The sequence below is a fragment of the Oryctolagus cuniculus genome, chromosome 7 (genome assembly GCF_051225735.1).
Source record: "Oryctolagus cuniculus isolate XC-2025 breed Fujian yellow rabbit chromosome 7, ASM5122573v1, whole genome shotgun sequence".
Taxonomy (NCBI): domain Eukaryota; kingdom Metazoa; phylum Chordata; class Mammalia; order Lagomorpha; family Leporidae; genus Oryctolagus; species Oryctolagus cuniculus.
This window is the reverse complement of record NC_142873.1, coordinates 49,936,231-50,007,094: the sequence shown is the minus strand read 5'-3', so window position 1 is coordinate 50,007,094 and position 70,864 is coordinate 49,936,231. Positions and strand designations below refer to the sequence as shown.

The window sequence follows — 70,864 nt, the reverse complement described above, 5'->3', positions numbered from 1 at the left end:
AACTATAGCAATCTGAATGTCTGGGCTTCTCCATCATTTTATTCATTGACAAATTTATTCATTAAGCAAATTACTGAGGTCCTATTACCCAGGTACAATTGCAAGAGCTGCCAGTAGATAAGGATTTAGTGGTCAAGTTAGAAGCTAAAGTCATAAAAATGGAGAAGATCAGTCAGGAAATATATACAAGAAGGGGGAAATGGATCCATAAAGTATGACAGCATTTTATAGGCAACCAACATAGAGGGTTAACTAGGAAAAAAATCTGTATTGAACCAGAATGTTTCCAAAATCTAAGACTTGAAACAAATCAATGCCTTGTTCCATCAATTCAAAGATCTTAAATGAGTTTGAAGAAAATTGATGCTACTTTTACTGCAACTGTAAGCACATGTGAGTCAAGACCCTTGAGATATTTGGCTTCCTTACCCACCTTTAGCCCTGAGGGCCAGCAGTCATCATTGGGTGCCCAGGGCAGGACAATGAAGTAGGGAGCTGCCTACATGGAATGAGTTGGGAAGGTCTTTCGACCCCACCCCCACCCCTGCTAGTCTCGGCTGCGATTCCCTCATACAATCTCTGAAGGGAAGAACCACCAGAATGTCCCACCAGCAATGGCTTTCAGAGACCTGGCTCTGCTTCCAGTGGCTGGAATCCTTGGGCCCGAGCACTTCCCTTCCCAGGACTCAACTTCTTCCTTTGTAAAGTGAGGAGATTGGACTTGGTGCCTCCAAGAGTTTTGTCCTGTCCTACCCTTCCATGAATCAGAGCCTAAAAAGTTGGTGAATTGTCTGAATGGGTGAATTTCTTTTCATTTGCATTAGTAAATCCCACCAAGAGCAGCAATATCTTGTAAGTATTAACATTAGCATACATCTGTATTTCTGATTGCCAAGTGTAGGACGCTGTCACATGGGAGGCCCTGCAGGAGTTCAGGAGTGGGGAAAGGGAAGAGAAGTCCTCTGAGGGGGGGTGCTGCTCACTAAAACAAGCATGTTGGATGAGTGGGGGTTAGGGTGGGAATGGGGGGAAGAAATCTGTGGCAGCCGGGTGTGGAGGGGGGTCCTAGAATCCTAGAAATCTCTGTAGGACTTGAGGAAAAAGGGGAAGATTTTGGTTCAGTTGGACAAACATTTGCTGAGAGCACACCATGTGTCAGGCATGCAGCCAAGAAGATCGGCTGGAATGAGTAAAACAGGAACCCACACTTGGAGCCAGAGAGGGAAAGCAGCGTTTCAGTAGAAGGCATGAATCCTCAGGGTCAAGGGCATAGATCCAAGCCAGAGAACTGGAATTGGGATCCCAGCTCTGCCACTTAGTAGTTGTATGGCTATGGGTTCATCTCTTAACCTCTCCCTATTTCTCCATCTAGCAAATGAGAAAAATAATAGGGAGGCCAGCACTGTGGTGTAGTGGGTAAGCTGCCTCCTGCAGTGCTGGCATCCCATATGGGTTCTGGTTCTAGTCCCGGCTGTTCCACTTCCTATCCAGCTCCCTGCTGTGGCCTGGGAAAGCAGTGGAAGATGTCCCAAGTTCTCGGGCCCCTGCACCTGCGTGGGAGACCAGGAGGAAACTCTTGGCTCCTGACTTCAGATCAGCCTAGCTCTGGCCATTGTGGTCATCTGGGGAGTGAACCAGCATATGGAAGACCTTTCTCACTCTCTCTGACATTCAAATAAATAAGTAAATCTTTAAAAAAAAATAATAGGACTTATTCCTAGAGTTGCTGTGAGGATAGCGTGCATTTACATACATATTTAAAACACTGGCTGGAATAGTGCAAACAGTGTGTTAGAGTCTCCCAGGTTCCCAGCTTTCTCTCTGTCCTGACCCAGAAGCAGAGTGTGCCTTGATCTCTGTGGGACCCAGCTGCATGTTTCCTTGCAGTCCTGAACCCCAGCCAGGGCCTTGGACATTCCCAGGCACTGATAAGGGTGCTGAGGTTACTGCCCAAAACCCCAAGCCAAACTTGGCTAGATTCCATAAATGCGCTCGTGGAAACTCCATACCTGACCCGCTCCGAGCTGACGTGCTGAAGTAGAGCATCGTTGGTGAGGACACAGTGCAGCTCCCCTGCACCCAAGCGCCCCTACCAAGTACTTTGCACCCTTCACACTGGCACTCAGCGCTCCTTTTTTTGGAATCCCAACCAACTCCATAGCAGGACATTTTGGGGACATCCCTTGCAGGAATTCCCCTGCCACTGCTTCTGGGGTGACTCCAGCAATGAGTTTGATTGGGACAGAACAGCTATATATTAATTAGCACGTGTCACTACTCAGTGCAGCCCCAGAGGCAACAGCAGGCACTAAGGAGACCAGGGAAGTCTCAAGAGGCGAGCGCATCAGGGCCAGCCCTCTGGCCTCGTAGGCTAAGCTCTGCCTGCAGCACTGGCATCCCATATTGGTGCTGGTTCAAGTCCCAGATGCTCCTCTTTCGATCCAGCTCCCTGCTACTGCTGATGCACCTGGGAAAGCAGTGGAAGAGGGCCCCAGTGCTTGGGCCCCTGCACCTGCGTGGGAGACCTGGAAGAAGCTCCTGACTCCTGGCTTCAGATTGGCTCAGTTGCAGCCATTTGGAGGCTCAGTTGCAACCATTTGGAGGTTGAACTCTCTCTGTCTCTCCCTCTCTCTGTAACTCTGCCTCTCAAATAAATAAATAAAATCTTAAAATAAAAAAGAGGGAAGGGTGTCCCCTACACAGCTGGGGGTCTTTCTGCAACTTTGCTTTTACTTCTCTGTCTTTCCTGGGTCTCTACCAAGCCACATGTTTCCTCACCCACTACCTCCAAGAGATGTGTCTGACATTCTTAATGTCCCTTTGGTAAGGAAGGAAACAGAAGATGCCCTTTCACTCCTGTGCAGGGTGCTTTCCTCCAGCCACCTCATGGGCACCTGCACTGTCTGCCTGAGCCTCTGTCCTGCGGCCCTTCGCCTGGGACATCCACAGTTCTCAGAACAGTCGGAACAGTGGGTGTCGCTCCTCTCCGGCTCTTCTTGCTCCTGGGGAGCTGTGGTGGTCTTCTTCCTTGTGAGCACGGTGTGCTCTGCCTCTTTGCATCAGCCAGTGATGTCGGGAAGATTGGGAACCAAGGTACAGGTCCAAGGAAAGAAACTGGGAATGTCACAGTGCGGGAGCCTAGGAGCACCAGCCTGGGAGAGAGGACTCTGGTTCACCCTGACTACCACAAGCGGCCCAGGAAAGTCACTGCTCCTTGGCTTGCTTTCATAGATATAAAGTGAGAGGCTGCATAAGGCCAGGAGTTTACAAACTTTTCACCACTGTGGGCTTCCTTTATTTTTTCTCTTTGCACAAACTTCATGTTTTCAAAGATTTTATCTTCCCAAGAAAACCCTGAAGTTTAGTGAATTACTTTACCATTCATTTTTGATGTATTTAATTCATTTGTAGTGCATGTACTTACAGTACACAACATGATGTTTTGATATATATATATACTCATTAGGGAAATGGTTACTATCATCAAATGTTACCATACCTATCACCTTCTGTAGCTACTCTACCCCAGTTTTTCTGATAACAATACCTATAATCTCTCCTCTTAGCAAATTTTAAGATACAATACTATTAACCATAGTCCTCATGCTGTACGTTAGAAATCCTGACTCTTTGTACTTAGCCTTTGATCTAGTTCCTCCTGTTTCCTCTCCATCTCTGTCTCTACTGATTTGACTTTTTATAAAAAGATTCTGCACATGAGATCACACAAGATTTTTGTTTTGTGTCTGACCTGTCTCACTTAGCATAAGGTCTGTTCCTGATGCTGTACACGGCAGTGTTTTCTTTCAAAGGCTGAATAATTCTTATACACATACACATCTCCGTGTCAGTGGATGCTGAGTTTCTTCCACCTGTTGACTATTGTGAATAATGCTGCAACAACCGTGGGCATGCGTGTGTCTCAAGAGGTGCTGGTTTCATGTCCTTTGGGCATATACCCAACTGAGGAATTACAGGGACATTTTCTATTCTTTATTAATCAAAGACTAATTAGCAAGAGAAAGAAACGTTTGTAACACAGAATTAACAAAACTTTAAAAGCAAATATGAATAAGACTGACTTTCTCAAAGCCTTTGTCAAATTATTCCTAGTAAGTTGGCAATTTCCATCGGGCATTTAAAATATTGAAAATAGCCTTGGTTCTCCCACTGCTCCTTTAGGGTGAACCTGAGTATCCAAGACTCTGGACCAGAGCACGTCCCTTCCACTACGAAATGTTATAAATCTAAGACTTCTTATGCTGGTGGTGAGCTGAAACAGGCTGGAAGCAGACAGTCCGACCGAAAGAGGCATGTGGGTGCTGGCTGCGGTTCTGAGTACGGTACAGCCAACCTTTCTCTTTGATACAATCATTTAAAATTGGGGTTTCTTGCACTAGGCTTGAGGTGAAGTCTGTCCTTGCTGAGTTTATGAAATCAGTTTGCTTGTCATAGTACACATTCCAAGGCTCCCACTAGCTTGTGTGGACTGTTGGTAATGATGCTAATCGCCGCAATCCCATTTATGTACTCCTCCCCGCAACTGATAACCTCATAATGAGTTCTTTTTACCGTCTTCCGTATCTTAAGTTCCCGCGAATTTTTCTAGCATTGATAAAACCACATATTGATTTATTTGGGAAAAAAAAAAAAAAAAAAAAAAACTGAGCCAGGAGCTGCGCTAGACATTGCTGGAGGGCGACTGAAGTATACATGAGAAAGCTCAACTGCATTTCTACAAAATCTTATTTAGCAGATAAACCTTTTCAAATAGTGTACGTTACAGAGAGATTTTGTTCTCATTCTCACTCCGGGGGAAAACAGAAGAGAACTGGGGCAGAAGAGAGAGAATCAAAGAGAAGTTCTCTCGGGGAGCTAAAGGCTGCTCTACCGACCTGACAAAGGAGTTGGGACACTCAGCTTCTGCTCCATGAACCGGGGTCTGCTTCAAGTGCACCTGCTGGGCATCATTAGTTAGTAGAGTGTTTTACACACATAAATGCATTTTATATGTGTATATATATATATGCATATATAAATTTATACAAAGATATCTGGAGGAGGCCAGAAATGATTTAAATAAGCTTATTAAAAATATTTCCTCATGATACATAATTACCACTAGCCAGCATGGTGTGAGGATATAGTGCCAAGTAAGCCATGCTCCTGCTCAGAAGGAGGTCAGAAGGCAAAGCAGAAGCCACACAGGGGATGAAGACCCTGGATGGAAAGTGTCACAGGAAGACCAAGCAACCCAGAAGAAAAGAATAATTAATTTTGTTGTGGGTTATTGGAACCACCACACAAAAGAAATGACATTGGCACTGGGCCCCTAATTCCTAAAGGCATTCCAGGCACAGAAAGCTTCATGGACAAAGCTGGAACCTCTTATCATCAGAGGTGGCTGGACTTGAAGGGGAGAAGGTGAAAATATGAAGGTGAGACCATTTGGGGCCAGATTAAGATGACTCTTGTACTGTTATAAGGCACCATGCTATTTCAAATATTGATTTCCCCAGGACTCAGTGGGGTGTGGCTCCCAGGTGACAATCCAGACACCAGAGAGACAAACACTCAGCAATCCAGGCTTGTTATTTTAGATATTGATAGATACAGGTAAAAAATTCTATTTACACGTATTTTTTACTTTCCTTTTGAAAATAATCTTAGAATTCCTATAAAACACCTATATTTACTTACATAGGGTATAAAAATATTTGTAAAAACTGAACATATTTCAGTCTGTCACAGGAACAGAGTCATCAAATAGACAAATGACAAATTCTTTCATTTTATACAAATAATTTATGCCTTAAAACCTATTTATTAATGTATTAATAACTATGCTGCCCTCAAGACTTTTAGATTTGTTAAATATATAGAAAAGCCAAGATTAATTAAGTTTACAATAGGAACCAGTGCTGTGGCACAGTGGGTTAACACCCTGGCCTGAAGTGCAGGCATCCAATATGGGTGCCGGTTCAAGTCCCACTTCCAACCCAGCTCTTTGCTGTGGCCTGGGAAAGCAGTAGAAAATGGCCCAAGTCCTTGGGCCCCTGCACCCCCATGGGAGATACGGAAGAAGCTCCTGGCTCCTGGCTTCAGATAGGCTCAGCTCCAGCCGTTGCGGCCAATTGGGGAGTGAATCAGTGGATGGAAGGCTTCTCTCTCACTCTCTCTCTCTCTCTGTGTAACTCTGACTTTCAAATAAATAAATAAATCTTTAAAAAATTAAGTTTACAATAAATACATGAATAAAAATGTGTTAACGTTTCATGGATAATTATTAAATTCTTATAAAAGCTATATGTTGAGCTGTCGGTAGGGAGTTGCAGAGGAATAGGTTGTGGTAGTGGAGTGTGTGTGTAGAAAAGCAAGGAAATGAGACAGAGATATATTGAGAAGAGAAGCTTGAGAAATAAAGTTCCTGGGACATTATTTTGTGAAAACAGATGACAATTAAAAAGATAAAGCCAGAAATGTACGAAGAAGGGAGATTTCATAAGTTATGTAAATAAAGAAAGGAAAAGCCAAGTAAGCATTTAGCCTAGCGGTCAAGACACCTGCATCCCATATGGAAGTACCTGGTTCAATTCCCAGCTCCAGCTCCTGACTCCAGCTTCCTGCTGCTGTCGATCCTGGGGGGCAGTGGTGATGGCTCAAGAGATTATGGTCTTGCCACCCACCTGGGAGACATGGATTAAACTCCTGGTTCCCGACAGTGGCCTGAAGGCATTTGGGAAATGAATCAGTGTCTCTGTGAAATCTCTCTCTCTCTCTCTCTCTCTGCCTCACAAACAGGTAGTTTTAAAATTTTAAAAAGAATGGAAATGAAATTTCAAAAGAGTAAGAAAGACAAGGCAAGTAAATATCCATAAAGCATGACTAAGCATGTGTGTCTATAGTACACGAGGTACACAAAATATACATGGCTGAATTTGTGTACTCATGTAATAAATATTCATTAAGTACTTTCTATGCACCAGGAACACATTGGTTTTTCTTCCTTTGTTGGCATTTTTTTTCACTATATCTCTATGTATTTAGCAGAGGAAAAATTGTAGAATTTTCTACAGTGATTTTAGTGTTCCTCCCCTGTAATATAAACATAGGGGGTGTATTTGCAAATTTTTTGAGTCAGAACTGAGTGTAAACACAGGCGAGTTTTCCCAAAGTGGCCGGTGGCTGTCTAGTTTGTAGGCAGTACCATCTTTTCATCTCAGTCCAGAACACGCTCCCAGAATCTCATTCTGAAAGACACCCCTTTATTTATTCATTTGCTATTGAAATGTTTCTCTTGGGCCTCAGGTGTAGCAAACTGAGTTGATCTCGCTCCTCAGTTCACGGCTTCCCACGATCATTGGTTTGTTCAGGAACATTTTCAAGTTTTATTTAATTTTCCCTTGTCATCCCCTCTCTCTCCTTCTGCCTCTCTGCTTAGGTCCCTGCTCCTGGATTTTTACTGCCTGTCCTTTGAGTTCAGTCTCCAGACATGGGTCACATGGAGTGGATCTGAGTTGCAAGACCTGAGCTGTGAACTCAGAGGAGGTCAGAGCTGCAAGCTCACTGCCTTTTGTCCCTTTCTGGGCCGAGGGATCAAAGGTTAGAGATAAAATTGTTTAGAGGGGGGATCAAAGGTTACAGATAAGGTTTCCTTAGACACCATCAGCCCTGACTGTAGATTGCACCACCACCTTGTAATAAGACAGCAGCGGACAGAGGCAGGCAGCTGCACTTTGAAGTGAAAGTCCCACGTTTGATAATTGGCAATATTCTTTCTAGATTTTTTTTTATCATGATGTCCCCTGTTAGAGAACAGAAAGTGAGCTTTTGTGTTTAATATTTAATGAGACTCAAAGCTTGGCAGAAGCTACGTGACGACCATGTGACGATAGTCTGTGTGACAGGAGCCTTTGACCTCCTGGGCTCACCTGTGTTTGGGCAGCAGGTGTCCAGGGAGATCCTGCTCCGAGGACTTCCTACGGGGCAGTCGGGAGGCTGGCATGCTGCCTGGGCCGCCTGTGGGCTGTCCTTTCCCTGCGGGCGACAAGCAGGCAGGACGCCTTCTGAATACTGGACAGACACAGACTGAGGGTGGGGCTGAGGGTGACCCACCCTCTAAGCCCTGGCTCAGTCCGTTTTCTCTGGAGCCACTTTCAGTCTGAGTTGTCAGCTCTACCGACACGCCAGGGGGCACTGGGAACAACCACTTGACTCCGGGAAGCGGGGCTAAGGGTGTGGCTGCTGAAGCAGCTGCTGTCAGAGTGTGGCTGGCCAGGCCCGGGCCCAGCCGTACTTGTGGTGACAAGGAGACTGCCATGGCCCGACCCGGAACGTTCCCTCCTCGCCGAGCGTGCCAACAAAAGACCCACGTTGTGGCTCTCAGAGGAGGTGAGGGAGATGGGAATTGGCCACATAACAGGGTGAGGAAGGGAGTGGGGAGGGTTTGCATCAGTCTTGTCGCATGCGCTGTGACGTCCAGGGCTGGCTCAGGCACTGAGTTCCAGAGCAGCTCATACAGTGCAAGTTCATGGCTGGAGGCTTCCGTGAGGATAAACACGGGTGACTGGGGCCAGACGGCGTCCCTGGAACCGTCCCATAATTTCTTGTTGTCATTCAGAGTGATGTGACTCTGCATGGGGGTCCAGCAGTCGTCACCTTACAGAAAGCCGGTGACTTACGTATGGCCTGCTAGGTGCCAGGCCCTCTCCGGTCACAGCACTCATGTCAGGTCGTAGTAAACGACTCCCTGGCCTGGAACAAGAGCTCGCCACCGGGTTTTTATCCACCCGAGAGCACTTTTCATATACAATGCAAGTAAGTACACATTGGGAATTTCATATACCAAACCAGTGACCCAAATGAACAGTACAGATCCCAGCTTCTCTCCTTACTCACTAGCTGTGGGGCCCTGGGCAAGTCACCTTAGCAAGCCTAAACCTCAGGGTCCGCCTTTGTAAAGTGCAAATAGTTACCGTAAGGAGCAAAAATGCAACAACTTCGCCATAATACTAACAAAAATAAGCAAGAGCCAAGCTGACTACAGGAGATCTGCATGGACTTGGTAGGAATCACCCATGGCCTGAGCACACCCTCCTCGGGGCCTTATCAACCCCACACTCACTGTCCAAAAATATATGAAAACAGATTGAGGAGGCCACTGGAGACTCTGAACAGGTTCTTCCGAGTGCGGCTGAGCAGAAGCTCGGGGTCAACCCACCGCATTCAGCTCTTCCTGCGAGAGAGCTCTCCCAGCCAGCCCTGCTCTCTGGGCGACAAGGCGCTGTTCTCCCTGAGCCGAGAATCCGCCCCTTTGGAGCTGAACCACCAGCCGGCTGGACGCTGGGACTCCGATCGCCCTTGAAGACCCGCGCTTTCCGGCTCAGAGGCACCACCCCCGCGGACGCTGGGCAGCTCTGCCCTCTGTGGCTAAGACAGGTTGTGGAGCATGGAGGTACCTGGGGAGCCTTGGGTGGTTGGTTTATCCAGTGTGTTGTGTTATGCAAATTAAAACGTGTGATTTCCCTGCTGCATAATTAAAAGCCTTATTGGGACCAACACCAGCTCTGTGCCATTACTAGGCTCATGACAGTTACAGTCAGCCGACCTCAGAGGGCTGTTGTGAGGATTCTCTGAGAGATCATCCAAGCGACCAGCTAGGCACTAGGCCCAACACTTTCATTGCTTGTTGGATGTTTGCTCTCTTTAGGATTTTCATTTGCAGCTATTTGATGCTTGTATAACAAATCACACAATCGACACAGCACTTTACTCTCAGGGAGGTGGCCATTACCTGCAATCTTTAAAAAAAAAAAAGATTTATTCACATATTTGAAAAGTCAGAGTTACAGAGAGCCAGAGGCAGAGAGAAGAGGTCTTCCATCGGCTGGTTCACTCCCCAAATGGCCGCAATGACTGGAGCTGAGCCTATCCGAAGCTAGGAGCCAGGAGCTTCCTCCTGGTCTCCCATGCAGGTGCAGGGGCCCAAGCACTTGGACCATCTTCCACTGCTTTCCCAGGCCATAGCAGAGAGCTGGATCAGAAGTGGAGCAGCTGGGACTCGAACTGGTGCCCATATGGGATGCAGGCACTGAAGGCGGAGGCTTTACCCACTACACCACAGCGCTGGACCCTATTACCTGCAATATTGTCAATGTGCTGTGCACAGAGAGGTTGTAGGCAACTGGACCACAAGGAGGAAAATCAACCAATCAGAACTGAGCAAGACGTTCTTTCTAAGCCACTTGCACACCAGCTAGCCGAACACCAAAACGGAAGAGTGACAGTTGATGGGAGACTTCTAAAAGCGGCACCAAGCAATTGCAAACAAGTAACCTGCCGACGGCAAGCAATTAGAACACACTGTGCCACGTGGTGCAAGAATATCCACAGACAGGTGCAGAGGATGGAGCGCGAGCAGCTACCTAACCCAGCGTTTTCAGGGGGGCAAAGGGGACCCTGCGCAGGGAGCAGCTTGTCTCATCAGGCGCTCCTGCTGGAAACGCCTTGCTTGCTACAGCCTCCTGCTGGGGAAGGCCCCAGGGCCCACAGCGCCACCTGACGGGTACCAGGATGTGCTCTCTGTGGGTCCCCTACATCCACACGTCCTCTTTGAAGCCTCTCTGGAGAGTGGCCCACTTCCTTGGGCAGGAAGAATACGCATGGGTTCTCTGCTGATCCAGAAAGAGGAGGAGGGGGAGGAGGAGAGAAAGAATCTATGCTTTAGGGGTAAAGGGGAGGAAAAGCAAGGGCCCAGTGTCATCAGGCCCCGTAGCGTGTTTGTCTGGTAGGTCGGTAGGATTTGGGGCTAACTGGGGGTTATTCCATCACCACATGTGCCGGCTCCTGGGTCACCTCCCTGGACTGCTAAATCTGAAGAGAAGACAGAGGCCATTGGAGCAGAGGAAATGAAGCAGCTTCCATTTGCATGGTGTCCTGCTGTTGATAAAGGTTTCAAGAGCATGGCCCGATCTGACCCACCCCGACCCCGGCAGTGTGGGAGGCAAGGCCATTCCCACTTCACAGATGGAGAAACTGGCCTCAGAAGGGGTAACCTGCTCCAGTAGAGGCTTTGGGCCACGGCCTGGCTGTGGCAGGAGTTCTGCGTCACATAGGCAAGCCACTTAATGTCCTTAGTGTCGCACTCCTCTTCTACAAAACGTGTGGGTTGGGTTTTGCTGACCTTGAATGACCTCCTCAGCTCTGCCATGCTCCAGCTCACCTAATTCAGGATAGGTCCTTCTTGGCTTATAAATCACGCTCAGTAAGCATCCCTCGCACACAAATGGCGGTTCCCACCCAGGACTCACATCAGGGAAGGAGACACTTGAACTCCCCTCCCCCCCTTAGCACTGCAGACACCGAGGTACCTGCTCCGAACACTAGACATCTCAGAGACTCTTCCTCCCTGCCACTGACGCTGGGTGAGGGCACAAGGAAGTCAGGACTCTGCCACTACAGTAGCCCTGTGCAAGCCTGAGGACAGGGCTGTACGGCTGTACTTGGAGGGGGAGGCCTCCCCGACTGAATGCAGAATGACTTTTTCTGTTGGATTCAGATTGTAGAGGCTACTGGAGTTCTGTAGGGTTAAGGAACTGTAGTTGGTTCCAGTAGGAGTGGATAGTCTGGGAGCCTCGTCCTGCCAGTCATAGGTTTCTCTGAAGCAAACACTTTTTATGTTTCAGCAAACGTGCTTCAGGAGCACAATCTATGAGTTGCAGACAGGCCTGACTTCTATTTAGCCTCCCTCCTCTTACCCTTTAGGGTTACATCACCCATAGTCTGGGGCAGAGCCAGCACAAAGGCACACCCAAAGCTCTATAGGAGATCGCTACTTTGACTCTTCAGTAGCCATCTGCCTGCAAGGCCAAGTGCTTGTGCTCCTCCGGAGTCTTCCTAGACTAAGCAGCATGTCAGTTTCTGATGATGGATCCAGAGGAGGAGGCAAGGGACTAGCGCAGCCTGGTGGATCACGTCCTGGTGTTTTGCTATTGACGCCATGCCCTTCCCTAAATCGCCAGCCTGGCTCCACTGGCAGACACAACACTGGGCTTGGGGGGCGGGGGTGGGAGAGATTCTTGGCCTACTCTGGGCTCTTATCTAGTGCTGACCTCACCTGCCATAGAACAAGGAGTCAGAATTGTGTGGTCTGCAAAGAACAACACGTCCTGCGCTCAGGATGGCTGCTCTTATTTATAGAACTATTCGAAAAAAAGTTTATAAACTCTGCTGACAATACAAGAAATTTGTCACGCATTTCGTTTATGAACTCTGTTTTTGCTTTCTAGGAGCACACAACATAATGGTAAAAAGAGACATTTATAAATAACTCTGACATGAGACAGATAAGTGCTGGAGTAGATACACGATATACAAATGTGGCGCCTTGAGAGGCAATTTCAAAAAGAGGACTTGGGGTGTTTTGAAAGGCATGAGATTTCGAAGGGCCTTAAAGTCCTTCACCAGAGAGCTCTGAGAGAAGGCAAAGAAGAAGCAGAGGAGATGGAGCATGCAGCCTGGGTCAGCCAGGGAGGGGAGAGGATGGAGCTGCACCCTCTCTTTTATTTGAAAGGCAACATTACACAGAGGCAGAGAGATAGAGAGAGAGAGAGGTCTTCCATCACTGGTTCACTCCCCAAGTGACTGCAATGGTTGGAGCGGGGCTGATCTGAAACCAGGATCCAGGAGCTTCTTCTGGGTCTCCCACGTGGGTGCAGGGGCCCAAGCACTTGGGCCACCTTCTACTGATTTCCCAGGCCATCAACAGGGAGCTGGGTCAGGAGTGGAACGGCCGGGATTTGAACCGGCACTGATAGGGGATGCTGGCGCCGCAGGCAGATGCATAATGTACTGTGCCACAGTGCTGGCCCCGACATTACTCTTTAGGGAGCTCTTTCGGGAGATACTTGTATGCTCAGGAAGTTACAGTGGTACCCCTACTGCATCTGGTCCAGGCATCCGGTTCTGACCTTTAGTGATCCTGCCTGGCTTCCTCTCCGCTGTTATATGCAAGCACTAGCACTGTCGTGTTCAGAATGAACTGCCCAGGGGCTCTGCCTAAGTTCCTGGCTCTAAAGGCCTCGCTCCTCTCAGGTAAGACTCCCTGACATCCCGCTCCACCCTGCCCTGCACGCACGCACCTGCAGGCTCAGCTTGCCCAGCCTCCCTCCTGCAGTACCAACATGAGGCAAAATCTGCCCCTTACACAGTTCCAGGTCCTGGCTCTGTTCCCTGGGCCCCATCCTGCCTGGGCTCTGTGGGCCTCACACCAGGCAACATGAGCTGTGACATAGGGGATCCTGCAGCTCATCCAGGTCCACAGGAGCAAAGCAGAGAGGGAACAAGGTGGGTATGACTCTGCCCAGCACCGCTCCCGCCCCACAAATGAATCAGGACTGCCCAGTTTGGCAGGTTCTATATCTGAGCGAATCACTTCAGAAAGCTTGTGGGAAAGTAGTATTAAAAGATAGGTTTGGCCGGCGCCGTGGCTCACTAGGCTAATCCTCCGCCTAGCGGCGCCGGCACACCGGGTTCTAGTCCCGGTTGGGGCGCCGGATTCTGTCCCGGTTGCCCCTCTTCCAGGCCAGCTCTCTGCTGTGGCCAGGGAGTGCAGTGGAGGATGGCCCAAGTCCTTGGGCCCTGCACCCCATGGGAGACCGGGATAAGTACCTGGCTCCTGCCATCGGATCAGCGCGGTGTGCTGGCCGCAGCGGCCATTGGAGGGTGAACCAACAGCAAAGGAAGATCTTTCTCTGTCTCTCTCTCACACTGTCCACTCTGCCTGTCAAAAAAAATAAAATAAAATAAAAAAAAAAATAAAAATAAAAAAGATAGGTTTGTTTTGGTGCAAAAATTTTGGAAATCTACGTATAGTTTTTTCACAATACACATTTTCCTTGAACTTTTTGAAGATCCCTCATATTTGAAGACTTTCTCTGCTACAGAGGGGCTTTAGACTCACTGATCTCTTTAACTACCTTCTGTTTGATGCTAAAATGGACACAAGGGGTTGGAAAGATTTGTCCTTTCTATTTGCTTCCTGGCCAGGCATCTACGGGGGGATGGGGCAGGAGCTTAAGCATGAAGGAAAAAGAACCTTGTCCCAGGGCCTTGGAATTTCCACTCAGTCTGTTTCTGGGTACAGCAGTTGTTCAGCACTACTTATTTTGAGAAGCTCCGTAATCCTGGTGTCAAAAGGTGGTGGCTTTATGAGTCTATATTGGGCAAGAGGTGGTGAACCAACCAGCAACCCAGGAGGGCCGTGATGCGAGTGTGGCATGCGGTGGTATTAGGGGTGGGATTGAAATGGAAGGCTTGGTCAGCCTTCTGTCAGGGGATTTAGGACAGGAAGTCAACTTGCACGGCTGCAGTGCGGTGGATGTGCCCAGTGCCCCTTTGCAAAGGTCTTGTGAAGTCCTCTTTGTTCTCAGAAATCTAACTCTATTTCCCTAAAGCACCTGCTCTCGAAAAACAATGTCAGTTCCAGGATTTACTTTTAGGCAGATATAGCTACCACCCAACCTTGCTCTAGTCTCAGCTAAGAAGCTATGATAAAACTGGGATCAGGCCCAAGAACTTAGCCCATCAGAAAGAAGCACCTAGAATTGCAATAGTTCTATCTTTCTCACATCTCTGCAGGGATAGCCCAACTTTCCCTTTCTTGACCAAAAGGAAGTGTGGCTACTTACTCAGAAGGCTGGTAGCAGTTTATAAAGCTCTCTTTCTTCACTGATGGCCAATGGTGGAGCTGTGCCATCTGATTGCACCTAGAAGCCAAGCCCCGCTTTGCCTCACCCCACACCCAGCCCATTGCATGTTCCCTGTTCTTCCCAGTCTTGAGGCATGCAACATGTTCGTTCACTTCATGAGTGGAGCAGGTGCCAACCACACAGTTTTCCAAAGTGCCAGCCTGTACGAATGGCTAGAACCTCACTAGACACTAAAACATCACTAGCTGTAATGAAATGAATGAGAGTATTTGGGTTTGGTGAGCTGTGAGACAGTGGAAACTGAAAGCAATGGGGCAGTAAATAAATGAAGAACCTCATAAGCTTGGAAAAGTTCAATTGTCTGGGCCTCAGAAGCTGGGAGTTGAGATGCAAAATGTACTTGTGTAACAAAGGTCCATTAAGATTTCACAGTTTTAAAGGAGGACTTGGGTTATGAAAAGGATCATCTTCACACACAAGCTGTGACTTCAAATGGCCTTGGGACAGCCTCCAGTGAGTTGAGACAGAGATGATGGAGAAGAGACAAAGAAATGAAACAATACTAAAAATGATGTGTAGGGAGGACTTTGGGGCTACTGGCATACAGAATTTACTGGAAGCAAACAGATTGGAAGCCTTCTGTTTTTGAGATAATTGTGTTGGCTGAGAAATCATGGTCCTGGTCTAAAAAATATAATATAAAACAGCTCTCAGGCTCCCCAGTGTTCACCTAATGGCAGGAGGCTGTGCATGCCTTCCAGTCCCAAGGACAGCTGGTTCAACAATGCTCTTTTCAGATGAGGCCATGCAAGTAAATGGACATGGGAGAAACTTCCAAAGTGGAGCCAGGTACCAGAGAATGATGGACAAGGGAATTCCTCCAGAGGTGAGAATGAAGGTCTAATGTTCTCCTCTCGGGCTGCCTTTACTGTGCTTACCCTGCAAGATCCCATCACTGCTGTGGACAGTGACTGCTCTGTGGCTCCCATTCAACCCTTCTGAAAGAGAGCTTTACTGTGGGCATTCTTCCCTGCGTCCTGGGTCCCTGCATCCGTGTTGTACTTTGTGTAATGGTCAGTGGGGAGCACATACTTTTCTTTGAGTTCACCAGCTCCTGGACTACAAGGAGAGCCATCCAGACTTGTTGGAGAGAACTGCCCGCTCCCGAGAGAGCCTGGACTCCAAGCTGGACTTTAGGCGATGATGTGTGTTTGTATTCCAAGTGTGTAAATGTGGGAAGAAAGGTGTGCTTTGACACTTGGTGACCAACCTACCCGCCTGGTACACTGAGCATACTAGACCTAAATGCTTAGCTGTCCACCATATAGTCGTTATTATAGAATTGGCATTGGGAACGACTGTGTCTCCCAGCATCTCTTGCATCCATGTAACTAGCCATCACCACTGGAATATGAGTAGAAATAAAATGTGTCACTTCCAGGCTGGGATTCTTAAGAAGCTGATGAGAATTACCCGTATCTACTCTCCTGACTGCCATCTGATTGTTGAGCACTCAGAGTTTTTAGGGAGTAGTGGAGCCATAAGATGGTCCCTAAACACTACATGAAAGGATACTATCATCTGCCAATCAGAAACATATGCACTGGACAATTAAATGAATGAGAAATGAGTTTTCATGATGGAGTTACAGGAGTTTTTTTTTCCTTTTGGTTACAGAAATTGGCATTACTATAGTACTAGAACCAATTGCATGTATGATTCCATGACAGTGAATCAGGCGTTCATAAGATTCATAAGTGATGTTCCTGATAGAGCAGAGAAGGCAAATCCATATTCAGATAAGAAACTACTCCAATAAGAACCACACTACTTTTCCTTGCCTGATAAAGGATCTAACATAATCAGTCTTCCAGGCAAGTGCCGCGCCAATAGGCCATGACATTTGAATCATATTGATGGTTCAAGGTCAGTCACTGCTTCCATAAAATCAGATACTCAGCAGTGGTGCGGCCAGGCCAGCCTCTGCAGTGGGAAGTTCACGTTGTTCACGTTGAATGTAACCGTAAAGTAATCCTGCCACCATATGGAAATTTATAACCCCACTGAGAAAAATGCTAGAGTGAGTGGGAAAGAGGTTGATTGACATCCACAGGGCAAGACATTTTGTAGACTGAGAGCTTCCCGCACTGTGGACACCTTTGGGAAAACATTCTCATGGAACAAATATATCTTCACATACTGGACCCATTATTAGTCTTTTCAGATATTTTCTCCCCAAAACTCCTTGTCACAACCTCTCAATATTATTTCTTTCAAATCTCTGATTATTTGTCCCAACCATTAGCCATTGTCCATGAGTTGGCTTAGATCCAAATCTCAGGTCCATGCTCCTTCCAAAGTGTACCATGACAAGCATCACACAAAGCCCTGCACAATGGAAGGATTTCCCTTCCCTCCAGTCACTTAAGGCTGTAGCAGGAATCTGCTTGCTGCCGGTGCCAGCGTGCTGTGCAGATCCAACTGGACCAGGTTCTTTTGGACTGAGTCTACAGGAGGGAGATGCTGAAGTGGGAACGGGCTCCCTGGTCTCATAGGTAAATTATAGATCTTTGTGTGGGAGGAGCCACCAGAGGCAGAGTGGGCATGGCTTCCACAAAGGACATCATGACCAGAGTGGTCATCAGCAAGCTGGACTCACAGGAATCATGAGTGTGTTAAGCTGATTATGGGTTCCTGGGCACAGTTTAGGAACTCAACACATTTGTTCTTGACCTGTACAAGTGAGGAAGCTCTAGCTAGGTCTGGCAAATATAAGCCTGGCTTGAATGACCGTAGTAGAAAAGTCCAGACCAGAAATGATTCAAAGGCACAGAGCTCATTGAGTGAAAGGAAGGCCGAGAACTCTGGAGAAAGAACTCTGAATGTTGTCATACTCTGTACTGCAGATCCTCCTTCTGTCCTCCACGGAGGCCTTCCTACAGCCATTTCCCAGGTAGCTTTGCACTGGGAGAGGGAAGCCCTAAGGACCTTTCCTGAGATTACTTTTTTAAGATTTATTTATTTATCTGAAAGTCAGAGTCAAACAGAGAGAGAAGGAGAGGCGGCGGCGGGGGGGGGGGGGGGTGTCTTCCATCTGCTGGTTCACCTGCAATCTTTTTTTTTAAAAAAAAGATTTATTCATTTATTTGAAAAGTCAGAGTTACAGAGAGCCAGAGGCAGAGAGAAGAGGTCTTCCATCTGCTGGTTCACTCCCCAATTGGCCACAACGACCAGAGCTGTGCCAATCCAAAGCCAGGAGCCAGGAGCTTCTTCCAGGTCTCCCATGCGGGTGCAGGGGCCCAAGCACTTGGGCCATCTTCCACTGCTTTCCCAGGCCACAGCAGAGAGCTGGAATGGAAGTGGAGCAGCCAGGACTCGAATTGGCACCCATATGGGATGCCAGTGCTGCAGGTGCAGCTTTACCTGCTATGCCACAGCACCAGCCCCTCCTGAGATCATTGAACACTGGCTCTGAACTAAGCCTTGAGGACTGAAAACACTACTGTAACACACCTGTCAGAGAAAGGGACCTCTCTCTCTCTCTCTCCCTCAAGGTAAGTGGCTTTATCTCAAGTTTTCTGCAGGAGCAAGATTGCAGGAAGGAAATAAATGGGCTTTGGAGCTAAGCCCGCATTACAGTGGTCTCAGTAAATCCCACACACGTGTCTTGTGGTTTCCACCCCGTCCCCCCTCCCCCCACCCCCCACCCCCCGTCACAAGTTGGGACTAAGATTACTCTAAAAACTAACAGAATCTTCATGTTTCTCCCTGATCTGTGGAGAGAGGGCTATCATGGTAGGAAGAAAGTAGAATCCTTGTAGCTACTCTGCCAGTACGGTGGGCCAAAGCAGTGCCCAATTCATGGTGGAGCTGCAGAGATTAGAACCACCATCAAAGCCTTGGATGAGGCAAGGAGGGTGACAAAACTAGATCCCCATTTGTTTTATGTAGAAGAGAGGTAGGTCCCAGCATGGGAGTGGGCTGAATCACAGATAAGATCAGGTGGAGGTTCTATTTGAAGCTTCTGTTCCAAACATGATCTTTTTCACGGACTAAATCAGCACACTATCTGGTACCTGTTATGCAACTATTCATCTGGAAAATTATTTTACTTCCATAACCATAAGGAAAGAACACCAAAGTCAAGTAGCTTTCACCAGGAAAAACAGAAATCTCCATCTTGCTGCAGAATTACATCAGCTCTCTAGAACCACACTTGATTTCAGTTCCAGAGGCACGGTTCTCTCAATGTTGTGGGAGAGAGTACCTTTGGGGACACAGTCAGAGGGTGGGACTGCGCATGATCAATATATTCCAGCTTCACCATCTCCCTCAGTCTTTGGATTCCAATGAGCGATCTGCTATAGTTCTTTTGTAGCTGATCTGTCTCTTCCGTAACTTTTAGGAAATTTCATCAATTTTTGTTTTGAAGTTTCTCTATAATGTGGAGCTCAGAAATTCATCATATTTGGCATGTGATGAGCTTCCTGCAAATGCTAAATATCTGATTATAAACAAAATACTTATTTTTTTCTTCAGTTCTAGAAATATTTCTATCATTCTACCTTCAATGACCATGTCTTTCCCAGCTCTTCCTGAAACTCTTGTTTGGCTGTATTGGAGCACTCCCTGTCTTTCATTTTCCCTTTCGGATTTTCTACATTTTAACTCATTGTGCTGAAATTCTAAGACATTTCATCAGATACAGTTCCTAATCCACCAATTCTCTCTTCAGCTCTGTTCAATCTATAATTTTGAGCATTGTTAATTTTAATGCTATATTTTAACTTTTAAGATACATGTGATATGTTTGTGCTTTACAGATTTTTTTAAAAGGTTAATTATTTACTTGAAAGGCAGAGGTACAGAGAGAAAGAGAGGGATCTTCCATCCCTCTTTCACTCTCCAAATGGCCACAACACCCAGAGCTTGGGCAAGTCAAAGCCAGGAGCCTGGAACTCCGTCCAGGTCTCCCAAGTGGATGGCAGGGACCCAAGTAGTTGGACTGTCCTTCACTGCTTTCCCAGGCGCATTTGTAGGAAGGTGGATCGGAAGTGCAGCAGCCTGTACTTGAACTGGTTCTCATATGGGATGCTGACATCACAGGCAGTGGCTAAACCCGATATACCACAATACTGGCCCCATACAAATATTGCTTTTTGTTTGTGGATAGTACTTCACCCTTCATCCCTTTAAGAATTTTGAATGTATATTATGTAAATGGTTTTTAAAAAGATTTATTTATTTATTTACTTATTTGAAAGTCAAAGTTACAGAGAAGGAGAGGCTGAGGAAGAAAGAGAGATCTTCCATCTATTGGTTCACTCTCCCAAATGGCCACAGTGTCCAGGGCTGGGCCAGGCCGAAGTCAGGAGCCAGGAGCTTCATCTGGGTCTCCCATTAGGGTGCAGGGTCCAAGGACCTGGGCTGTCCTCTGCTGCTTTTCCAGGAGCATTAGCAGGGAGCTGGATCAGAAGTGGAGCAGCTGGGACTAGAACCGGTGCCCATATGGGATGCTGGCACTGCAGACAGCAGCTTTATGGGCTATGCCACAGTGCTGGCCCCTGAACGTCCATATTTTAAAGTCTTTTTTCACATTACTGTGCTATCTCTGATTTCTCAGATGGGATTCTTCCAGTTTGTGGCAGATAGCTGATTCCCAGCACTGGATTTCCTCAAATATTGTATGAAGAATTGTGAGCTTGTGTTCCATGAAACTGTTTACACAGCCTCATCGTGCAATTCATATACCACACGATTTATCCATTTAAAATGCATACTCAATGGCTGTAAGAATATTCACATAATTGTGACTGTCACCAGCTACTTTTCATTACCCCATTCCATGACAATTTATCCCAAAAGCCCCTGGACCACAGTGACCTCCTGCGCAACATTGCAGTTTTCCTACAGAGCACAAAGCAGGTCTTTCGTTCGCTCCAGACTCAGATTCTGCCAAAACAGAACAGTGCTGAGCTCCAAGCTCATCACCAAGGTCATGCATGAGGGTTACGAAGGTGACTTTTCTTCCTTAGTCATGGGTGGTGCCTTGTTTCTGCACGCAGTTCCAGGAGAGAGGACAGAGCTATTCCCGCTTCTCCTTTCTTTGGCATCAGCTCACTGAGGGATTCTAATGCAGGGTATTTGCCAACCACGGGACTCCCACCTAGAGCAGCTATCTTTGCTTGGAGTTGAAATTGTGGCCTTGATGATGATTATGTGTTTTTGCCTCCCAAGAACCATGAGGCCCCAGCCCCTGCCTGAGACCTCGGGTTCCCTTCATATACGTTCTTTTCTCCTTTTTTTTTTTTTTTAGGGTAACAGCAACATTTCTGGTTCATGAAGATGTCTCTCTCTACATTTTAATAGATCCCACATGTGGTGTGGAATGAAAGTACGAGGCTCCACCTGCTCTCAATCCACCCTCTTTTTTTTTTTTTTAAGATTTATTTGTTTATTTGAAAGGCAGAGTTACAGAGTGGGGGAGAAAGAGAGAGAGAGAGAATCTTCCATCCGGCGGTTCACTCCTCAAATGGCCGCAATGGCCAGAGCTGGGCCGATCCAAAGCCAGGAGCCAGGAGCTCTCACACAGGTGCAGGGGCCCAAGGACTTGGGCCATCTTCTGCTGCTTTCCCAGGCGATAGAAGAGAACTGGATTGAAAGTGGAGTAGGCAGGACTTGAACTGGTGCCCGTATGGGATGCCGGCACTACAGGTGGCAGCTTTACCCACTACGCCATAGCACCGGCCCCTCAATCCACCCTCTTGCTATAGAATTGGTAAATGCCTTTTCCAACAACCTTCCAGCAGAGCCCTGAGGTGCTCAGGGTGCTCACCTTGGTCCATCATGCCCACAGGACAGGCTCTCTGGAAGCTCAGTGTGTTTGATTCAGTTCTATAAGAGGGTCTTGCATCAAAATCACAATCTGTCTCTCCAAGATACTTGCAGGTTAAAACTATTCCTGTCATTTAACCCTGCTCCTGTAGCAAGAGAAGTGCGCAGGGGATCACACAGCAGGCTGCCATCTATCCTCATCTACAAACGCCGACCTCCCTGGCCCACCAAGACAGAAGAAGCAGAGAGAATCTCATTAAGGCCGCACCTGAAGTGGGACAGAGCACCACGCTGGGGAGGAGACAGGGGACCGTCTCTGGTTCTCTCACTAACTAGCTCTGAGGCCTTGGGAAAACCACTTTGTTGTATCAGCTTCTGAAATGGGAATAATGATAATAGTAGTTTATTCTAGCAGATTTCCCAGCCTTTCCATTCATGCAGCAAGTATTTCTTTCTTTCTTTCTTTTTTTTTTTTTTTTTTTTTTTTTTGGACAGGCAGAGTGGACAGTGAGAGAGAGACAGAGAGAAAGGTCTTCCTTTGCCGTTGGTTCACCCCCCAATGGCTGATCCGAAGGCAGGAGCCAGGTGCTTCTCCTGGTCTCCCATGCGGATGCAGGGCCCAAGCACTTGGGCCATCCTCTACTGCCCTCCTGGGACACAGCAGAGAGCTGGACTGGAAGAGGGGCAACCGGGACAGAATCCGGCGCCCCAAACGGGACTATAACCCGGTGTGCCGGCGCTGCAGGCAGAGGATTAGCCTAGTGAGCTGCGGCGCCGGCCTTGCAGCAAGTATTTCAGTCAGTCTGGCCTGTGGAACCACCTGGGTTTTGGTCCCAGCTCTGCCAGTAACTCTAACTCATTTGGGTGACTTAGGGCACCTCACACAAGATGGAAACTCTAGGAAGACAGATTTCAACTACAAGAAGTTGCGTTTCTTGTGAGCAGGGGCTAGGACATGGTGCAAGGAGAGCTCACATTCATTAAGTCATCACTCGATGCTAGGTGCGGTGCTAAGCACTTTATGTGCATTTCTTCATTTCATCTTCACGGAAATCTTCTGAGTTAGATCCTTACCAGATGAGGAAATACCATAAGATGTTGTGTAAACAGTAAAGCTGCCCTGTGGCCCCAGAGCTGGGGAACTGGGGCAATGAAAGGTAACCGTTTTGCTGCTTGGCCAAGGAGATGAAGGAGCTGAATGATGGAGAGATGACGGCGGCAGTCAGGAGCCAGCCCTGCTCAGCCCCAAGGTCCCGGGACATTTGCTTCTCCTGGGCTCCGTTTCTTGGAAATAAGAGTTCAGTGTGATTTCTAGGGCACCCTCCAGTTCCAGAATGTGCAAGGGGCAGAGGGGGACAGAAAAAGAAATGCCAGAGGTTCTCGCTGATGTCCTAGGATTTAGTTGTGTCACTGAGACATGTGCACGTGACCAGGCTGCCCGCGACCCAGTGCTCCGCTGGGTGGGAAGGGAAGGTCAGCAGGGCAGGGGCAAAGTGTTGGGAGGAATGAGCACAGGGGCTTCAGCTCACAGGGCCCAAGTGGGTGCCAGGGAAAGGAAGCAGAAAGAGCGCGTGTTGGAAAAGCCAAAGGCATTTTGTTTAGAAAGCTAAGCTGCCGCACTGGGGAGCTCCACTCATGCCCTGACAGCTCCCTGACCCAGCTGTCAAGGGGGCACCTCTCACGCTCTCTAACCCGCTGACATGCCCTTGGTTGTCCTGAACTCAGCACCTCCACACATTCAGATCTGCCCGAGCCCGACAAGCAATGCACAGAGAAAGGGTACCATCCCTTGGGCGGTCTCTTGCTTCCAGAAAATTCCTTGGATTATGGGCTGCTATAAATGTGATTGTAGGGGTCCTAATGTATGTGTGTGTGTGTGGGTGCGTGTGCTGATTTTTTATTTTGCTGAAATCTTAAGGGTATTCTACAGGTGAGGAGGAAGAGAGACAAGGAAATGACAGTGAAGTTCTTGATTAACTAGGGAATGATCCAGCCTCTTGGAAACTGTTTTGTAGATAAGGTGAGGCAGCAGAAGACGGTGTAGAATCCAGGGAAATAGAATAACTTTGTTCACCTTGACGTCTCATACCTGGCCACCATCGTCCTAAATGCGGCGAGGCACAGGGTCTTGGAGGTAAAGATCTGGGCAGACAAGGCACACACACGAAACTATGGGAATCCCTATAAATCCCTCTAGATATGGGATAGGATGCTAGCAAATGTCAGAATTTTTTTTTTACCTCCACACATGTACTTGTTCCAGAAGTGGGGTATCGCCACCAACCCTGATGCTCCAGGTGTGGTCTGACCACTACACTGTTGTAGAATCAGAGGAGCTGGGTTTTAAACAAGAATCGTTGGCTCAGTCTGGATTTCCCAAACAGAGCCTGAGACACAGGTTCATGTGCTAACTTTTCATTAGTTCTAGAACCAAAAGTGGGGCACAGGGCAGAGAGGCAGGGAAGGAGGCAGAACCAATAGGAATATGTGTCATGAAGCTGGGTCTGCTAATGGGACTCATTGCTCAACCCAAAAGATTGCGCCCTTGAGAAGCTCAACCAAGCATGGCTCAGAGCCACCAGGGCTTGGCATGGAGGGCTTCTGTGTCACACTGGTCAGAGCTTTCCCCTATGTTGCATGGTTTACCTAATACTCCTAGGTTGCTCAAGTCCTAAACCACAAGTCCTGAACTGGTTTTCCCACCAAGTCAGTGGGGAGTCCCTGGGTGAGGGCTGGGTCAGCTGCAGTCCAGGTGCACCTGTGTGAAACTGGGCCACACCATTGCCAGGGAGCTGGAACAAGAGGCAGGTGAGGCTGGGAGGATCAGAGGTAAGGCAGAAAATCCTAACAGACCCATCACCGCTCCTACCGCATAGTAAGCATTGCCTTTATCTAGGAATGCCCAGGTCCTGGTGCTGTGAGGCACAGAGTAGGCCTGAATCTTATTTTTGTTGAATACATGGGATACATTTTGTTCTCTTCCACCACCGTGGCTCACCTCATACCAACAAGTCGCCGTGTCCAGTGGAGGAAGTGCTGCCTGTGGCTGCAGCCCCCGGCTGCCCACCCTCTCAGCCTGAAGTCGGTGCTGAGAAAACCCTGCAGCCCCTTACCTTCTCCAGGGGGGCCCCTAGGAGCGCACACCCCACGCCGGTCTCACCTTCCGGTTCCCCTCGGGCTCCCTCCCAGCTCCTGGGACACACCACGAAGCCCCCCGGGTTCCGTCACTGATGTTTGTTTTACTGCTGACCTGCTCTGTGTTTTTAAAGATTTTCTCACTGTACCTGAAAAGCAAAGTTACAGGTTGTCCCCTCGTCCAGGGAACCTGCAGGGCCCTCTCCCCCTCTGACCACACTGAGCACTTCTGCCTTGCAGTATGGCGTCATCCTCCTCCATGACAAGGCCCTGACAGCTGAGGGCAGGCCTCTCTGTTGCCGACGTTCTCAAACAGAGCCGGCCGCGGCCCTGGTCTCGGGTGGAGAAGGTGCCGTCCCCACTCACCACAATAAAGGTATGTGAGAGCTCTGCGGGGTGGCCATGCCTCCAACGCTTGGCCATTTCCAGAGGCCGCAGCCACGGTCGGCGGCCCCGCCCCGCGGTGGGCGCCTCCTGCTAACCCTATTCCTTTTAAGGGTGGCAGCCAGAGCCCAAGCAAAGAAAAAAATTTTTCCCAGACATGAGTGCTGCAGAAATGGAGAGGCAGCTCCTGGCAGCCACCCCAGGGGAACACCAAATTTAGCCCAAAGGTTGAGTATAAATATATTTTTAAAGTTTCGATTGCAAGAATAACATGATAAGATTAAAATAGCTTACAAAAGAAAGAAAATTTAAGTACCCCCACAGATGAACCAAATGGGCATAACTGCTTTTGCTTTTTCTCTCTGCTTTTTTTCTTAGAAATGCTTATTTTTATACATTGTAATTGTGGTAGGCATACAATTTGGTATCTAGCTTTTTTTGCTTAAAAGTTTATGATAGGCATTTAAGAGAACCATAACGTAGAGAAATGTGGGTCTGAGTCCCAGTCCTTCTACTTACTAGATGTGTAGATTTCTGGTTCTTTCTAAGTCTCAGTTTTCTCATCTGTAAAGTGGGCCAAATGACTTCATAAGATTCTCTACAGGGGCCCGTGCTGTGGCATAGCAGGTAAAGCCACCACGCACATTGCCGGCATCCCATATGGGCACCAGTTCCAGTCCCGGCTGCTCCACTTCCAATCTAGCTCTCTGCTATGGCCTGGGAAAGCAGTGGAAGATGGCCCAAGTACTTGGGCCCCTGCAATCCTTTTGGGACACCCAGATGGAGTTCCTGGCTCCTGGCTTTGGCCTGGCCCAACCCTGACTGTTGCAGCCATTTGGAGAGTGAACAAGAGGCCCAAGTGCTTGGGCCCCTGAACCCGCATGGGAGACTCAGAAAAAGCTCCTGGCTCCTGGCTTTGGATCTGCCCAGCTCTGGCTGTTGTGGCCAATCGGGGAATGAACCAGCAGATGGAAGACCTCTCTCTCTCTCTGCCTTTCCTTCTCTCTGTGTAACTCTGACTTCCAAATAAATAAATAAATCTTTAATAAAAAAAGATTCTTTACAGATGCAATGATAATTCATACAATCTCTCAGCACAATACCTAGGAAACAGTAAGCATTTAATAATGGCAAGTCTGTTTTGCTGCTATTATCCAAATACACAGGATTTTTCTTTTGTTTTCTTGACAGGCAGAGTTAGAGAGAAAAAGAGACAGAGAGAAAGGTCTTCCTTCTGTTGGTTCACCCCCCAAATGGCTGTTACATCCGGCGCACTGCGCCAATCCAAAGCCAGGAACCAGGAGCTTCCTCCTGGTCTCCCATGCAGGTGTAGGGCCCAAGCACTTGGGCCATCCTCCACTGCACTCCTGGGCCACAGCAGAGAGCTGGATTGGAAGAGGAACAACCGGGACAGAATCCGGCAACCCAACCAGGACTAGAACCTGGGGTGCCGGCGCCGCAGGCAGAGGATTAGCCTAGTGAGCCACAGCACCGGCCAAAATACACGGGATTTTTAAAAATTGACTTTTTCCCTAGCCAGCCACACCCTATGCAGGATTTTTTTTATGGTTTTCCAAATGCACAGTTTCACCTCACACATTTGTAAGGTTAAAGCTCTTCCAGTTACAGTTCATCCCATTTAAATAGAAGTCTCAAAAGGCATAAAGTCTCTTTGCCCCTGCTCCTTATCCACCCTTTCATCGAACAGCAGCTGTGGAAGGAGGGGATGTTTTAAAAAGGCTTTGTTTATTTGTTTATTTGAAAGACAATAACACAGAGAGGAAAATCTTCCATCCACTTGTTTACTCTCCAAATGGCTGCAACAGTCAGGGTTGGGCCAGGCCAAAGCCAGGAGCCAGGAGCCAGGAACTCCACCTGGGTGTCCCAAATGGATTGCAGGGGCCCAAGCACTTGGGCCATCTTCCATTGCCTTCTCATGTGCATAAGTCTGAGCTGGATCAGGGCTTGAATCCACACTCCTATGGGATGCTGACATAGACACAGCGCCTGGGAGAGGGCTCAGCCTTGGCTTGGCTGCATAGTCCAGGGACGGGAACACTGCTGTAAGACTTCTTGCATGGTTCTCACCCTTCTCTGAGAAATCCCTTGCTGGGTGCCCAGTCCCAGAGGGGCTCTGAATCAGAACAGTGGGAATATTAAAGGGACAGAGGGTCCCTGCGTCTGGTTTCCAAGCCGTGACCTGCCCAGGGCTGTGCAGCTCTTACCTGTCGCTGAAGGAGGAAGTCGCCTCTTTGGGGTGATTACAGAGCAGCATTAAGTTGCATGCCAAAAATCAGCTCCCCGCCTTCCACTGTGGCTAGAAGAGGTGCTTAGGAACCCTGCTATCAGTCATCTCTGTGGTTTAGGCTTTGAAGGTGTCTATTAAAAGCATATTTGTCACCAGCAACAGCTTTATTCATTAATTTATTCATCTGCACCTTCTTGAAATTCTGATACTGGGCTCCCACCTTGCACCCTGTCCAAGGCTCCATCCTGGCACCCTCCTGCCCAGCCCCTGGGTGATGCTCTGCTCATGTAAGATTCCTTTCCCCCTAGTTTGGAGGCGTAGCTCCAAATTCAGATGAGGGCTGAGGCCCTACTGCCAACTGAGACATGACCCCAGTGGTGCCTGCCTGCTCAGTGCCTTGTGCAACCGCTGTGGCCAGGCTGCCCTGCCGGCTCCTCCTCCTTTCCTTCTTGCACCTCTCTCTGCACTCGAGGTCTTGGTGGTTTGATGCCAAAGCTACCCTGGATCACACCCTCCCAGCTCTCTCCCAGCCCTTTGGAGATAGTCTTCTGCCTACCAACCTGGACTCAGGTCTCACTTCCTTTGGAAGAGAGAGAGCATGAACTTCAGTCTGATAGTTCACTCTTCACATGTTTGCAACAGCCTGGGCTGGACCAGACCAACGTGAGGAGCTGGGGCCAGGACTTGAACCCAGGCACTCCAATATGAGATGCAGGTATCCCAAGTAGCATCCTAACCACTGCACCAAACACCTGCCTCTCTGGCCTCCTTTCCAGGCCTACAGCTAGCTCTGACCTCAATCACCCCACATTCCTTTGTCATCCTTACCCTGGGGAGTGGGCCTGGTTCCAAAGCATCAAGTGTGTTATAAAGAATTGATACTGGTGGAAACAACAGTTGCAATGTCAAATGCAGGTTTTTAGAGTTTAACGTATGATGGGTATTTGATTTAATTGAGACACTTTGTGCATGTTCTTCCTGTATCTTTGACTGAAAAGAACCCTGCATGTTTGCACAGAAAGAGGTATGTGTGTTTGCACTAGTTGCTGCCAAGCGGTGTTGTTTAGGTGCTGCTTGAATTCCGTGTTTTCCTTTCTTTTTTAAAAAGATTTATTTTATTTATTTGAAAGGTAGAGTTACAGAAAGAGGTAGAAACAGAGAGAAAGGAGGTCTTCCATCTGCTGGTTCACTCCTCAAATGGCTGCAATGACTGGGGCTAGGCCAGGCCAAAGCCAGGAGCCAGGAGCCAGGAGCTTCTTCCGGGTCTCCCACATGGGTGCAGGGGCCCAAGGACTTGGGCCATCCTCTACTGCTTTCCCAGGTGCATAAGCAGAGAGATGGATCAGAAGCGGGGCAGCCAGGACTCGAACCTGGGATCCATATGAGATGCCAGTGCAGCAGTCCAGGTCTTTAACCCACTGTGCCACAGTGCTGGCTCCATCTATCTTCTCTTCCTTTCTCCCTTCCTTTTTCCCTTCCTTCCTTCCTTCCTTCCTTCTTTCTTTCCTTCCTTCCTTCCTTCCTTCCTTCCTTCCTTCCTTCCTTCTTCCCTCCCTCCCTCCCTCCTTCCCTTCCTCCTTCCCTTAGTTTCTTGTTACTTATTTGAAAGGCAGAGTGACAGAGAGAGGGAGAGACAGAGAGGAAGAGATCTTCCATCTGTTGGTTCACTTCCCAAATGACTGAAATGGCTGGGGTTGGGCCCAGTGAAGCTGGGAGCCCAGAACTCCCTCTGGATCTCCCACATGGGTAACAGTGGCCCAGGTACTTAGGCCGTCTACTTTCCCAGATGCATTAGTAGGGAGCCAGATCCAAAGTAGAGCAGCCAGGGCTCTAACCTGAGTGCATATGGAGGGCCGACGTCTCATCAGTGGCTTAACTGCACAACACCTGTCCAGACTTCTGGTCCAGACTTCCAAGCCAGTGGGTCGGAATGCAGTAGAGACAGCTGGATTCTGGGTTTCCTGGAGGGAACTCGGCTTCTCCCCCTCCCCAGCTCCCTCCTTCCTGGTCAGCTGCTGGTTTCTCAGGGCCAGATCTCAACTTCGGTGTCACCTCCTTTAAAAGGACTCCCTGCATACCTTGTCTGAAGAAGGGTCCTCCCCCACCATTGGTAGGCCCTGTTTCTTTCTATTCCTTCTCGCAATTTGTGATCATTTTACTGTTTGCTTCTCCCCAAAGGCCACCCCTACTAGGCTGCAAGCTGCAGCTGGTTTACCAAGTTGTCTTCTGGAAGCCTAACCTGATGCCCAGCTCCAGACAACTCCTCACTGTGAGGGTGGTGAATGACAGCTTCTCTCTTCTCCAGTTGAAATGGTGACAAAAGCCTACAGCCCTCACCCATCTCTGATGACCACCAGGAAAAGCCACTCGTCCTCTTCTATTGACATATCTGTTATCTGAAGATTCTGTTTTCTGCCGGTTCAATACAGGGACCACCGGCAGGGGTCCCAGGGGTCTACTGACAGCTGTGGGGGGAGGCAGCTTGTCTTGGCTAGCCCCTTCCTGCCTCACTGTTCTCATTTCCACCTCATGGATGCAATCCTGCAAGACACCGCCAGGGTGCCCAGTGCCCTTGTTCTCTCTCTCTCTGCTATCAGAATTAGTTATCAGAGGAAAAAAATCATCGGAAACTCATTTATGCTGTGATTCTTCAGAGCAGTGTAGCACTGGGCACTTAAACACTTCAGCCATTGGGATGAAACATGAGTGATAAAAATTCTGGTCGTATTCAACACCCAGGGAAGGAAATTCAGGAAACGGTTCTGCGAGTGTGGTCACTATGTTAGCCACCAGTGTGTGCTCTTGAGTGATAAACCTTTGAGGAAGGGGGGGGAGGGTTGGGATAGAAAATGAGCATGGAGATATATGGGTTGAAATTTTACTATAGGATAGGCGCTGTGGCACAGCGGGTTAACGCCCTGGCCTGAAGCACTGGCATCCCATATGGGCGCTGGTTCGAGACTTGGCTGCTCCACTTCTGATCCGGCTCTCTGCTATGGCCTGAAAAAGCAGTAGAAGATGGCCCAAGTGCTTGGGCCCCTGCACCTGCATGGGAGACCCAGAAGAAGCTCCTGACTCCTGGCTTCGGATCAGCGCAGCTCTGGCTGTTGCGGCCAATTGGGGAGTGAACCAGCGGATGGAAGACTCTCTCTCTCTCTCTCTCTCTGCCTCTCCTTCTCTCTCTATGTAACTCTGACTTACAAATAAATAAGTAAATAAATCTTTCAAAAAAGAGAAATCTTACTATAAAATGATTCTCTTGGCTTTTGGGCGCTGGGTGTAATATAAGCTGTTTGATGTTATGGCTGTGTTCCTACAACTATGAGATGGGCTTCCCTTCTTCTAGGAGCAAAAAAAAAAAAAAAAGGGGTCCTGGATGAATTTTCCAGCTGGACTCCCTGGGCCTCTCGGTTGAGCACCGCAGCCTTGCGCAGGCGCTAGGGGCACTCCTGAGTCCACGCTGGCCCCGTCACCTGAGACATGCTCTGTCCTCTCTTCACACCCCTGTTGGGTTCCCACCCTCATAGACAAGACTGGTTGGTGGGTCAGAGCACTTCTGTCTGGTTTCCCGGGCCTTTGTTTCTTTCTCTTGGAAATTGTGCTCATTGGTTGATGAAGGACTGGTGGTCCCTGGACCCTTTGTTTGGAGCAAGAATCATTCCTCCTCTTCTCCCGAGATGTGATCACAATCCAAGAGATGCGTGAGAAGCCAGTGCAATGTCAGAGAGGCTTCCCGGACCTCAGCTTGCATGTCTGTAAAATGGGGGTGCGGAAACCGATTTCACCCAATCATCCTGAGGTCTCCTCTTCCCTACAACCTTGGCCACTGTTTAAGGGCCAGGTCAGGACACTGCTCTCTATGTCGTCCCTCCCAACCCCACCAATATGTATCACTTCCCAGAGCCTAATGGTTCTTAGAGTTAATAAATTAATTCCTATTTAATTCTATTCTAATTGTTCCTTTCATGTGAATTAATTTGACTATCATAAGTAGATTGTGAACTCTACAAGGGGAAGTTCCAGAATCATCTCTCTATATCCCAGGTTTCCAAATACTATGTGTTCCAAATAAGAACAAAAGTAATAAAGATCATAGCAACAATTGCCATCTCATGACTGCAATCCTTCAAGCACCCTACTGAATGTTTTTTTTTTAAAGACTTATTTTATTTATTTGAAAGACAGAGTTACAGAGACAGGTAGAGACAGAAAGAGAGGTCTTCCAACTGCTGGTTTACTCCCCAGATGGCCTCCAATGGCCGCAGCTGAGCCAATCCGAAGCCAGAAGCCAGGAGCTTCTTTCCGGTCTCCCATCCAGGTGCAGGGGCCCAACAACTTCTACTGCTTTCCCAGGCCATAGCAGAGAGCTGGATCAGAAGAGGAGCAGCCGGGACTAGAACTGGCGCCCATATGGGATGCTGGCACTTCAGGCCAGGGCGTTAACCCATTGAGCCACAGTGCCGGCCCCTCTACTGAACATTTTTAAATAGTCTTTCTTGTAAGGTAGATGCTTGTAGGCCCAATTTGCAGATGAGGAAACCAAGCCTTGGAGAGTAAGCAGCCTGCAATTTGATACTAAGTTGAATTACAGATGGAAACCAGCCCTGGTTTGCAATGCCGGATATCTGCCTGCAGTGCTCTGTACATTACCAGCCGTTGGAGGGGTGTGGGCCAAGTGCTCCCCTCCCCCGCCCCAAGTCTTCCATCCTCCTCTTTTTTTTTCTTTTTTAATGTATATAAGGTGAAAAAATGCCATCCTCCTCTTACAGTTGCAGTATGATTAGGACACAACAGAGGGATGGATGTAGAGATTAATTTTATTAAGACAAATCACACATATCACTTCCTTTCTCTTTTCTGAAAGCCTCACCATCAAGGATTGATCTCGTCGAGTTTATAATTCAAGAACACTCATTGCACAATAAGCACATTTCAGAGATGGAAGGAGAGAGGATCTTGATGCTGGTACCAGGCGACAGATGGAAGGTGTCCCGTCCAGGGACCTGGGATGACCGGCCATCCTAAATGGTATCCCAGGCAGTCTCCTCCATGTCTTCACTCTCCTCCCTCTGGGCACCCACCAAGGGCTTGTAAATATCAGCAGAGGGACCTGCGACGAGCAGGTGGAACAGGAGGGAGGCTTCTCTGAGCCCCCCACCCCTGTCCCTACCCTTCATTCCTATCCGTTTAGCTGATGACACCGTGACAGCGAGGCCCAGCCCCTCCGACATGGCTGGAGGAGAGGACAAGAAGACACATTTCTCTTCCCGTATTGCAGGATTCCCCTCCCCTTTACCCATTTGCACGTGCACCACACACGCATGCATTACATTTTTTTTTAAATCAATCTTTCTGTTAAGTCTCAGCATCCAGTTCTGAGCATCCTCTACCTGCATCTGGAAAGGCAGCCACCCATGAAGGGACCACTGAACAGAGACATCAGCCGAGTCCGAGGGGAAGGCGCCCCACTCGCCAGTCTCACTGGGGCACCAGGGAGACCTAAGGCTCTGTGCTCTTTAAGTAAGCACCTGCCAAGAGAGTAGGAGACCCCCCTGCTGCTTCCAGGCCCCTGCTAAAGCCTCCAGGGAAAGAGAACTGTGGGGGTCTCCAGACCTGTCATCACCCCCCTTCTTGGCACTCTAGGTTGGCAGCGAGCAAGGGAAATGAATAGGAAACAAAAATAGTTTTCCAGTGTTTTCTCTCCTGTTTTATTTCCATCTTCACAGCAGATTTATTTTTTCCCGAGGGGGTTGTGAGAAGCACAATGTTTGCTTTGTTCTAATAAGACCTGGGGAAATTCCACTGGCCCCAGCGGCTGGGATCTTCTGGTCAGGACCCGAGCGACGACGATGGCTTCCTGGGCACGCTATCGATAAGGTCTGTAGGACAGAACTGCAGGAACGGCCGAGGGAGGAAGGGCGGGGATGGTTTCTATTATTGGGTGGAACTGTAACAGAGCTGCAGGATGGCAGGTGGTGGCCGGAGTTCCTGTGGAGTCTGTGTGTACAGTGACTCCCTAGAGGAGCTGGCACCCCCCTCCCCGGCCCCGGACCGGGTGTGCACCCTGGCTGAAGGCAAGGCTGCAACACCACCAAGCTGGGACATTTGCCAGCGGTCCATGCCAAGGCACTTGTAAAATCGAGGCTGCTGGGCAAGTTCCAAGGATCCCTTTTGAAGACCGGGTAGAGGGCGGGACGGCCAAGGGCAGCCCAAGGCCACCTCACCAGCACTCTAAGCAGTGGCCCATGGAGATTACAGGTTCCTGAGCACATGTGTTGATTCGCTGGGCTCTTCCTTGGGAGAGGAGGGGTGATGAGGTCAAGGTAGCCAGGGGGGTCTTGGGGACCCCGTCTGCTATATGTCCCTGGCATGTTGCTGGTGTTCTGTGCCCCTGGTTCTCCCTCCCAGGGCAGATCCGGCCATGTTTCCCTCCCCTTCCACCACCCTGCTCAGTGAATGATCTGAAAGGCTTCACTGGGTACCCTGGCTAGGTGATGGGAGGGACGGGAGCCAAGGGCGTAGCTTATCTCTGGGTACAGCTTGGAGCCCCGGTCACACCCTCTGGAGGTATGGAGGAATGCCACTGAGAGCCAAGGCCCAAGGAGCAGAGCAGGGAAGAGGGTGAGAGCATAGGCTGAGAAGGGCCACCCTTTCCCCTTCCGAGACCCCTTTGCTCCCGGCAGATTGTGGTCCTCGCACAGTGGAAGGTCACACTGACAGGTCATCTGACCTGGCCTTACTGCTGGCCTTGCTAAGACGCCGCTTGTCACTTTGGTAGCCATGAGGGTTGGGGTGGCCTGGTGAGACACCATCGGGCACATCGGGCTTCTGGTCGTAGCGGATGTGGATGAAGCCCTCCCCCGGCACCTGCTCCCGGCCTCGCACCCTCTCTGTGGCCAGGTTGTCTGTGTTCTGCTGGGAGGCCGTGTTGGTGCTGAACGTGCTGAAGAACCTCCCCCCAGGGCCATTCTCCAAGCACTGAGTGAAGTCAGGCGGAGGCGTGCAGCTCTGGGCTGTGCCCGCCGAGGGGCCAGGCAGGCGGGGCTCCGCCGAGCTCTGCGGCGACCTGGCCAGTCGCTGTCCGATCTTCTTCCAGCCCAGGTGGTAGAGTTCAGCCAGACTAAGGAAGAGGGACAGTCCGGCCACGGCCAGCATGAAGACAATGAAGACGTTCTTCTCCGTGGGCCGGGAGACGTAGCAGTTGACGGGGTGCGGGCAGGGGCTCCTGCGGCACACGTGCAGGGTGTGCAGGAAGATCCCGTAGAGCAGGTACTGGCCCACGATGAAGGCCACCTCCACCGTGGTGCGGATGACAATGCTGCAGACGTAGGTTCTGAGCAGAGTGCCCCGGAGCAGGATCCTGCCGTTCACTTCCTCCCAGCGGGACAGCTCCGCCTTCTCGGCTGCCGGGTACTCATAAGAGCCGGCCCCCTGCACCTCCTTGCCCGTCTCGGCCTCGCGCATCTTGCGCTTCTCCTGCATGCGCACCGTGTGCATGGCGTGGCCCATGTACACCAGGGACGGCGTGGAGACGAAGATGATCTGTAGCACCCAGTAGCGGATGTGGGAGATGGGGAAGGCTTGGTCGTAGCAGACGTTCTCACAGCCGGGCTGGATCGTGTCGCACTGGAAATCCGACTGCTCATCCCCCCAGGAAGACTCAGCCGCGGTGCCCAGCACCAGCATGCGGAATATGAAGAGGACCGTGAGCCAGACCTTGCCGATCACCGTGGAGTGCTTGTGCACTTCCTCCAGGAACTCTCCCAGGAAGCTCCAGTCGCCCATCTTGGCGGAGCCGGGGAACAGTCACCAACACTTCTGCACCCAGGGGAGAAAGAGAGAAAAAGAGATGTGTCTGCAGATACCTGGATGTCCTACCATGCGTCGGTCCCACAGTGCACCGGGCATTGATCCATACCAATGCTTTCCTTAAGAAAGTGCGACTTCAGGGCTCGCATTGTGGCACAGGGGGGTTGAGCTTCTGCCTGCAACTCTGGTATCCCATATGGCATCTGGCTGCTCCACTACCAGTCCAGGTTCCTGCTAATGCACCTCAGAAGGCAGAGGATGGTGGCCCAAGTACTCGGGTCCCTGCCACCCACTATGGGAGACCCGGATGGAGCCCTTGGCTCCTGGCTTCAGCCTGGCCCAGCCCTGGGTGTTGCAGGTATTGGGGAGTAAATGAGCAAATGGAAGATTTCTCCCCCACTCTCTGTCTTTCAATGAATGAATTAATTACTGTTTTTTAAAAAAGAAAATGTGACTTTGAAACCAAATTTGCCCAAAAAGCTTCCCCCACCCCAAGTAAAAATTAAAAGGAAGAGAAGACTCAAAGCGGTCATGCTTTTATCAGCAAGACGAGGACATGGCCCCTACACAGCAACTGTGCCGTGTGTTACAGGGGGACTTCTGCGCTTTTCCTCCTGAGATTCCACTTCAGAAGGTCCGCGGTGACCGCCAGGAGTCAGGATTTGCAAGAAGCTGTTGTGGTGTTTCTGATGCAACCACACCTGGAGAAAGGCAGGATTGGGATCTGCACACGTGACTCTGGACATCCATCTCATTGAGTGTCATTTCTCATCTGTCAAATGGGGTGGGAGTAACCACATCAGAGGACTGAGGGCACCAAATGAGACGAGGTATGTGAAACCCTGAAAATTGTTACCGTAAATGTTTGAATGCTGTCCCATGAAGAAGGAAGTTCTATGGCTCCAGAGGGCATAACTCGGTGGAGGAAGAAGGAGTGGGAGTGGGACGGGCACACTGGGACCCTCAGGAACTGCTCTGCAGTGATCGGAACCACCCAACATCCACCTGCTGCATTGGCAGGTGATGAACTGAAAAACTGAACTTCAGTCCCACCAGCTAAAGATATCACAGAGGAACAGCTTCCTCCAGCTGGTAAACCCAGTGCAGTGCAGCCGCCCCAGCCACACAGCTCTGCTGCCCACACACTGCCCTGCCTGTAGACGTACCCACACACAATCCAGAACAATCGCCCTAATCCTGTAAGTCCCTGCCAAATCCTCCCTCCCTGGCTTCTCCAGCATCATCTCAATGCCACTCCTGGCACAAATGCCCTCCCACCAATTACCTCTTACCTGCCCCTCCCTCTAACTGGATGTGTGTGTGCCTCTGTGTGTGTGTCTGTGTGTGTCCCTGCCTCTTGCTTCTCAAATTGAAAAACAGGGGGTGGAGGGAAATATTTGTTCTACAGTTAATCTACCAGGTGGGATACCTACAATTCACGTCAGAGTGCCTGAGCTCAGCGCCAGGCTCCAGTCCTGACTCCCGCTTCCTGCTAATGCAGACCCTAGGAGGCAGCAGTGATGGCTCAGCTAGCTGGATTTCTGCCACCCACCCACGTGGGAGACCTGCATTGAGTTCTCAGCTCCTGGCTTTAATGCCCCAGGGCTGTTGCGGGCGTTTGGGGAGTGGCAGATGGAAGTTCCCACTCTCTCTGTCTTCTTCTCTTTGCCGCTCCAATAAATAAATAAAATCTCAATTCATCCATTCCTCCCTCTAGCTCTCCCTACCCCGTTAAGCTGGGCCTTAGCCCCCTTGAGGATCCTGGGGACGCCCATCCCTCTCTCAGCATTTGGCCACCAGGTATTGTCGTCCTCTGCCTCCCTGTTCTCCCAGTAGGAACCGCTTGAGACCAGTGACTGCCTTTTCTTCTGTATCAGCAGATCCTGGCCCAGGAGGAGGCGGCAGGCACTGGTGCTTCCCACCCAGTGGCAAACCAATTGCTGCTTCCTTGCCTGCCTCCTGCTAGCAGGGTGGAAAGACCAGGTGATTCTGGTTTTTAGTCTTCACTGCACTAAGTTCTGGTCAGTGAGGAATGGGGAGGGTGTAACATGGAGAGGGCTCTGCGAGGGGTTTTCCATCCCCCAGCAAATAGAGGGAGCCTCCCTCACAGTCCCCCCACCCCCACTTCCTGCCTGTGGGCAAGGTGGGGTGGGCCAAGGTTTCTGAAGCTTTGAAGAGAGTCTCCCAAATGCCAGCCCATGTCCTGAATCAACTCTTGAATCTCCTACTTCCGACTTCCTTGGCGAACAAGTGGCCTTAGAGTTTAAACCTCTCAACTGATCGTAACCAACAGGATGGCCAAGAGGTAGGAGGGAACTGAACAGAAATGTTCCCTTCTTAGCATCAAAGAACCTCAGATTTGCATGAGACCTTGCAGGTTGCCAAGTTCAAACTCTGACCTTCATATCTGTGCTGCCAACATGCTCCTGGTTCCTACTGCAACGTTCTTTACGCTTATGGGAAAAGACAGGGTGGAGAGCTGCATTTCATAGCTCAGGCTTCCTTGGCTGCGGACCTGATTCTTTGACAGAAACCAGCCTCTTGGCTCTGTCTTCTCCCAGTCCCCAACCCCCAACCCTGACAGTATGCAGAGAGCCCCTGAGTCAGCGGAAAGGGACTTATCTCCGTTCCTCTCTGTATCAAAGGCCCAGCCAGGGCTGCAGGTCCTTCCTCTGCTTGGTGATCGGGCATCTGCCTCTTTTCCTCAGGTGGTGACGGGGCCCTTCTTCCAGCCCCCAAATGTGGAAAATCGTGGAGCACTTGCTCGAAAGGAAAATGGCTGATTAGATAAGTGCTTGGATGGTCTGTCCTCTCTTCTGGGCGCGTGCACAGTGTTCAGCACCTTCAGAGCCAGCCACAGGCATGCTGTGACTGGACGGTGGTGAGTGAGAGGAAGGGAGGGAAAGACAGGCAGCACAAAAGGCCACTGGCAAGGGGGAAGTGGAAATGCAGAAAAAGCAGCCATGCGATGGCTAAGAGAAGACAGGCATGGGAGTTAGGTACCCGGAGTTCAAATCCCTGTTACTGTCTGCTGAGCTCGGATGAGTTCTTCAGTCTGTGTTTCCCTTTGCTCATCTGCACGGTGGAGACACTGCGAGTTCACTCCTGGAGGCTACGGGGTGATGGGTAGAGCTCAGCATACAAGAACTGCATAAAAGGTAGCTATTGCGAGCAAAGCACGCGACGGGGAGAATGAAAGAAGAGGGCAAGGAGAAGGGAACATAGGAAGTGGAGAAAAGTGCGTTAAAAATGAGAAAAGAAACATGGGAGGGGACAGCTGAACGGGAGGAAATGAGAGGAGAATGAAAACGGGAATGGAAACCAGAAAATCACCCAGGATCGGGACGAGCTCACAGACGCACTTCCTGAGCACTTCCCCTGACCCTCTCACTCTCTGTCACTCATTCCTAGCAAATCCCCAAGGAAGTGTAAAAATAGTTCCCGGCAAAGCATATGGTGCCTTGGTCTGGTCTGCCAAGAGGCCTGAGTGCTGACTCCCTCACTCGTAGTCCAGGGACTCCCTCCTGGAAGAGGGAAGGCACAGGTTCAAGAGAGAAACTCCTTGGAAAACCAGAAAGCCAGGGCTTGGCAGAGGAGTTGGGGTACAGGACCCCTCCCTGCTGACCTTCAAGCAAGGTCAGAGAAACTGGACATCGCTACCATGTGCCAGCCGCTCAGGTTCTAACACGAAAGCATCCTGGCTCGAGTCAGTTTTCCAGCCACATTGGCTTCCCTTGGGTCCTCTACAACCCCGGCCAAAGAAATTTGTAGATAAGATACTCGGTGACTTTACTGGGTGTGTGGCATAGACAATGCTTTGTCGTTTATTATGCGTTTCTTGGCAGGAAGTGTATTAGGAGGGGCAAAGGAAGCTGCCTATGCCACGAATAAATTCTACCGATTACAATGGACGTTTACCTCTCTGCTGAAGCTGTAGTCTTTGCTGGCTTCCTCCTGCTTAGAAAGTCCGAACTGTCAGCCTTGCTTCTTGGGGCCCTCCATGGCACAGCCTCACCCTGCCTTTTCTTCACTGTGCCCCTCGCGCCCTCAGCCCCGAAGCTACACAACTCCCCTACACGTCCCACAATTTCTCACCTCTCTGTCCTGGTGAGAATATCCTCTAGTGACTCACCCATTCATGAATAAGTTTATTGAGTGGCTACGAGGTGCTGAGCAGCACGCTAGGCACTGAGGAGAGAGCAGGAAGGAGGGGGACAACCGAGAAGAATCCCCCGCCTCTCCTGAGTTTAGCTCTGCCTCGATTTCCCATAATGGAAAGGAGACATTCGACATGTAATTTCAAGGAAGCGGATGTTTTAACGTTCAGGAAGTGCCCATAAGGTGCTGTGGGAGTGGGTGGCAGGAGCCTGAGTCAAATTTTCTAGGCTGGGAGAGGGCTTTGTTAGAATAGGGTGTTCCAAGGGGCCCTGGGGACTTGGGGGCATAGCCTTCTACAACTGATCCAAATCCCCAGGTCTCCAAGGCCATCTGGGATGGTCCCTTGCACGTGAGGAGGACAGCCTGACTATTAAGGTTCTTCTTGCCCAAACCTTCAATGTCCTCTACAGTGTGTCTTATCTGCAGACGAAGCAGTTTTTTGAAGGGCCCCTGGGGAAGTTATTCAGTAATAGCAACACGGGGCTTGGGTAAAAGGGGACGGGACAGGGACGGGTTTTACGTACAGTGAGCACAAACCCTTCGTGCCTTTACTTCCAGTATCAGAGAGCTAGGAGTGGCGTTCGGGTGTCTGCACTCCCGACTCGGTGCTGCCCCTTGTGTGGACACCGTGGGCCGCCTGCACAGCTGACCTTTCCCAAAGAGAACCATCTCAGAGAACCTGAATTAGTCCTAAACTCATAGCCCAAACCTCTTCCTCCGACTCTTCCATGGCTGCAGCATGCAAGGGACCTCAGCCCTACTGGACACCCCCTGAGATGCTCTAAACTGGCCTCGAGCGTGGAGGATGCCTCCTCACACTTGGCTATGTGCTGCATTCAGCTTGTTCTCCCAAAGTTTCTAGTCCCTCAACAACCTGAAAGTAGTTTTTGAAGTCCCTACTATGTGCCTACCACTGCTCTGAGGACTGAGAGCAAGCCTTGAGAGATGTCAGGCCTGACAAATATTAGCACTCAATGACATCCATTAAATTAATAAAACTAGTCATAATTCCTTCCCTCAAAGACTTAATGGCTTCTTCCCTCAAAGGAGTGGAAAACTCAAAAATCAAAACTACTTTATTTGTTTAAAAAATACTTTGTATTCTTATGGCATTAGATTTTCTCACAGGTATATAATAAATGCTTTCTCAGCACTCATATGGCATGCCAGTGACGCAGGCAGCAACTTTACCAGTAACTCTACAACTCTGGCCAATCTCTACTACATTTGTAAAAACTAAAAAGCCCTGACAATAGATAAAATGAAACTTTACACTGTTAAAAAAAAAAATGTGCTTCCCTTACATTGCCCTGTTGGTTCCAAGAGGGCAGTAGCACATTTGCCGTGTCCAATATCAAGAACCTTCAGAATGTTATAGGCATTCACTTCTTACTGCTGATGGAAGACTCTGTATGACCACTTTGTGCAGCGGTTGTGTTTCCCTCTGTTGAGTAGAGAAGGAAGCCTACAGAGACCACTCGTTCAAAGAAAGGAAGACTGCTGGGGGCAGAAGCAGGGCTTCCATCCAAAGTTTCCGATCAAACTTGCCAGAAAGATTCCCTCCACCTCCCCTCCAACGTGCAGCTCATCAATGCTTCGGTCTCTGCACTTGAACTTCAAAAGCTCTGCTAACCAGGGGTATTGAGTGATTTGAGACATGACTGTGCCGTTTAGTGATAAGGCCTGGGATCAGCTTTTATACAATCAAGCAGATATTTATTTGCTCCCTTCGTGTTACCTGCACCATGTGGAGTGTTGAGAAAAAGTATAGGAAAAAGTCTAATTCAGCTCAGTTTTTATAAATGCTTTCCTGGGCGTCCTTTTATGCTAGTGCTGTGCTGAAAATCAGGAACCCAAGGACCATATGAAGACACTCAGTGCCTGTGGGGGATACAAACACAAGCAAACGTGGTGAGTCCCAGGATAGACGCAAATGCAGGATGCCATGCAAATGCACATGAGAACGCTGACCTCAGCCAGAGGTGGCGGTGGGTGGGTAGAGAGGACTTCCCAGAGCAGACAACCCTTGACTAGGAGTTAGGTACATGTGCCGCGATGATGTTTTCGGGGTGCAGGACAGAGGAGATGTGCAAGAGATGAGAGAATTTCAGACAAAGGCACTGTGTGAGCCAACTTACTAAGACGAGAAACTGTGGTTTGAGAACTCAGTGCCCAGAACGGGGGGGGGGGGGGGGGGGCAAGCTTAGGACTCTGGAGTTGTTCCCAGCCCTCATGAACCATGCTCAGGCTGTGACTTGCTCCTGAAGGCAGACCTTAAACTGACAGCCTCTAAACGGGGTGGCAGCCCTGAAGCACTGTGCAATTGGTAAAACTCATGCTTACACCAGCGCTTTGGCAATGGCTGCCGTGCAAACTGGTCTGCAGGCACCACGTGCCCCTCAAAACACCGAAGTGGTGGGTGCTTGCACAGAGCGCTTGCACAGAGGGTGAGCAAGCCTTGGGGGCCACACTGCATGTCAGCAGATGGGCTTCGGTAGCTGGCTAGGGGCAACTGCCCAGGGATGATGGTGACAGGAGCCATGGAGATCTTGCTTCCTCCCCTCCACTTGGCCTGAGCAGGACCAGGAGGGTACACAGCACACACTGTCTGACTAGGCACCATTCCTCGCCGCCTCCTGCCTTCAAGTTTCTGGGAAACTTATCTGAGTTCATCAAAATTAGATTATCCGGCCACTCCAGGGAGTCTGAGTCTAATTCTGGACAATGACACATGTTCTGGATGGTATCTAACAGATCTCTGCTTCTCAATCAAGGTTGTTATTCATAGTAATAATCACAGCCCCCTGGGCCCACGCTGCCACTCTGTCCACCAGACAGTGGAATGTGGCACGTGCTTCCCAACTAAGAGAGTTCTGTTGTGAAAGGGCCTCCTTAAAGGCTGCGTAAGACACAGAACCATGTCAGCTCGGTTTCCGTCTGAAGATGCTTACTCAACTCCTGTGCATGTCAGACAGCAAAAGTGGCTTCACAAAGTGCCAACCATAGCCATCATCACAGAACTCCTTTGCACCTTACTCATTTGTGGACATTTTTATGATTTCCCCTCACCTCCATAGTTTCTCCCTAAAATGGTATATGGGGAAAATTATGTGAAAAGTCTGCCACGGCCGGCACTGTGGTGTAGCGGGTAAAGCAGCTGCCTGCAATGTTGGCATCCCATATGGGCCTCAGTTCGAGCCCCGGCTGCTCCACTTCCTACCCAGCTCCCTGAAATGTGCCTGGGAAAGCGGTGAAAAATGGCCCAAGTGCTTGTGCTCCTGCACCCACGTGGGATACCCAGGAGAAGCTCCTGGCTTCACACTGGCCCAGCTCTGGCCGTTGCAGCCATTGGGGAGTGAACCCTCAGATGGAAGACCTCTCTCTGTCTCTCCTCTCTCTCTGCCTTTCAAATAAATAATAAATAAATCTTTTAAAAAAGAAAAGTCTGTCTTGATCCTTAGCCGATTCAGTCATCTTTATTATGTTTTGAGATCCTCAGTTGCATCTTCTAGTTTAACCAGAGTTACACACAAAAAGAATTTAAGTCCAGGTGATAAAAATAACGGGTAAACACTTATTAAGGGCTTTTTATGTGCTGGACACTCTGCAAGTTTCTTTCTATACATTTTTCATTTGGTTCTCACAACCTGAGGAAGTAGGAACTACTTTCACCCCTTGCCCCTGCTTTTTAAAAATGTATTTGAAAGATGGAAAGAGAGAGGAAGACAGACAGACAGATGTAGACAGAGATTTCCCATCCACTGGTTCACTCCCCAGATGCCCGCCATAGTGGAGTTGGGCCAGGCTGACATCAGGATTGGGAGCTCCACCCGAGACTCACGCACGGCTGCCTCCCAGAGTGTGGATTACTCAAACCCAGGCCCTCTGACACGGCACGTGGGCAGACCAGGCAGCGGCTGGACCACAGCCCAAACACCCAAGCCCTGCTCCCCTAGTAACTGGACTAAGGTCTCACTGCTGGCAAGAGAGGGCTCTGAGCCAAACGTGGCTCCTGGCTCAGCCAACAGTGACCCCTGACTTAACAGCGAGGCCGAACTACCTAAATTGTCCAAAGTTCCTTTCTTTGGCAAACCAGTGCCAGTGCAAGGCCACTTTGGTATAAGACAACTGTGAGTGCTGGGGGTTGACCGTGAGTGCTGTGTGTGCAAGGCAGGGGCAGGGGCGCAGCTCTCACACTTCTCACATTCAGGGTGTGCTCTCTTTTCTACTCTCAGGGGGACATGACCCAGCGAGTGTATGACACAGCCGTATCTATGGGGCCAGCCAGTGTGGGCAGCTTCCTCAAAATTAGAAGTCCCTGGGGATCTGCATCCCCGAACAGTCACTCCCTACAGAGGGGAGAGGAGGGAGGAGACAGAGCCAGATGGGAGAGATAAAGTCCTCACGTTAGTTTTCCTCCTACCCAGCCAACAGCAGATAATTAACTCCTCTTTGCATTTAATTATTTATTCTGACAAGGACAGATTGGCCCACTCAGAGACACGCTGCTGGCAGACAGCTGTTTCAAAGCCAAGGAGTAGAAGGGAGCAGGCAAGGTGGAGAAAGAGAATGACGCTAGGATAAATAATTGCCTTCCGCAAAAATTGGAAGACGAAAAAGTTGCAGAGTGGATGGGAAGAGGTGGTGAATGGAAATGTTAAATTATGAGGAAATATTGGGAGGTCCTTACTGATTGCTCCAAGCAGAGCAATTTGTACCTATGGAATTATTAATGAAAAATTCTCTGTTTGACAATGCTCACATTTCTCTCCTGCTCCTACCACGTTGTCACAGATTCCCGGCATAGTGGAGCTGAAACAGACGCAGAGATCAATCACACTCAGCTCCTTATTTGTGCACAAAATGCCCAGGATCCAGGGAAGTTAAGCAATTACAATAATAGCCAGCACTAAGTTGAGTATGTGTGAAGCACTCCACCACTGTACTTTGTAACTCTTCCATCAACCCTGCTAAAAAAACAGTAGCATTGCATTTCACAGAAGAGAAAACTCCAGCTCGCAGGTTAAGAAACATACAAAGCCTCAAACTGGCAAATGGTGTATAATGGACTTGAACCTGGTCAGCTTGACACCAAAGCCCAAGTTCTCTGCAAAAGGAAAGAAAAGGAGACCTTGGACTTCACAACAAATGGAACTCCAATCTCAGCACGGCAAGCTGGGCCTTTCCCACGTTACCTAGCCCTGTTGGGTGCCCTGGGTTTCTCCCTGTAGCTTCTGGCTTCTGGACTGACCATCTCTTGTGTATGCTGTTCCTAGAATTAATCACTGCATTGGTGGGCTCAGCCCTCAGCCCACCACAGACAGGATTCCCAGACTCTTCAGCGTCTGCCACCATTTGGCCAGAATTCACATATAGAAAATTCTTTCCTTTTTTAGCCAGTAAGCGCTCTTGACTGAGGCGGTGTCTACCGCAGGGTTCTGGGCTGGCCAAACAGCAGGCTCTGGTGTCCCCTCGAAGTCTGAACGGCAGAAAGAGCAATGGTTAGGTGGTAGGGCTCCTGGTTGCTAAGTAACAGCAAGGCTAGGACCCTGTTTGCCTCACCCCCTAGTTGTGTGAATGTAGTCACTTTACCTCTAGTTTCCAGCTCATCTGAGAAACGGGAACACCTGCTCACGGAGGTTGACGGCTATGCGGACAGATGAGAGCACCTAGAACCGGCTGTGGCACAGGGCGGGCACTTGATTATACTCACACTAATTCCTCGCTTTCTTTTCTGACATTCACAGTATCCTGCCCTGACTGCCAACTTGGTGCAGACTTCGACAGTGCAGCGGGCTAGGACACAGTAAGGACCCCCAGGTGACCTTGAAGGAGGCTGACTGTCAGAGCTGGGAAGACACTCGTTCACCTGGGCTGTAAGACCCTGTGGGCAGGGCTGGAGAAGCGGGGGGGGGGGGGGGGGGGGCACTGCGGGGCCAGGCCCCTCTCCTGCCTGTGGCGGGTCCAGTGTGCCTTCTAACGTGTCTTTAACTCGAGACTCCACTGGAGCCTGTCTGACAAAGTGTATTTCACAGGATTCCTCCAGCCCGAGGAGCTGCAGCACATTTGAATCTGATCACCAGGCCAAAAGCACACCACAGACAGGGGTCAAAGTGGGCTCAGTTCTGCTTGGAACTGAGAGGTGTCTCCCCGGGGATCTCAGGGGAAGGGCCACCTTGACTCTTGTCAGGAGAAGGCAGAGGTGGTCACTTGAGCCATGGCTGCCATGGGCTGAAGTTCTGCACCATGGAGTTTCCAGGTCAAGATAAGATTCTGGAAGTCACCTGTGACAATGCCCCAGCATCACTTCACAAGGGGCTCTTTGGGGGCTCCAGCTGCTTCTCTGTGGTCCTAAACAAGGCAGTCCCCCAATCCCCACCCGAGCCTCAGCTCAACTAACATATCAAACAAAAGGCTTGAGTTCGGTGGTTGCTAAGGCCCTCCCAGCTCTAAGTTAGAACGTCTCAGGAGTCTGTGCCCTTCCATCTCGGGAGTATGGCAAGTTAGTGGTAAAGTCCAGAGTCAGGTTCGGATTTTTCTGATTCCCAGCTAAAGGTTGGAAGAGAAATTTTGGTAATAAAAAGCAAACAGTACCTTCCCAGAGTCCTGTCGTGGTGAGCCTTCACCGCAAAAGGGCTCCCCATCCAAGGAGATGTACTCCATAGACCTGGCCAGGGACCAGAGGACCTGGATTCTACCTCATTCTGCTGTTCTCCAAGCACCTACTAAGGGATAGCCATTTCCAACACTCGATTTAATCTTCATAAACCCTTACAAGGAAGATACTTATGAACTTCCTTGGCAGATGAAGAAATCATTTGCTCAAGGTCATGCAGTTAGAAATCGAACCCAAACGTGACCCCAATCCCCCGGCTCTTCCTTCCGCCCCACCCTTGAATTAGATAAACTCTAGGTCCTCTGTGCTATTTCAAAACCTCTGATTCTGAGACCTCCCAACTGCCTTTACTTATGAAAGTGGGTGAATTACTGAATGCTGAATTTTCCCTGCCTATTATTTGCTAATATGTCAGGGAAGAAACTGATTCATAAAGTAGTGTTCAGCTATCACTCACCATGCTCTAGCAGCTCCCGACCTCAGAAAGGAAGTCTTTCATAGGAGCCCGGAGGTTTTCCAGGAAAATGGGCACCTCCCTGCCTTGGCCAGCTCAACCTAAAAGCCAGGGCTGAGCCCAAGGGGATTAACTCACACAGAGAGCTGCTGGAATCCCAGTGTGGGAGTCCTTCCCTGGAAGGCGGGCCCTGGGGTCCCATGGCCCTGAAGGCTACGGGTCTTCCGGTTCCTGTCTACACCGACAGGCCCTCTGTCGTATTCTCACTGGCTGGGCTGGGGTAGGGGGTGTCAGCCATACCTAAGAGGCCAGGTGGCCCTGTGCAGCCCTGCTGCTGTCCCTTGCTAGCCAGCAGAGATGACGAGGATGGAGATAAACAGGACTGGAGAGATGCTCCAAGGGGAGAATTGGGGAGACACTGAGGCTGGAAGGCAGCTCGGGATGGAGATCGAAGAGCCCTAGGCATGAGTGGGCAGAGCAGGTGTTCTCCCCACCGAGTCGGCCCTGACCTGCTGTCCCCTCCAGCAAATCACTTTCCCTTTCTAGGCCTTGTTTCCTTCTGAGTCAAGGGAGAGGGCTGAGTGGCAAACCCAGAAACCCCTTTCAGTTCTAACGCCCTAGAACTTCAGGCCAGAGCTAGGAGCTAGGGGGGTCGGAGGGCGGAGGACAGAAGTGGGGCAGCAGAGACAAGAGCTGTGACCGGCTTCCGGAGCCCAGCAAGAACACCCCTGGGATTCCAGGGCAGCGGAGGGGCAGCCTGGCTCTGCCTGCTGTGGTGCTGTGGCTCTGTGAGCGTCATGTAGACACGTGACAGTGAGGGGCTGCTCCGAGGGTACTGGGTCAGAAGCCAGAGAAGCAGCCCACCCCACGGCCCCCAGCGATCTCTGCCCTGCCTACGGCAGTCTGTGGGCCTCCTCCCTAGCAGTGCTGAGTGAGGACGAGGCTCTGAGGGACAGGCCACAGGCGCAGGTTCCAACAGGGAGAGCTGTGGATCAGGCAGGGTCTCGGCTGGGTTCCGACTCTGGGACAGCGAGTGGAGGAGAAGTGGCAGGCAGGGGATGCCTCTAAATGCCAGTGTGAGTGCCCAGCTCTGAGCCCCAGCACCAGGCAAACCGAGGGCCAGGCCTCTGCTCTGCGGCCTCCGGTCACTTTAGCTGGGTTTCAGGGGTCCCTGCTCCCTGCCCAGCGCCCTTGGTGCTGCCTTTCCCTCTCTCAGCCCAGGGACCCTGTGTGCCCGTGCAGAGCAGGAGAAACCAGGATCCCTCCGCGAGGACAGGCCACACTGCCAGCGGAGTGGAGGGACAACCGAGGCCCGGAGCCCTGGCGCCTGGCATCCTGCTCTCGGGGTTCCGTGGGGCCTCTGCGCCTGTGCAGTCTCAGCCTGGCACTGTGTTAGCGCTCACTGGCCCCAGAGGGCTCCTTCCTCTTCAGACCCCTCTTTTACAGGGAGGAAACAGCCTCAGAGAGGGAGAGGTCAGGTTCACAGCCACACAGCCTCCTGGGTCTCCCAACCCCAGGGGCTGGGTTCTTCACCCCATGCTCAGAGGCGAGGCGAGGAGCTGGCGGAGGCCTCTCCGCCCGGTGTCCATGGCAGAGCGACCCTGCGCGGGTGCCTCTCCCGGTGCTCCGCCGCGAGTGGCAGCCTGGCTGTCTTCCCTGCGGCCACTGCACGCGGGACATGATCCCCGGCAGGAAACTAAGCAGGGAGTATTTTTAAACCCTCCAACATGCCTTCGGGAGAAAAAAAAAATCACAACACTCCCCAAGATGCTGCAGAAGGCATATCCAGAAGAGCCCTCCAGCGCCTGGAAGCAGCATCGGAAGACAGGCTTGGCGTTCGGTTTTCAAAGGGCCGATTTCTCCCTAATCAACGTTCTGGGACGTGGACAGGCGACGCGCTCCCAGGACACGCCGGGCGCACGGCAACCCCGCGGGCCCCCAGCGCGCGTCGCGGCCGCTCCGTGCAAACCAGCCGCTTCCCTAAGTCTGGCTGCTTCCCTAACCTTTCCTCCTTGCTACGTCCCCACCTCACGAGAGTGGTGGGAGACAAACTCGCAGGTACCGAGAGGAAACTAGAGTGCGCTTCAGCCCGTGCGAGCCTCTCTCCTGCGCGCGTTCGCACTTCACCTCCTAGAAGTCAAGTTCACCCTTACCTGCTGCTCTTCCTCCTCCCTGCAGTCGCCCTGGGCTTCCTCGCGCTCTGGCTGCCTCTTCTCCAAGTGCCCCCTGTTGCTCTTGAGCCTGTCAGTTGCTCCTCTTCCACCCTCTTTTTAATCGCTGTCCGTCGCCCTCCCTCCTCCCACTTCTTCCTCCTCTTGCTCTCTCCTCCCCCTTTCCCCTCTGGAACCCTCCCTCCCCCCTCTGTCTGTCCTGCGCTCAGACTCTTTGCTCTCTTCCGAAAACTCTGCTTCCCTCCAGTCCCTGCTGTCCCTCCTCGCGCTCGCCCCCTCCTCCTGGCCGTCCCGCTGCAGCCCTTCGCCCCAGCACCGCCTGAGGCTGGCCTGCCCTCTCCCTCCAGGGACCAGGGCACTGCCTCCCGGAGTCTTTTCCTGCCAGCCCCATCCGCTGAGCCTCCTTGGAGTCCTCAGGCCGAGGCTTTCCTGGGGCAGCAGCGGAGTTTCCCCTTCCCCATCCTTTTCCTATCGTTAGAGAACAAGGTGGCCATGCACACCGCGAGCCCTCGGGAGTTCTACCATGTGTGGCTCAGAGCTCTGATCACCAGCCAGCCTGGCAGGGGAGGGGGTGGGGGAGTCGTGGTCACACAGCCACAGCCACCCAGCACCCAGAAGGGGCACCTGAAAGGAAGAGGGTGGTTCCAAAGGCCAGAGGGAGGGCACTCCCTCAGCTCAGGACCCCAGTGCCTGCCCCTTCCGCTCAAACAAGAAGGGAGCACCCGCTCTGCGCCTGGCCCTTGCCACCTATTTTTGTTTTATTTAATTATCCCAATTTCCACCTCTCCAAGGTACCTGTTCTCTGCATTTCACACATGAGGAAACCAAGACTCAGAGAAGCCACGGAATACGATTTCTGTGACTCGGGATGTGGCAGAGTCAGGATGAGAAGTTCCATCTGATGCCAAAACTCATCTCTTCGTTCTTTCCACAAAAAGAACAGGGGTCCGCACTGTGGCACAGCAGGTAAAGCATCCACCTGCAGCGCCAGCATCCCGTATGGGCGCCGGTTCCAGTCCTGGCTGCTCCTCTTCCAATCCAGCTCTCTGCTATGGCCTGGGAAAGCAGTAGGAGATGGCCCAAGTCCTTGGGCCCCTGCACCCATGTGGGAGACCCGGGAGAAGCTCCTGGCTCCTGGATTCGGATCAGCTCAGCTGGAGCGGCTGCCTTTGGGGAGTGAACCAGTGGATGGAAGACCTCTCTTTCTGTCTCTCCCTCTCTCTGTAACTCTGCCTATCAAGTAAATAAATAAATCTTAAAAAAAAAAAAAAGAAAAGGAAAGGAAAGGAAAAGAAAAGAAAGGCTCAGGTATCTCAGCTGGCACTGAGCCAAGGAAAACAAGTTGTCTCTTTTTAGGTTGTATGTCACCGGTGAACAAATTCAGAAAATAAAGGGCATCTCACTCCTCCAGCTCCCTTCAGCTCCAATTCCTTCTCCCAGCTCTGCTTAAGCATGTAGCTAAGGACCCAGTTGGAGTGCGACAAATGTCAATAATAGAAGTTACTTGTCAGTGGGCTGAAATCAGACAAACCCATGACCAAGGGCCCACAGGTTCTGAAAGCTGGGAAAAAAAAAAAAAAAAAAAAAAAAACAAACAAACAAATAACTCAGAGATCGCCTGGAACAACCCAGGGAAACTGGGGTCCCTAGAGGTAGCCACCTGCCAGTCACACACAGCAGTAAGTGACGATGCAGAGCCAGACCCAGATCCACTCCTTTGCTCCACATTATTTCCTGAAACATATCTTCCTGTACAGCATCGGCCACAAACAGTTACAAAACAGTTTATTTCCATGGTGGCCATGTTTCTCATGGGTGAATAAGTTCAGGATCGGGAAGAAAGGAAAAGGTGTTGGACCAAGTCATCTGTATTGAAGGAAGTCACTGTGCTAGTGAGAACAAATGCGAGATTCTCCCTTTTTGAAAAGATTTATTTATTTAAAAGGCGGGATGGGGGGAAGGGGGGAGAGAGAGAGAGAGAGAGAACACTTACATCTATTGGTTCACTCCCCAACCAGGCCTAATGCAGGAGCTCAGAACTCCACCTGGGTCTCCCAAGGGGTGGCAGGGACCCAAGTACTTGGGCCATAATCCTTTGCTTTCCCAGGCCCATGAGCAGGAAGCTAGATCAGAAGTAGAGGAGCTAGTACTCTTACACAGGATGCAAGTGACCCAAGCGGTGGCTTAACCTGCTTGGCCACAATGGCAGCTTCTCAGTGTGGGTTCTTAATTCCTTCAGTGGATGTGCCCCTGCATCCTCACATTCAGCGGAAGAAAGGATCCTAGAAGAGGTGTTGACCTGTGTTCCAAGCATCCAACAATATGGAGGATTCAGAGAAGATTTAAAACAAGTGATATCTGATCAAGAACTGGGAAATAATGCCAACTAGGAAAGACCATAGAAGCAGGACCGTGGAATTCCACCACATAAACCGCATTCAACCTTTCCTGTGTCCAAGCACTGTTCTAGGCACATTCTTTACTTTGAGACAAACAAACAAGCAGGAAAAAGATCTTACAAGGACTGCACATGCCAAGCTATACATCAGGATCTCAACAAGGACTCACCGGCCACTCCGATGGGCCATACCTGTGCCAAGTGAGAGGCCAGGGCTGTTCCCTGTACACAAGGAGCTGACGTTCTAGTCAAAGAAAAGAGCTACTGAAGCAAAAGCAATGACTATAAATGGCAATCCTCTGTATGTATTTGCATCAAAGACAATGCTGTAACAAAGTGCTACATCGTGTGAGGGAAAAGCCATTGGAGAATGAGTGCAGACCCAGTGATGCTTTGGGGAGCTGCACAGAAGGGGGAGGGAGTGGAACACTTCCTGAAAGCTTCTCCATGCCAGCCATTTACCCGACAGTGCTGCAGGATAGGGAACACAGTATTGTTTCTGTCTTACAGAACAGAAAATGCAGCCTCAGAGAAACTTAGCAGTGCTCAAGATTACTCAGGAAGTAGGGGAAAGGTCTGTCTGGTGCCAAAAGCCAGGCAATTTCTCCCCGCAGCTGTAGAGGAAATTCTCATCAAATCCGCGGGCACCCAAGAAGAGGGCCCAGGGCTTTCCAGGTGGGAGCACACAGACATGCAGGTGGAACAAGGAGAACGTGCTCCAGCCCCAGCAGGAGAGAGTGTATTTGGCCGTGATACTGAAGGTGGCTCATTCAGCATTGCCTGAGATTTCCAAGAGACACAATCCCCTTCTCCACAAATCTGTTAAAAGTGGCATCTTGAAAATTCCTTCTTTGTTTCTTCTCTCTTGAGGCAAGGGGGCAAATGAAGAGACCTTTCAATGTCTGCTCTACTCAATGAATCTCTGACTCTACGAGTTTCCTTCCCAAGACACTGTGGTCCAGATGTTTTAAGCACTGTTTCCCTCCCAGCCTACATGATAACACGGGCAAATAATTTCTGTCAACATCTAATTGCACCAGCAATGAGTCCCCCGTGCATCATTGGAGGGCATAAATGGGTAATTGGAGCCCTGGTTAGTGGGATGAGGTCACACTCTCCTGCTGGTTAAGATGCAGACACTGCAGACAGAAGCTGTTCCTTTTAAGACTTATATTCCAGATAGCAGCTGAAAAGGGCAAGAACATTGTTCCAAGAAGCAGAAAGCAAAAGAAACAAAGATTTCCTTGCTTTGGTCCATGGGTCTACTCCCATTGTATCTCAAGTTGTAATCCCAAAGACAAGGTCAAGGTCATAACTATGTCTCTTCTTGGGTTTAAGGCAGAGAGGCTCCTCTGGAATCCCAGGCTTAAGAACTCTTGTGCTGGGCTTGGGTCAATGGCCTCCAAGGACGTAAGAAGAGGAAGAGGAAGAACCCAGTACCAGCCATGCCTAACTTCTTTTTCCCCCACTGAAGTCAAGGAATAAAGGCAACAGTGAGGTGAGAATCCCAAGAAGAGGATTTCATCCTTCAGCAAAAAACAAGACCTTCTCCCTGGAGATCTTGGGATGCCATTTGCCCTCCAAATCCAGAGGGAAATCCTTGAAAGCAAGAAGACTAAGTCTCATTTATCAGTCTAATTATCAGCAAGGTGTAGTTTGTAGTGCATACCTGGAGCACCTTCCTTTCCTGTCTAACAAGGTATGTACCTTTGGTCCACATCCACCTACCCATCACAAAAGGAGTAAAAAAGACTCGCTTGTCCTTGATTTTGAGAGATGTTTTTAGTCAGATCTAAAACATGCTACTGGGGGGGGCCGGCACCATGGCTCACTTGGTTAATCCTCCACCTGTGGCGCTGGCATCCCATATGGGTGCTGGGTTCTAGTCCCGGTTGCTCCTCTTCCAGTCCAGCTCTCTGCTGTGGCCTGGGAGGGCAGTGGAGGATGGCCCGGGTGCTTGGGCTACTGTACCCACACGGGAGACCAGGAGGAAGCACCTGGCTCCTGGCTTCAGATTGGCATAGTTCCAGCTATAGCAGCCATTTGGGGAGTGAACCAACGGAAGGAAGATCTTTCTCTCTCTCTCCCTCTCTCTCTCTCGCGCGAGCGCACTCTAACTCTATATGTTCAATAAATAAAAAAATAAAATGAAATAAAATATGGTACTGGGTGGTGTATTGGCAACAACCATAAGATAGAAAATCAAGAAGCTTTCTAACAAATATGCCTCTAACTTGGATGCTGTCAAACAAGGCAGTCTGAAATAGAAGTATTCCTTTGTGTAACTAAAGGGACAAACCCTTGATAATCCAGACACTGATGTTCAGACTTAGTTATTATTAATTGGAAACACTTAAGAAATTAAGACTTTTCCCTGACTTTTACAAAGTTAGTTTCACATGCAGACAGCCAAATACTCAAGGTAGAATGAACAAGACTCAGGGCAAATAACCTGTGGTTATGCGTGTTAGAATTCAGATTTTGGCTACCATTTGGCTGCTCTGTTTTATGCTATATGCTTGTCACTTTTAAAATAATGATAGTATCTATCAGATGTTTATGTTGGCTATGAAGATTGATTGTGATCCACATCATGTTTGTCAAGTAGTGAGTGTTAAATAAATACTGTTTCAGCTCTAATATAATGCACAATATGACGGGCCTTCAGAATGTTCTTGGAAACTGCATATTATGAGAAAGCTATGTATGGATTTCAAAATTTTTTGTACCAAAATAAATGAGAGTTCCAGTTTCACAAACTTTCTGAAGTCCCTTCATATATCCATTTATACATACATATCCATTAATATATAGATGGATAGATACAGCATGCAATGAATTATGCATCTATTCCATAGATCAGAGTTAAATAATAGATGAGAGGGTACTTTGGAAAGTGTTATGATTATTGCAGCTATAATTATTACTCCCTCCGTCGTTGCCTCCTTTGAGCAAAGCCTCCAGATTGGCACACTCACATCTCCCTTTCCCTTTCCACCTGACAACCCATGGCAACTTCTCCCAGGAGTTTGCACTGTCCTCACCTTTGTCCTGCTCTCAGGATCTGGAGGACACATTCTGATTTGCAGAGGAATTCATACACTAATCATAAGTTCAGTGAACATACACTAAGAACAAACTGCATGCAAGGACAATGCGACACAAGTTGGGCCCTGATGCCCCTCGTGGTTGGAGAGAGAGCTCTGTGCACGGATAACTAGAGTGCACTGCAGTGAGTGCTCAAGTGTGCTGTGTGCAAGAGCTAGCGTGCCGCCAGGTTCCCTTCTACTTGCGGAGGTAGTAGAAAGCTGTGGTGGTGGCGGACAGTAACAAAACGAGAAGGCCTAACTCCCTTCAAAAACAAAAGTTCCCCGAAGCACCATTCTTAAAAGTCAAGAAAGAGTCGGCGAGGTTCACCCTACTTCCAGAGACAGCCATGGGGAGCTTTTGTTGTGGCAAAAAGGGACTGTGCTACTCCACGGGAGAACCCCTATCAGAAGCACTAGGTTCAAAAACAGCATCTCCAAGGCCAGACCCAACCCAACCCCAGCTTTGAAGTGCACAGAGAGGAGAGAGAAGGGATGGGGTCCATCACTTCGGTGTCATATCCGGTGAGGTTCAAGTGTGGATTCTTATCTAACACGGAGACTCAGTTCTCAGAGGACAGTCCAAAGTCCACCAGCTCTGGACAGATGCCTCTCTTTGTTAGAGAGAAGGCCTGACACGACTCAGAAGACTCGAGGTAGAATCTCCACCCTGTCCTTTATTCAATGTGCACTCTAAGGCGAGTCCCTGAGCCTCAGCTTCATCTGTAAGATGGTGGGAATAAAGCAGTCCCTGCAAACGTGTTCTGTGGACATCACATCTCTTAGTGACTCTTACACGTTCTGGGCTGGAGGTGAGATGTGATGAAAGAGGCAGAGTGGCAGAGGGCCCTGGGGTTCACAAAGTCTGTGACCCCCTTCCCAGAGCTGCCCCGCCGGCCACCCTCCTCCCAAGAATCCCGCAGCTTGCTCAGACAGGCAGTCTTGCCCCAGAGCCTGTGCTCTAGCTGGCCAGCTCAGCCCTTCTGGGCTCCCAGTGTTGAATTTGTAAAGGAGGAATTCGGAGACTATCAGAAAGGAAGTCAAATTGTTTTCGGAAAACAATAGCAAAGTAACTACAAGTCATTAGCTTCCTCCCTGGGGCCTGAAGTCAAACTCCTCTGGGTAACTGAAAGGCCGGGCAGCACTGTTTACTTAAAGACCTCTGGATAAGACCCATAAATTTATTCCTGTGCATGACTTTCTGCCGTGAGAGGAGGTGAGGCGTGCAAGTGGAAGAATGCCTAAGAGCAGAAGAGAGACGCCGGTTTCTGTAATTCAGAGCTAGATGCCTGATGCCGGCCTGCCTCCTCTGGTTTCGCTTGCCTATGTACAGGTGTACTTCATAAAGCTCATGAGAAAGTTGCATTTTTTAAATAGTAAGTTTATTTTGGTGCAAAACAAATTTGAAATCCATGCACAGTTTTTTCATAATGTATATTTCCCACCATCTTTTTGAAGACCCCTTGTACGTGTGGATTTCAAATATTTTTGCACCAAAATAAACTTAATCTTTTCATTCTACTTTCCACACATTTTGTGAAATGCTCATGCGCCGGCAGATACCTGCTCTCTGAAAAGGTTCTCAGTGAGTTTCTTTCTAGAGCCCCAAACCAAGAAATTGCTGTTTCCTGCCCCGCCCGCTAAGGCCTCCTGCTCTCTAGCTCTTCTTAAACGTCTTTGACCAAATCCTGAGCACCTGTTGAGCTGCATGGCTTGGAGTGTATGCCAGAGGATCTTTTTTTTTTTTTTTTTTTTTTTTTTTTTTTTTTTTTTTTTGACAGGCAGAGTGGACAGTGAGAGAGAGAGACAGAGAGAAAGGTCTTCCTTTGCCGTTGGTTCACCCTCCAATGGCCGCCGCGGCCGGCGCGCTGCGGCCGGCGCACTGCGCTGATCCGATGGCAGGAGCCAGGAGCCAGGTGCTTTTCCTGGTCTCCCATGGGGTGCAGGGCCCAAGCACCTGGGCCATCCTCCACTGCACTCCCGGGCCACAGCAGAGGGCTGGCCTGGAAGAGGGGCAACCGGGACAGAATCCGGCGCCCCAACCGGGACTAGAACCCGGTGTGCCGGCGCCGCAAGGCGGAGGATTAGCCTAGTGAGCCGCGGCGCCGGCCCAGAGGATCTTAATATTATGAGCGCAGACCCCTAGACGATTCACGGTAAGTCTCATAGGGTGTAGAAACCCCTGCATTTCACTGCGAAGCGTTGTGGGAGAGGACCACCGTAGCCTGGTTCACCAAGCAATCTTGACCCAGAGAAGGGCGAAGATCGTTGCTCCAGGTCCAGGGGCTCAAAAAAGGCTATTTTGCACCATCCTCCCAGGAGACTGAAATGGCCATCAAACCTAGGTGACAAATCTAACAGAGACCAGCGTGTTCTACCCCTTCCGTGGCCCAGAAGCCTCTTATCAAGCAGGTCGAAATCTGTACCCCCCCACCCTCACCCAGGCAAGGTGAGCTTCTCACTTCAGAGTCTTTGCCTGTCGCAAAGGAAATACCATCTCAGTTAGGCTGTGGATTCCTCGCTTTTACACCATTTCCAAACTCAGCTGGCCAAGACCATCACCCCCCCTTGCCATCACACATAGTCTAGCCAAGCGCCTTCTCCAGATTATCAGGAAACTGCCCCGAATGCTAGGGGAGCTTCAGGACTAAAAGACCTGGCCTTGACCTCACCCTGACCTCAGTGAAGTTGTAAAGGTGTGGGGTAAATAAGTGCACACCCCTAAAACCAAGAATTCTTTCTGAAACCCTCTCTCAATAGCTGGGAAAAGAAATGAGTGTTATTAGCCCATGCTTTTTTGTTATTCTTTTTTTTTTTTTTTTTTTTTTGACAGGCAGAGTTAGACAGTGAGAGAGAGAGAGACAGAGAGACAGAGAGAAAGGTCTTCCTTTCGCTGGTTCACCCCCAAATGGTCGCCACAGCCGGTGTGCTGCACCGATCCAAAGCCAGGAGCCAGGTGCTTCTCCTGATCTCCCATGCGGGTGCAGGGCCCTAGGACTTGGGCCATCCTCCACTGCACTCCCTGGCCACAGCAGAGAGCTGGCCTGGAAGAGGGGCAACCGGGACAGAATCTGGCGCCCTGACCGGTACTAGAACCTGGGGTGCTGGTGCCGCAGGAGGAGGATTAGCCTATTGAGCCACACTGGTGCTTTTTTGTTGTTCTAACAGAACGCCTGAGGCAGGATCCTTATAAAGAAAAGAGGTTTGTGTTGGTTCATGTTTCTAGGGGCCTCATCTGGTGATGGTCCTCCTGCTGGCAGAATCCAAGGTAGCACACAGCAAGAGACAGGGAGCATGTGTGTGGATCTGTGTCTCCCTACATATGCTTATGAAGAGGATTCACCCATAGGGACCCTCCCTACGGATCCTATCTGATGCCAGTCATTTCCCAAATGCCTTCCCTCCAAACACCGCAGTCAGATTCTGTTTCTACCCTCTCCGCACTTCACAGTGGGGATGAAACCTCAACAATGAAGCCTTGGGGGCCCTCAAACTACAAGGGCACTTTAGAAAGCTTATGAAAAATAAATTGCAAGTTTGGTGCAAAAAAATTTTTTTTGAAATCCATGCAGAAGAGTCTTCAAAAGGTTCATACAGATGCATATTATGGAAAAACTATGCATGGATCTCATAATTTTTGCACCAAAATAAGTGCATCTTTTAATTACATTTTCCCATGAAATACCCTGGCATATGCAAACTACTGCAGTGAGGTGCCAGGAGGAAAGCTGCGGGAGACGACGAGTCACTAGCACAACTGCCCCATCCCTGGACAACTGCAGCCAGCTCAACCATTAAGAGAAGGAATACTCATTCAATAATTAGGTGCCAATCTGAGATCCTTCCAGTCTCGCAAATCCTTTGCGTCCTGGGTTAACAAAGGAAACATAAGCCAAAGGATCTGTTCACAGGTTTGTAATCTACAAAATAAAAGAATTTTTTTTTAAATTTTACTTTATTTGAGATACAGAGAGAGAGGGAGAGACAGAGACAGAGAGGTATCTTCTATTCTCTGGTTTGCTCTCCAGAGGGCTGCAATGACCAGAGGTGAGCCAGTCTGAAGCCAGGAGCTTCTTCTAGTTCTCTCATGTGGGTAGCAGGGGCCCAAACATCTGGCCCATCTCTGCTGCCTTTCCCAGTCCATTAGCAGAGAGCTGGGCTGGAAGTGGAGCAGCCAGGACATGAACCGGCGCCCGTGTGGAACACTGGCATCACAAGTGGCGGCCTTATCTGCTGCCCCACAGCACCGGCTGCACTAATAGAGATTTTAAAAGTAATTAGCAAATAAATCTGGGGCAAGTAGGTCTCCACACTGAAAATAGTTTCCTCCTAAAAGCTCTGCTGTAAAGCAGTGGCACAGAATTAGGAGCACATTTTCCCATAAAAATAGTGTTATAAAAGGTGGTTAGTGGTGCAGGTTGGCTCCTGAAAGCTTATGTAAGGCATAATGTTGCTTAACTACAGTACTGAGGGTATCCGAGACTCTAACAACCAGTGAAAGTGGTCTCCAGGCGGGAGAGAATGATGACGGGAGACTCCAAGAACACATGTCCCTCTTCAGAGTTCAGATTCCAGAGCTTCTGCGCCTTGTGCCTCTGCCTGCCTCTCTCTCTCTCTTCATGAGATACTTACTGAGCTACATGCTTACTGGTCACCTCATTTTCAGAATGCAAAAACTGACACCTCAGCAATGTCCTTGTCATAATCCAATCTCTGAAGCCAAGCACAATCAGAAAGCTCCGTTTTTTCAAACCCTTAGTCTATCATTGGAAAAGTGTAGGTGATACAAAACAGTCTAAATGGGAGCTAAAAATTACCTAAGAGCACTGCTTAAATATTGATAGTCTTATTCTTACAAAGTAGGATTGTATTATAAACACTTTTTGTAATCTGATTGTTTTCCCTCTAGTAATATGTCAGGGACATTTTGTATCTCAACAGGTATACATCTTACTCATGTTTTTAATGATCATCAGGGGTGCAGTCAGGGGAAACAGCACTCAAAGGCAACATAATGTGCTTGTGCCTTTTCACTCTGCAAGGATGCTACCACCGCACTGGCATCTCTAGGCTGACACCAGGGCTGTGTCACCTCCGCCTCTGCTAAGTCCTTGGCTTACATAGTTTCCTACTCCATGGATTTACCAAAACTCATTGAATGCCCTACTATTAAGAATTTCATTTTGGGCTAATATGAATATCACCATGTTGAAGGTAAGTGGTGCCTTTTCAATTTCTAAGACAAAGCCATTTGGTGCTGACTGCATTTCTCTCTGTCCCAGATAAGTTACTCTATAGGATTCTGATCACTCCTTTCAAGGCCATGCAACCAGCTCGTGGGAAAAAGCAGAATTTCTGAACAAAACAATTCAAAACAAAACAAAATACCAGCCTCCCCCATTCAACCAACCCCTTCCCCACCACACACACACCAGGGAAACGGAAGTGTGTCGGGTGAGCAGAGAAACACTGGGGGAGATAAGACTGACCTTGACAGACCCTGAGAAAACCCTTCAGAGATCTGAGGGGAAGATACCTATGGGTAAGCAGAGGTCAAAGTTTAAATCCTGAGCAGCGAGAGCAAGCCTTGCCAGGGTCACCCCCACCACTGAGCCTGCCGTCCCCAGAACAGCTGTCACTGTGCCACATTCCTCCAGGCCTGCCCAGGTTTCTGCGAGCTTCCACTCCGCCTGGGCCAAAACACAAGTAAGGGACAAAGACTGATGTTGCAGTGAACGGTCAAGGAAAAACGCACTAACCAGAGACCTGAGTCAGGTCCGAATGCTGCGCGACCTTGAGAACTCACTCACATTCCTTGGCCCTCTGTCTTCATGTTCGTAAGAGGAAGGAGTTGCATTAAGTTATGTTGACTGTTCCTTCTAGTTCTAAAATTTACTGTGATTCTCTATGATTCTAAGGAATTGGTCATTGTCATACCGAGCTAAAGGGTGGGAGAAGTTGAGGTTGTCTTAGGCACCCAACTATACTTGGCCTTGTAGCTCCCCCCCCCTTTTAACATCTGTAGTTCTGCGGGAAGTACAGAAGATGTTCTTAGATCAATTTTATTCCAGATGCTGGCACTAGATTGAAAACTCAAGGCTGCTTCAGATAAGGAGAATAGAAACGAGCAGATAAGTAGAGGTGTTTCAACTAAGATGCTCTGAGCTGTCAGTAATAGAAAACCCAAGTCAGCCACACAGACCACAGCACTACAGGAATTCGTAGCGTGTGCTAAACCACACAAATGGTCCACTTAGAGCTGACACTGTTATTTCGGCATTCGTTTTTTCATCCATCCATTTTAAAAGTCCACTGCATTTGCCCTAGAGGATAAGATGCCAACTGAGGAGAGGGTGGGGAGGCACCATGGCGTAGCTGGTAAAGCCGCCACCTACTATACTGGTTCGAGTCCTGGCCACTTTACTTCCAATTCAGCTCCCTGCTAATGGCTTGGTAAAAGCAGTAGAAGATGGCCCAAGTACTTGGGCCCCTGCTACTCATATAGGAGACCTGGATGAAGCTCCTGACTCCTGGCTTCAGCCTGGCCCAGCCCTGGCCATTACAGCCATTTGGGGAGTGAATCAGCAGATAGACGGTCTCTCTCTCTCCGCTCCACCATATGACTCTGGCTTTCAAATAAATAAATAATTTTTAAAGAAAAGATGCCAAATGGGGCAACCGCATCCAATACTGGAGTGCCTGGGTTGGATCCCCACATTTGGCTCCTGATTCCAGCTTCCCACTAATGCATACTCTGAGCGGCAGCAGTGATGGCTCACGTGATTGGGTTTTTGCTACCTGGATTGAGTTCCCAGCTCCTAGCTTTGGCCTGCCCCAACTCTAGCTGTTGTGGATTGAGCCAGTGGGTAAAAGGTCATCCTTTCTCTTAAATAAATAAATGAATCAAAAATCTACTGACATTGGTGTTGCGCTGGAAACTAGATATGCTAATGGCTCAGACATGATATCTGCATTCGAGATCCAAATCTAGGGGTGTCATAAGCATTGGATGCTTGCAGACTCCTGTAAGAACCAGCTGAAAGCCCCATGGAAATAGAACTAGTCAGAATAAACATGCTGCTTTGGTGGGACTGACGTTGTGGTGTGAAGGTAACATTGCCACCTGCAATGCCAACGTCCATATCGGCATCAATTCATGTCCCAGCTGCTCCACTTCCAATCAAGCTCCCTGCCAATGGCCTGGAAAAAGCAGCAGAAGATGGCCCTGGGGCTTGAGCTCTTGCTACCCACTCACCTGGGAGACCCAAACGAAGCTCCTGGCTCCTGGTTTTAGGCTGGCCCAGGGCTGGCCATTGTAGCCATCTGGGGAGTGAACCAACAGATGGCAAATCAATCTTTCTGCCTCCCCCTCTCTTTCTGTAACTCTGACTTTCAAAATAAATAAACAAATAAATATTTTGCAAAAAAAAAAAAATCCTGCTGGTTTGGATCACCAAGTCTGTGAAGACATTGTGCTAGTCAGGAAGTCTAGCTGAGAAATTCATGCTGGCAGGGACTTTAAAAAGGGCTCAAGCTGAAGCTCTGATCTTGGGGGAACATAGAATGGAAGCCAGAAAATAGATACAGCTGTGTCTATTCATGAATGCTCCCAATTCCCTCCAGGTCTGGTTTACTGACAGTGGATCTACAATAGCCTAATCTGATGGTTGATGATCAGGTGGACCTGCATAAAAAGGGACCATGACAGGTGACTCAACACAGATAAAAACAATAATACCTAACACTCCCAGAGTACCAAGCAGCCACCTCAGTGCTTGACGTGTGTTAGCTCCTGTAATCCTCACAAAACTGAGGGAGGAATTAGTATCCCCATTTTATATAGGAAGAAACTAAGAACAGGAACTTGGTCCAAGGCACACAGCTGGTTAGTAGCAGAGCTGGGATTTGAATCCCAGCAGCCTGGTTTCAGGGTCTGTGCACTTAACCGCAAAATAAATTGCAATGCAATGGTGAGAAGTGCTTTGGTAGAACTTAGATCAGAAAGCTGTGGGAGCTGAGAAAGGGGCAAGCAGGGAAGTGCCAGGGAAGGCGCCACAGAGGATGTGACACTTGTGATACATGTTTTGAAGACAGAGAACTGGCAGTGGGGGAAGGATGGCCCGGGCACCGGGAGGCAGCAGGAGCACAGGCACAAGGAGGAAAGGAAATGCGGTGTTGGTGACCAGGGTGCACTTCTACACAGCTGCACCAAAAGGTACATGGAGCTGGGGCTTGTCTTGGAGAGAAGCCAGAGTTTGAGTCCATGTTGTGAAACGATATGCAAGCTACATTCCTTTTTTTCTGTAGGCAACAAGGAACTAAGAGAGGGAATGAGTTAGGACCCTCTGCCAATCTTCAGAGACCCCTGGGGGAGATTTCTGAGTGTGCCTTCTCAGTGTAAAGATGGCTTCTCCTTTGGGCACCTGCTCCCCGCCTTTAGTCTCTCCAGCAACGCCACAGAGCTCAGGGTTGGCGATTTCACTCCTGCAGACTTGGAAGATCCCAGAGCATATCAAAGACTAGGTGGGCAGGATAGCCCAGCAACATTCCACCTCAGACTCCTGGACCCCTCTTTCATCTGGGAGCCCTCAATCCCAGGAAATCCAAACAAAGACCAGCAAAGGGTCTATTTTCCTTAAAATTTCTGGAGGGAGCTCAAAGAAAAAACCCCATGGTGGAAGCTTCTTGGATTTCACAGGTGTGAGGATGAGAGACGACTGAACTTGACTCTCCCTGAGATACGGCTCTTCCAAGTGCAGCCTACCCAAACATTAAGCTGTGGCTCTACATCCAAAAGCTCTCCTGCTTACGAGCAGAAAGTCTATCGGCCACCTGCTTCGTGGTGTCTGTGGTGACCACTGAGAAGGGGGCCCCTGGAGGCCCTGCAGCCTGAAAGCAATGCAGTCACAGGAATAATCCAACAGCTGCCCCGAAGCCTGCAGGACAAGGCATATCACACGGACTCTGAATTCATTGCCAATGCCAGCCACGTCACTTGGTGCTTGTGAGTCACTGGGCAAGTTCGATAACCTCTCCAAGCCTTAATGTCCTCATTTGTAAAAAGGGTGCCCTTCCTGTAAAACGGCTGTTCTGCCTGTGACAACGCCGTCACTGTGTTATAATTAACTAATGTGTTCCAAACTGCACAGTGCCATGCAAGTGATCTTGCTGTTAATTAGGCTCTTGCTCTCCACACGGTGGGGAAGTCTCCTCCTAGGAATGGAAATTATTCGGGCTTCCCCGTGGTGTGTCAACAGCCATACCACAGTGGCGGGGCAGGACAGGCCAAGTGCGGAGAGGTGTCTGGTGACAGGTGCAGGTCTGGGGAGGGCTGTGTATCTTCCCATTCATCCCCCACCCTCAGGCTGGAGAGTGGGCCAGTGAGGCTTGGTGCTCCGGGGGCCATATGTTGCGGGCACAGATCCTTTACAGGGTGGGTGGGGCACGAAGCCTTATAAAGTGTCTCCTTGTGTTCTACTTTGGGTAAACCGATGAGGCTGGAAAGTCGAAGACTGAGGTTGGGGTCTTCCTGATGGGCAACTAAGAGGGGTTCGGCCTGACCATCTGCAGATGGCACCAGCACTCAGGGCTACTGGGCTTCGAGCAAAGAGGGACATGGAGCTGCCATCCTGGTGTTTGACAAGCCTGCGAAAAGGGAGGTTTGACTTGTTCTGTGCAGTTAGAAAAGTCGGAGCTGGGAACTAGACAAGAGGGGAGGGACTAATAGTAACTTCCTCTCGCCAGGCTCTGTTAGCGCTGGGACATGGAATCCTGGCGATGATCCCTGAAGGAGTTGCTGCTATTGCCCTCTGCTTTCAGGAGCAGAGGCTGAGCCACACAATCGGTCGGGCGCCAGAGGCCTACGAAGATGTTTGGCCTACTGTGAGAAACACTTTGTAAGAATCAGAATTTAGCAATCAGAGACAGGGGAGGGCTGCTTTATGGGAGTGTTTCAGCGGAGGCTGAGAGGCTGTTTTCCAAGGTGCTGCCCAGTGCTGTTTCTTGGCAGAAAGTATCTGTGACTCCTTTAAGCTGAGAAAGGAAAAAGAAGGAAGAGAAAGGGAGTGAGGAGGAGGGGGAAGAGGGAGAAGAAGATGAGAGAGGAAAATGAAGGGGAGGAAGAGCAGCAGGAGGGAACACATGTTAGGAGCGGAGTGCAAGAGAAAAGAAGTAGCTGGGGAGCCAAATGCGAGGGGGACCAGGACCCAGGGAACCTATTTTTTTTTTTTTTTGACAGGCAGAGTTAGTGAGAGAGAGAGACAGAGAGAAAGGTCTTCCTTCTGTTGGTTCACCCCCCAAATGGCCGCTGTGGCCAGCGCGCTGCACCGATCCGAAGCCAGGAGCCAGGCGCTTCCTCCTGGTCTCCCATGCGGGTGCAGGGCCCAAGCACTTGGGCCATCCTCCACTGCCTTCCCAGGCCACAGTAGAGAGCTGGACTGGAAGAGGAGCAACCAGGACAGAATCCGGCGCCCCAACCGGGCGGGACTAGAACCTGGAGTGCAGGCTCCGCAGGTGGAGGATTAGCCTAGTGAGCCATGGCACCGGCCAGGAAGCCTATTTCTTCAGGGCACAGTAGCCCAAATAAATCATCTCACATGGATTTCTCTCTTTGGGCCATTCCATTCAAGATTCAAGTTCCGGGAAAGAATAGCCCCTTGGCCAAGTCTCGGGAAAGACTGCCAGGAAGAATCACGACTTGGGGGTGTGCTTATTCACCGCCAGGCACTGTTCTGGGCACTGCATGCGTTCTGTCTCACAGTAGCCCTGTGATGCAAATACCTTTACAGTTACGGAACCGAGGGGCAGAGGGCTTGTGCTGCCCACCCAAGCTTGCACACGGGCTCGGGAGCAGACCTGGCGTTAGAGCCAGGGCCATGTGAAGCCACCATGTCACCTGCTCTAAAATGAAAAGAGAGAGGATAGTTCCCCCCAAGGCAAACTTCGGGGGCTGAGGAAGAAGGGGAATGTGTGTTGAGAGATAAAACCCACAGCTCCTCAGGGCCTGGTTTTGCTAAAGGGGAAAGGGAACTCCGAGGTCCCTTCTGACTCCAGAATTTCTACCCTTCGGCCATTGCAAGGAGAGGATGAGAGCAGACAAGGAGCTACAAAGACGGCAGAAAAGCTGTGACGTGGGACTGAGAGGTGGCGGCGTCTGAACAGGAAACTGCCAATGACACAACTCTGAGGGGGCAAAACGCCTACAGGAACAGGACTTGAAAGGCATCACAGATCCCCAATACCGAAGGCCTTTGAGAAGCTGAGAGGGCAATTTTCCACAGCTAGTCAGAAGCGGGTGTGAACATAAGAGGCCAGACCCCCTCTCGCTTCACCATGGCTCAGGGTAAAAGCTGCCCGCGTCGAATCCGGCCTCAGCCCTGTCAGTCGCGTCACTTTGGGAAAGTGACATGAGCTCTCTGAGTCTTAGTGTCCTTACCTGTACAGTTTTAATAGTGCCCTATATCAGGGGAGCGTTGAGGGGCTCCAACAATGTTAACTGAAATGTGATCCCTGTTGAACATGGTGGTGGGAATGGGAGAGGGAAGAGATGTATAATTTGGGACATGCTCAGGCTGACTTGCCCCAAGTGGTGGAGTTGGAAGCATACCAGGGGATTCCAATTCAATCCCATCGAGGTGGCATGTACCAATGCCATCTCACTGTTCCAGGTGATCAGTTTCAGTTCACAGTTGGTCATGGTGAAGGGACTGGGAGTCAAAGGGAACACATAGACAAGTCTAGTACCTGCTAAAGCTAACCGATGGAGTAAATAAAGGGGAGAGTGATCCAACATGGGAAGTGAGATACTCAGCAGACTCATAGAATGGCAGATGTCCTAAATAGCACTCTGGCCTCAGAATCAGCCCTAAAGGCATTCGGAGCTGGCTGAAAAGCTCATGAGAGTATTTCAGGCATGGAAAGCCAAGACACTCTGGCAAAAGATCTCTGCGAGTGAGATCCCAGTGGAAAGAACAGGTCATAAAAGAAGGAGGTACCTTTCTCTGAAGGGAGGAGAGAACCTCCACTTTGACTATGACCTTGTCTAAACAAGATAAGAGTCGGAGAACTCAGAGGGCTTCCATAGCCTTGGAAACTCATGACTGGAGCATAGGGAGATTACTGATGCCATAGACAGGAGTGTCAATTGGTAAAGTCAACAACAGGAGTCACTGTGCACTTACTCCTCATGTAGGATCTCAATCCTTAATGTGCTGTACATTGAGATTTAATGCTATAACGAGTACTCAAACAATATATTTCACTTTGTGTTTCTATGGGGGTGCAAACTGTTGAAATCCTTACTTAATGCATACTAAACTGATCCTCTGTAAAAAAAAAAAAAAAAAAAAAGAAAAAAAAAAAAAAGAAATTATCAATTCCCAACTTGACTCTCACTGGGATTAAACATGACAATAGGTCTGCTCTGATTTCATCATCATTTAAAAAAATCATCTATTATTTTTCACTTTATGTTTCTGTGTGGGAGCAAACTGTTGAAATCCATACTTAATGTATACTAAGCTGATCTTCTGTATATTAAGATAATCGAAAATGAATCATGATGTGAATGGAAGGGGAGAGGGAGTGGGAAAGGGGAGGGTTGTGGGTGGGAGGGACGGTATGGGGGGGAAGCCATTGTACTCCATAAGTCGTACTTTGGAAAATTATATGCATTAAATAAAAGTTTAAAAAAAAAAAAAAAAGAAAAAATTTAAACATTAAAAAAAAAAAAAAAAAAACAATGTGTGAGAAGCGCCAAGCACAGTGCCCGCCATGCTGGCTGCTTGACCACCGTCTACTGCGCCTCCATGTTCAGTGTGGTTTCGGGCAGGCACATAGAAGCTCTCCATGTTTGGGTGCCTGGAATAAGCCCCGTCGGTGAATATAAGCAGAGACCCCAGAACGGCGGAGATCTGAACGCTGCATGGGAGGCCAGGAAAGGGGCACTGTGAACAGGGAAGGCCCTCCGTGGACCCACGGACAGTGAGGAGGGCTAACGCACTGGGGAGGCTGAGAGTCAGAGAGAGGACAGCTGACGTGAAGCTCCGGGAAAACCTTTCCACCTAAGAGGCAGCTGTGAGACCCCTCCCCCACCTGCCAGCTCTCAGAAACCGCCCCCCGGGAGTCTTTGAGGGGCCCTGGAATGGCAATCAACAGCCCCGGGGTCCCTTGTGCTGATGCCAACCAGGCTCTGCGGCTCCGGGAAAGTCATTTATACTTTCCGGGTCTCAACTTGTTTGTAGGAAAAAGTGGGGGCAATGATATCCACCCCAAAGCCTTGGGGTGAGGATTAGATGAGGAAGTGTCTGCAAAACACCTGGTACCTAACAGGTACTGAATAAAGAGAGCCTTCCTCCCTCCCACCCATTCTTATTAAAAACATGTATAATATATCAGACTGGAGGTAAAAGGATAAGTCAGTAGAAGCTTCTAGAATTTATCAGCTCCCGGAATATCCCATGTGTTCCAGCCAACCCTATCTTTGGCTGGTCTCACAGTCTGGAATGCCTTTTCCACTCCACCCTATCTCAGTCAATCTTTTCTGTATGTAGCAAAAATCTCCTCCTTCAAGGCCAAGCTTAAATACGGCTACCTCTCGAGGAATCCTTCCCAGGAATTCCCTCCCCATGGGACTTGCTCTTCAGTTTTGCTCTGAGTTCCTTCTGCTTTGTGTTGCAATTAGTTCTCCAAGGCAGAGAGAACATCTTACTCACCTCGGGGCTTGCAGGCTGGGCCACATCACAGGGCTCCTCTTAGCGCTTGCCTATTGTTGGGGATGTGGGGAGCACCAGTTCCCTGAATTCATGTTTGCACCTGGAGCAATGGGTATCTACAACCAAATCCTCCCCAAGAAGGGAGGGATTATCTAATTGGGAACTTTGGGAACAAGGCCTGAGCTTGCAAGCTGGACTTGCTTTAGCTGCGGGACCTAGGGTCCATGATACTTCCGAAGGCCGCAAAAAAACTTTTGGTTTCTTTTAAAATTGGCCAAAAAGAGGCCGGCGCTGTGGCTCACTAGGCTAATCCTCCGCCCTGCGGCGCCGGCATACCGGGTTCTAGTCCCGGTCGGGGCGCCAGATTCTGTCCCGGTTGCCCCTCTTCCAGGCCAGCTCTCTGCTGTGGCCAGGGAGTGCAGTGGAGGATGGCCCAGGTGCTTGGGCCCTGCACCCCATGGGAGACCAGGAAAAGCACCTGGCTCCTGGCTCCTGCCATCGGATCAGCACGGTGCACCGGCCGCAGTGCGCTGGCCGTGGCGGCCATTGGAGGGTGAACCAACAGCAAAAGGAAGACCTTTCTCTCTCTCTCTCTCTCTCTCTCTCTCACTGTCCACTCTGCCTGTCAAAAAAAAAAATTGGCCAAAAAGAATCTTTTAGGTGGGGAGAAATTTTTAAAATATAGTCTGAATACATTCGCCTTTGTGCCAATGCCCATATATTTTGAAAGATATCTTTGTGGAGGAAGGGGCCCATGAAGGCAACAGTGTCGATGGGTCACGTTGTGTTTTGTGGGCATGGGAAGTCCAGCCTCTTCCTCCCCACCACCTCCTCGGAGCTGCCTGCCCGCAGGGAGCAAGCGTTGGGCCCGCTCCTCCAAACTCGGCCCTGGACGGAGTCACAGCCACGGCCAGCATCGCTGGGCGCCTGGAGAAAGAGCCCGCTGTTCCTGCACACCGGGAGCCGAGCCTTGGCACTTCGTCTCGTCAGTAATAAAGGTGATATACTGACCTCCTGCTGTCTGGTTCCTCTGTCTCTCGCTCTCCTTTTCTCCTAACTTGGGCAGGGAATTTCTTGGGCCCCCTAAAATCACTGTGTTTATCCTTTCAGTGACCTTGTTGGGCAAGTGTGATCTTTATTTGACAGAATAAGACACGGATGAATGCAAGGGTTCCAGAATTGCCTCAGGACAGGCACCTAAGGAACAGACTTCGCGTCCAGACCTGTGGGTTCCAGGTGGACTCCAGCCCCTTTCCCCCACTGCACCGTGTTAGCACGGGCTCCATAACCAGGTGCTGGAATGAACCAAAACGGCAAGAGGATATCGCCAGGCAGCAAGAAGTCAGGTTGGGATTTTCTCCAAATTTTTCACCGGGAAATGTTGAGGTTCGGATGAAATCTGCGCCATTTACCATTCCCTTAATAAAAACTCTATAAAACTCCAAGTCCGTGTTCTGACCTTGAAGAACCACCACCGGTTATGAAGATACTCTTATGCTATCATCTGCCATCTTCGCCAGAACACAATAGGAGGGGGAGAATCCTCTGTTTACGGAGTGTTTTGCACAAAAATATACCGTGTGATTTTCCGGGAGACAGACTGAAACATGAATAATCATGCTCTCTAAATTTCTATTCCAGGAGGCCATCTTTAGGCTTTGCTCTCGACTCTGGCCTGCAAAGCTCCTCACTGAGAATGGGAAAGTGAAGACGCCCTGGGAATGAACCTGATGAATGGACGTGTTTGTGCTATTCTTCAGGGAGGACTCTGTTTCCTCTCAAACGAAGGCTCAGTAGATCCCTGGTCATGTTTAGAATCTCAAATATTTGCCAAAAGAAATGTCTTGGAGAGAAAAGACTCTCCCACTCTCCTTGCCAGATGGAATTCCAAGATTGTGGGGCAAGACGAAGTAAACGACTCACAGGAACAGAATCACTGTTTGCCGTGTTGAATTTGCACGCACCTGCACCAGTCCTAACCAACACTAAGCCTTGGCTCACGGAAATGTCTGTGGCACCTTGAGAGCAAAAATTCAGACAAGGTATCGGGTAAGCAAGTTTATGTTTTCTAAGCCAGACTTATGCTCACAAAATATTCTACAAGGTGGTTTCACAAATACAGGCAAAACCATCTGGCCATCCTAGGTTAGCTCTCCTTGCTGTTAGTGCTACAAGACTTGCATTCTGGGGCAGGTGCTGTGGCATAGTGGGTTAAGCCTCTGCCTGAGGCCCCGGCATTCCATAAGGACACCAATTGGAGTTCCAGAGACTTCTAAAGCAGTGGAAGATGGTCCAAGTGCTTGGGCCCCTGCACCTGCGTGGGAGACCCCAAAGAAACTCCTGGCTTCGGCTCAGCCCAGCCTTGGCCGTTGAGGCCATTTGTGGAGTGAACCAGCAGGTGGAAGACCTTGCTCTGTAAGTCTGGTACAAAATATATAAAATAAATCTTAAAACAAATTTACGTTCTCCTCTCACACATGTAATGAACTCTTCTTTGTCCTATACTTTATACTATACTTTCCCTATTCTTGATACTATAAGCTTCCTGAAGACAGGGATCATGGCTGTAATTCTGTTTTGAGCATACTGTGGGGTTATGAAGAACAGGGGTTAAGAGTGTGAGTTTAAGGGTAAGATAAGGGCTGGTGCTGCAATGTAGCAGGTTAAAGCTCTGGCCTGAAGCACCAGCATCCCATATGGGTGCTGGTTCTAGTCCCTGCTGCTCCTTTTCTGATCCAGCTCTCTGCTGTGGCCTGGGAAAGCAGTAGAAGATGGCCTAAGTGCTTGGAGTCCTGCACCCGTGTGGGAGACCTGGAAGAAGCTCCTGGCTCCTGGCTTCGGACCAGTTCATCTCTGGCCATTGTGGCCATCTGGGGAGTGAACCAGCAGATGGAAGACCTCTCTCTCTGTCTCTACCTCTCTCTGTAACTCTGTCTTTCAAATAAATAAAATAAATATTTTTTAAAGGGTAAGATAGACCTAGACTAGAATTCTCCTGAGCTGCCTACTAATTGTGTGACTTAGAGGAAGTGACTTTCTCTTAATCTGCTTTTTCATCTGCAAAATGGGGGTGATAAAAGCTCTTATCTCATAGAGCAATTGTGAAGATTAAATGAGCTCACACATTTAGCTTGGGCTTGGCACATCACAG

General features: G+C 49.6%; 1 protein-coding gene across 6 annotated transcripts; it reads right to left on the bottom strand.

The window, feature by feature from the left end:
* Positions 1–32,993: 32,993 nt before the first annotated feature.
* GJA5 (gap junction protein alpha 5) lies at positions 32,994–48,592 on the bottom strand. Of its 6 annotated transcripts, XR_016236689.1 has the most exons (4): positions 48,500–48,592; positions 45,677–45,825; positions 44,869–44,955; positions 42,902–44,755 (listed from the first exon to the last, which is right to left on the bottom strand). XR_016236689.1 is itself a non-coding variant. In XM_070076651.2 (3 exons), the coding sequence occupies exon 3, from the start codon at positions 35,092–35,094 to the stop codon at positions 34,018–34,020; it is 1,077 nt and encodes a 358-aa protein (XP_069932752.1). In that variant the 5' UTR covers positions 35,095–35,127; positions 45,677–45,825; positions 48,500–48,592; the 3' UTR covers positions 32,994–34,017. The 6 variants fall into 6 exon arrangements, 4 of the variants coding, with proteins under 4 accessions (XP_069932752.1, XP_069932750.1, XP_008262185.1 ...); XM_070076651.2 differs by lacking the exons at positions 42,902–44,755; positions 44,869–44,955 and adding an exon at positions 32,994–35,127; XR_016236688.1 differs by having other exon boundaries at positions 42,902–44,955.
* Positions 48,593–70,864: the final 22,272 nt, after the last annotated feature.

Coding starts and splice junctions, on each gene's coding strand:
- GJA5 (XM_070076649.2), bottom strand. CDS start 35,094: ATGGGCGACTGGAGCTTCCTGGGAGAGTTCCTGGAGGAAGTGCACAAG.